Source organism: Scomber japonicus, chromosome 23 (assembly GCF_027409825.1).
Source record: "Scomber japonicus isolate fScoJap1 chromosome 23, fScoJap1.pri, whole genome shotgun sequence".
Lineage (NCBI taxonomy): Eukaryota > Metazoa > Chordata > Actinopteri > Scombriformes > Scombridae > Scomber > Scomber japonicus.
The window spans coordinates 19,941,693-20,012,935 of NC_070600.1; the positions used below are offsets into that span (position 1 = coordinate 19,941,693).

General features: G+C 39.3%; 5 protein-coding genes across 6 annotated transcripts in view; 3 read left to right on the top strand and 2 right to left on the bottom strand.

Annotated features, from left to right (window-relative positions):
- Positions 1–3,651, bottom strand: part of LOC128353455 (methionine aminopeptidase 2-like) — a 9,433-nt gene extending 5,782 nt beyond the window's left edge. Inside the window, exons 1-4 of the mRNA XM_053314158.1 lie at positions 3,484–3,651; positions 513–614; positions 354–416; positions 156–258 (exon numbers count right to left, since the gene is read on the bottom strand). Coding sequence (XP_053170133.1) covers positions 156–258; positions 354–416; positions 513–614; positions 3,484–3,643 — 428 coding nt within the window. The 5' untranslated portion in view covers positions 3,644–3,651. The remainder of the gene's footprint in view (positions 1–155; positions 259–353; positions 417–512; positions 615–3,483) is intronic.
- A 2,805-nt stretch (positions 3,652–6,456) lies between these two features.
- vezt (vezatin, adherens junctions transmembrane protein) lies at positions 6,457–21,433 on the bottom strand. 2 transcript variants are annotated; one of them, XM_053314151.1, is made up of 12 exons: positions 21,303–21,433; positions 19,973–20,110; positions 14,956–15,045; positions 14,675–14,859; positions 13,355–13,639; positions 12,726–12,884; positions 12,012–12,159; positions 11,256–11,626; positions 10,432–10,625; positions 9,892–9,998; positions 9,572–9,779; positions 6,457–8,260 (listed from the first exon to the last, which is right to left on the bottom strand). In XM_053314151.1, exons 1-12 carry the CDS (start codon positions 21,336–21,338, stop codon positions 7,677–7,679), a joined length of 2,505 nt encoding a protein of 834 aa, XP_053170126.1. In that variant the 5' UTR covers positions 21,339–21,433; the 3' UTR covers positions 6,457–7,676. The 2 variants fall into 2 exon arrangements, with proteins under 2 accessions (XP_053170126.1, XP_053170127.1); XM_053314152.1 differs by having other exon boundaries at positions 12,726–12,872; positions 21,303–21,431.
- A 1,322-nt stretch (positions 21,434–22,755) lies between these two features.
- Positions 22,756–47,171, top strand: fgd6 (FYVE, RhoGEF and PH domain containing 6). Its single transcript, XM_053314146.1, has 21 exons — positions 22,756–22,967; positions 25,468–27,496; positions 33,989–34,100; positions 35,874–35,941; positions 36,051–36,081; positions 39,163–39,314; positions 40,648–40,804; positions 41,179–41,266; positions 41,532–41,582; positions 41,702–41,760; positions 41,855–41,926; positions 42,538–42,606; positions 42,787–42,870; positions 43,281–43,360; positions 43,473–43,575; positions 43,655–43,801; positions 43,904–44,006; positions 44,622–44,716; positions 44,825–44,953; positions 45,042–45,190; positions 45,993–47,171. Exons 1-21 carry the CDS (start codon positions 22,958–22,960, stop codon positions 46,033–46,035), a joined length of 3,831 nt encoding a protein of 1,276 aa, XP_053170121.1. The 5' UTR covers positions 22,756–22,957; the 3' UTR covers positions 46,036–47,171.
- A 2,390-nt stretch (positions 47,172–49,561) lies between these two features.
- Positions 49,562–52,032, top strand: ndufa12 (NADH:ubiquinone oxidoreductase subunit A12). The gene is made up of 4 exons (XM_053314173.1): positions 49,562–49,668; positions 51,046–51,131; positions 51,244–51,331; positions 51,761–52,032. The coding sequence occupies exons 1-4, from the start codon at positions 49,580–49,582 to the stop codon at positions 51,939–51,941; spliced, it is 444 nt and encodes a 147-aa protein (XP_053170148.1). The 5' UTR covers positions 49,562–49,579; the 3' UTR covers positions 51,942–52,032.
- Positions 52,033–59,810: 7,778 nt separating this feature from the next.
- The window catches only part of tmcc3 (transmembrane and coiled-coil domain family 3), a 61,048-nt gene continuing 49,615 nt past the window's right edge, over positions 59,811–71,243 (top strand). Inside the window, exon 1 of the mRNA XM_053314159.1 lies at positions 59,811–60,400. Within this exon, the coding sequence (XP_053170134.1) occupies positions 60,356–60,400 (45 nt within the window). The 5' untranslated portion in view covers positions 59,811–60,355. The remainder of the gene's footprint in view (positions 60,401–71,243) is intronic.

The following is a 71,243-nucleotide window of genomic DNA, read 5'->3' on the forward strand; positions in this document are numbered from 1 at the left end:
TAAGCTGAAGCACTCCTGCAGGACTTTTCAAATCAGGAGTTACAGAGCAGCTTTAGGAAGATGGAAAAATAAGAGACAATAAAAACAAGAAAATAATAAAAAATAAAAATAAGAAGAATTAAAAGTACAATCAGCAAAATAACATGTGTTCTTACCCGTCCTGTAAGGTGGGGTATTCACACTCCTGTCCCATGGGGAACGTTCCACTTGGATATAAATCACAGATTGGCACAGACGGGGGATCAGTCTGAGTTTTAGCTGAGAGGAAAAAAAAAAAAAAAATCAAGCTCATCAAACGGACGTCTTAAGAGTTCAAATCTGAATCCAGTCTGACAAACTGAAGTTAAACTTACGTCCTTTCTTCTTCTTTTTCTTCTTCTTCTTTTTCCCTGCAGTGTTTTCTCCCTCATCTCCATCTGCAGGAGCAAAAACAGGCGTTGTAACTTGTATCTCCTAACGTGACATTTAAAGGTGAATAATGTGTGTTATTTTATTTTATACGACTTCCTCACCTTCCTCTCCGTCCTCCTCCTTCTCTTTGTCGTCTATCGCCTGCTTCTCCAGCTGTTTGCTCACTTCGGACACGCCGCCATCCGTCTCTGCCGTCTCGGTGACTGTAGCAGCATCAGCAGCAGAAGAAGAAGAAGTAGAGAGGAAATGGTCAATAACAATTACACACACACACACACACACACACACACACACACACACACACACACACACACACTGATAAATGATCTAATGAGCTTCAACAGAGAAAAAAGAAGCTGCAGAGAGAGCGACTGTGTTCATTATTGTGGTGATTGTTTTAATGGTTAATCATTTAATTGGATAAATAAAGAAAAACGACATGTCATTATTCAAATATGCCCATTGCAGTTTATTCAAATCCAAGCAGTTCCACCTTAGTTTTTATGTATTTGTCTGTATTTCTTTATGTTGGAGTGATGAGCCCTTAATGGGTTTCTGCTCATTTCTCTTTGAATAGTTGTTTTCTGTTCTTATTGTAAAACAAACAAAGCTGACGTCTTTATATTGCAGAAGCAGAAAATCTTCACATGTTCAAAGAGCTGGAAGCAGAGTTTCTTGCCTCACAAACAAATTAAACAATTTATCAATTAATAACATTGTTGACAATTACTCAACTAAATCTGTGCAGTAACAATATCAGACACTTTACACCAATATTCCTCATGTACATAATGTTACAAGTATTTTAATATTTTTGTGTAAATCATTTAATTATATTTTAGATTATTTTATTATATATTTTTAAATCTTATATTTTATGATTTTTTTTTACTATGGTTTCTATTGTCTTTTTATTTATTTTTATGCTGCTGCAATAATGTAAATTTTCCCATCATGGGACTAATAAAGGGAATATTTTATCTTCTAGTTTAATACACATGAGAAACTCAGCAATTAATTCAGGTTGTTTTTTTAACCCTACAGCTTCACATTGGATAAAAAAAATCCTTAATCAGTTTATTCTTCAAATTTGTAAAAACACAGCTCATGCAACAAAGAACATAATCATTATCTTGTAGGAATTTTGTCATAAAAGATGAACTACAAACCTTTTAATATAAATGTTAAAAAACCAGCTTTTTAAATCGTAATTTCTGTCACTTTTTAAATTACATTTTCTTAGTATAACTAATGTATCGTCATCCACAGTGAGAAGGCCAAAGCAATATGTTAATATTTAAGGAACAAAAACAACAATAAAAACATTAAGAAATGTTAAGAAATTACTTAAAAATGCAACATTTATGTGAAATAATAGTGTAAAAATGCTGCCACAGTCTTAAAGCTGACCTTATTAATAAAAGTGATGTTATTTATTTATTCTGATGTATTTAAGGAGTCAAAGACTGGAAACACTTTGCTTTTAAATGTTCCTTTATCATATTTAATTAGGTTTCAAACACCTGACAGCTGATTATCTGCCTTTAAATCACAGTTTTATTTGTTTAAATGTTTTAATGTCCTCCTTTCGAGTCTCTCAGTCTTACATAATATCTGACAAATTACGAAACAGGGAAAACTTGGCTGAGGCTCAAGTAGAAAAGGGAAAACAGGAGCAGCTTGGATCAGCCGCTGATTTGGGTTTTTTCCTCCACGCGCCTGATCGATTAATGTGATTAGTTTAATTTGTGTCGACCCAGTTAAATGTTTCCTGGATGCTGGACTTGTGTCTGACCCACAGCCCGGCGTGTTTCATGAGGCCTGACAAGCTGCACAACCCACATGGTTAGAGAGGAGCTGCGTCAAGTCCGCACGGAGACGTACCACGCAGCTTCCGGCGTGACTTTCAAAATAACGTCACATTACATATAAAAGAGAAGTAAGTAAATTTTGACCTTTTATAACAATTTTTCTAACCAATAATGTAGAGTTTTATCCCGGCTATATTAGAGTAAGAATAACACCGGTTTGTATTTCTGTATGTAAAAATTAAAAGGCCACCAGAAACATCATTTTACTTAATTTGCCTTCCTCCTTGTGCAAGTTTTTATGGGCCTTATAGTAGAATTTTTTTAATTAATGACATATAATCTATTACCTTAAGATATGTTTGGCAATTTTACATTGTTATTCCATAGATTTTTGATAAATAAAAGGGAATATAAAGATGGTTTTACAATTCTTAACAGATTATTGCTTATTCGTAGTTGTGCATGTTTTTGGGGCCTGGTAATATAATGATGGTTTTACACTATTTAATAGATAATTGGAGTAATATCCACATCCACAAGTAGAATCTACATTTATTTTAACAAATGTGTCAATTTTACATTAAATCAGGTACTTCAACCAATAAGAAGACTGTTAAACCAATTTATCTGTGATTTAAACACCTATTCTTTATCAATGCCAACTAGTCTACTAGTATTCACATCAATCCCAAAAAGATAAAATACTTCCTTTCAAATGTGTTTTTATTACATTCATTTTTATACAATAACATCCTTTACATGACTGACTCATATACAGACAGACAACAGGGAGAGACTAAAACAAGTGCAGACATACAAACACACACACACGACTTGTATTTATATAAACAGACATGCAGTGAATAAAATCAATAAATGAAATGTAAGTCGATACAACAAATTCGATCATCCAGTTCAAAAGAAGCTGGTTTATGCTTTTATGCCACTTTTAAATTAAAATGACCCATGTTTTATTTTTTTTACATTACATTATTGTTAATTAAAATTGATATAATTTCATGATCTTAATACTATTTTCATGATCAATCTACTGATCTACTAATAACTACCAATAAACTAATAATTAAACTGTTCTACAACCCAATAAATCAATAATTAAGCCCCTTTTCGTACAGATTAGTCTGGTGCTTTTACTTTGAAGGCCTCCCTGTGTCTCCGGTTTTGCTCCCTCTGTCTAACTTGACTTAGCTTTAGCCTGTTAGCCTGTTAGCATGAAGCTGAACCCGGGGGACTGTCTCACCTGTCGTGGCTGACTTGTCCTTCTTCTTCTTCTTTTTCTTCTTCTTCTTGGCCGTCTCCTCTACCGGCTCGGCCTCCTCCCGGATCTCCTCCTTGTCCTCCGCCTCGCCGTTTAGTTCCCGGTCGGGGACCAGCTTCTGCTCCGCAGCCACGTCCGCCATGATGTGAGGCTGCTGCTGAGAGAGGAAGCGCAAAGGATTGTGGGAGTGCTGAGGGCGTTGCTGCATTCAGGGACACTCGGAATGTGTGTTTATTTATTTATTTAATTAGTTATTTAGTTAGTTAGTTAGTTAGTATTTAAGTATGTATGTATGTATTTATTATTATTAGTTAATAGAATAGTAGAAGTAATAGTACTGATAGATTGATAATTATTATTATTGATAGTACACAATATAATATAGTGATATAATTGATGTCCATTATGTTGTTAATTTCTCAGTTACTTGATTAGTTGTGTGGTCGAGGCTGGATTAGTGCTCATTCCACTAAGCACTCAATTGTGACACTTATTTTCCTAGATACAACTTTTATTTTTGCTGTTGGGTGGAAACCTTGTAACTCCATTTCATTTTGGACATAGTAGATGTCGGAAAGTGACGACAACTATTAATATCAGAAGAATGGGTCAAGCCTTGTGTCATATTTCTTTGAAGCCTGCAAATAGTTTTGGTCCCATCACAGAGGGCCCCTCTCTGCTGTATGGTACATCCGGCCATGTGTGTGGTCTATAAAATGTTTGAAAATTGTGTAAAATCTCAATCACTGTTTCCTAAAGCCCAAGATGACATCACCTCTTTTGATAACTGAATAATGGTTTTAGTTATTTTAAAAGTAAAAATTATATTATATTTTGAGGTTTTAGACCGTCTGGTTGGACAAAATCAAAAATCTGAAGATGTCACCTTATAACACTATCTTTCATTTTAGAGACCAAATGATTAATTGATAAAGACTGAGAAAAAAACTGATGGTTAGATGCAGCCTTAGCTTCAAGGTCTTTTAATTTCCTTAAATTAATATTTCACTCATATAAATCAATCGGTTGTTTTATTCTCCCTTGTCCCTGTCTCTTGTGCTGCATTAACATGTGAATCTCCATCCCATAGTAATCAATAAAGTCTTATTTTATCTTATATGAATTATAGATGCTTACTAATGTATGTCAGAAATTGGAGCTTCTGGGGTGCACTTGAACACAGCACACAGTAAAAAAAATGCCGAATCAGCTGAAGAGGAGGTTCAGTCAGCAGTGAGTCCAATGAGGAGATATCCTGTGAAAGGGGGAGAAATAAAGGGATGTACCGCACTAATGACCTCATCAATGAAAAGAGAGCACACAAAAAAAGACATACGTCCACTAAATACAGCTGAGCAGGTTAAATCAAAGCTAAAATGAAAACTAATATGTTTGTAGAAGCAGGTTATATCATTATTTATGTGTTAAAATGTTCCACACCTTTATATTTATATCCTAAAAACAGGATCTTATTTGAGATGCTACTAAGCACCAGCTGCAGTAATATGACTGGCCACTAGATGGCAGAGCTACAACAGTAAATGAACTTATTAAATAAACTAATAGTTTAGTTCTGCTTTATATTTAGAAGCTCTTTCACTACTTGGAGCACATTTTTGTGTTTTTCTGGCATGTTGCTCAGTGTGGGTGGGCCTTTTAGTGGGAGTCAACTCTTTATCTGATGTGTTTAAAGCTGAGCTTAAACAGTCAGAGACAGAGTTACTGAGATGTGTAGTAGAAGTAGAAGTAGAAGGAATAGTGCAGTAATAGCAGAAGTAGTAGTGGTAGAAGAAGTAGAAGAAGAAGTGATAGTAATGGTAGAAATACTAGTATATGTAGTTGAAGTAGTAGTAGTAGAAATAGAAATTGTAGTAGTAGTAGTAGATGTAGTTGAAGTAGCACTGGAAGCAGAAGAAGTGTAATAGAAGTGGTAGAAAAAGTAATTGTGGTAGTAGTAGTAGAAGAAGAAGTGATAGTAGTGGTAGAAATAGTAGTATATAGTCGAAGTAGTAGAAGCAGAAGAAGTGTAATAGTAGTAGTAGTAGAAGTAGAAGTAGTAATTGTAGTAGTAGTAGATGCAGTTGAAGTAGCACTGGAAGCAGAAGAAGTGTAATAGAAGTGGTAGAAATAGAAGCAGTAAAAATAGTAATTGTGGTAGTAGTAGTAGAAGAAGTGATAGTAGTGGTAGAAATAGTAGTATATAGTCGAAGTAGTAGAAGCAGAAGAAGTGTAATAGTAGTAGTAGTAGTAGTAGTAGTAGTAGATGCAGTTGAAGTAGCACTGGAAGCAGAAGTAGTGTAATAGAAGTGGTAGAAATAGAAGCAGTAAAAATAGTAATTGCAGTAGTAGAAGTAGTAATTGTAGTAGTAGTAGATGTAGTAGAAATAGTAGTGTAGTAGAAGCAGAATAAGTGTAGTAGTAGTAGTAGAAATAGGAGAAGTGGTGGTAGTAGTAGTAGTAGTAGAAATAGTAAAAGTAGTACAAGCAGAAGAAGTGTAATAGTAGTAGTAGTGGTAGTAACAGTAGTAATAGTAGAAATAGGAGAAGTGGTATAAGTAGTAGCAGCAGAAGAAGTGTAGTAGTAATAGTAGTTGAAATAGGAGAAGTGGTAGTGTAGTAGAAGTAGTAGAAGTAGAAGAAGGGTAGTAGTAGTAGAAATAGGAGAAGTGGTAGTGGTGTTCCCCTTCTTAAATGACAGGGGCACTTAGAAGTTAAGTCTTCAGTCCTCTACATCCTGGGACAGTTTAAAAGAGGGTGGGGGCAGGTTTATAGGGGGTTGCAGCAGGTTTAAAGGGGGGGGGGGGGCACAGCAGCTGTTGTGGGTCAGACAAATGCAGAATCCCACAAAAGATATCAAATAACCCACCGAACAGGTTCCTCTCTTACCTCAGGACTCTGTGAAACACGAGAAAAGACTTCAGCATACACGGACAACACTTCCAGAATGGGGATTTTATTATTTTCACACTGGAAAAAAAATACAGGAGGAGGGGGAGAGGGGGGGGGGGCAGACCTCACCCCCGATGGAGGGAAGGAGAGAGGGAGAGGGGTCAGGAGAAGGCAGACATGGTGACAAGAAAGACTGGAGAGAGAGGGAGGGAGGGAAGGAGGGAGGGGTGTACATCAGGACTCTTCAGACTCTTATGGCAACTTTATATTAAAAGGGGAAAAAAAAGGTATAGATTGCCCTCACATGAGAGAAAATTCTTCTTTTTCTTCTTTTTAAAAACCCACCCCCATCATCTCACAGCAGCTTAAATTCTCAGTATTCAGTCCATAAAGTGTCAAAGTCATAATTTGAGGCTTCTTCTTTTTTTTTCTTCTTCTTCTCCACTGAGTGTAAACAGAGACGCTACTACAATTGTTGTTGGGGTTTTTTTTTTAAATGTACAATAGCGTCACTCGAAACTGGAGTGTGGACGTACGGTCGGCTACGTGTGACCCTATTGTGTCGGATTTGGGGAAGAAGAAGAAGGGGGGTGGGGTGGGGGGTAGCTGGACGAATTTAGAAAATAAAAGCGCTGATAGTAAAAATAGCTTTCCCACTTCCTCCTCCTCCTCCTCTCGCCCCCCTCTACCTCCTTCTTGTCTGCCTTGAAGATTTTATATAAAGATCAGCTGATTACAACCTTCTCTAATAACTTTAATTGTAATTAAAACCGTTCTCTATTTAACCCCCCCTCCTCTCTCTATATGTTACAGGTTTTAATGTATGAAGCCGATCATGTGTGTTTCTAACATTTGTTTTTCACGTCTACTGAACGATGAGTGTGTGAAATATACACGATGATAATAAGATGTCACCGAGTAAACTGACTACTGTATAGAGACATTCTGGGTTTTATTGACCTTATTAAAAACACCATAAAAGGTCTTTATGGTTTTTGTAGTAGTGGTTCTGGTACCTGAGTTTTTTTGTTTTTTTTTAAACAGCAAAATAAAAAGAGTACAGTAAGTAAAGAATCGTTGGGTAAATTGTAACGTGGACGGATCGGTAACGGAGAGAGTGGTGTAATCTTTTTTTTTTTTTTTTTTAATATCTGAACACCATGAACGGGTTTTAAGATGTGACACGGACCGATCGATTAAAAGACACCCAGACATTCAGACGTAGATACAGTCTCTGCTCAGTGCTCGGCTACAGCAGCAAATGGGGGCGGGGGGGTTGTTTGATTTCAGTCTTTCTGAGGTTTGCGTCTGATGCTTTCCTCCTCCTCTTCTTCTTCGTCTTCTCCTTCTTCTTCTTCATCCTCGTCTCCGAACGTCTGCTCCTCCATGTGGACGAGCGAGTGCGAGCGTGCCGCCACCTGAGCGGCGAGGGCGGAGCTGAAGCTGAGAGCCTGCGAGCCGTGCATCTCCGTCAGTCTGTCCATCACGGAGACGGCGGTGACTTTGGGCTTCAGGAAGCAGTCCAGACCGTTCTGCGCCTCCCCTTCCTCCAGGACGCCGTCGTATTGGTGCAGCTCCGACGCTCCTCCTCCTCCTCTAGCGCACACCAAACCTCCTCCCAGCTCCCCTCCGACGAACCCCTCCGACTCCCGACCGCAGCTGAACTCCATCGCCGGCTCAGCGGAGGGGTCGGCCCCCACCCTCTCGTCTTTTCCTTCCTCTTCCTCGGCTTCGTTTCCTGCCGCGCGCTCAGATAGGTGGTTTCCTTCTTCGTCGCCACCTTCTTCTGCTGAGCCCTCGGAGGCGGGAGTGTCGGACGGCTCCACGGCGGGATCTGAGCCGTCAGTGTGAGCTGAAGGCGTCACAGCAGCTGGAAGAACGTAGAGGAAATGATTTAACTCAGGGGTGGATTGATACACTGATTACAAATTTGACCTTTAACTTAACTTGTGATACAGAATAATGAGTCAAACATGTTCTGGTATTTTAAATATGATGCAGCTTGTTCCTAATAATTTCATTCTGGTTGATTAATGACACGCTGATTGTGTTTTGGAAGCATTTAAAACACATTTGACTGTAATGATAGTTTTTAGTTGCAGCACTAATCCAGTCATTAGTCACATTAGTGTTGAATATACAGGCTTTCTCTTTTATAATGAATAGACTGATCAGTATTTTAGACAACAACATGTCAGAAAATAGTATAAAATACATAAAGGTGACATCTTCAAGTTGTTTGAGTCCCAAGCCAAAAGAGATTTATCTACAGTAATACATCAATAGAAAACGATCACATCTAAAAAGCTGGAATGAGTTATTTTTTTGTTGCATTAATAACTATTCAATAATCAAATGGTTGTGAGTTGCTGAATGGAGCTTTAGACTCGACTTTATACTTGTGCTGAAACAATGAATCCACTGTTAAAACCAATTGACTGATCATTTTTTTGTTATTGTTGTTATTACAGGTATTTATTGGAAGTCTCACTTTTATGAGGTTGTATTATTTTCTGTAATATTATGAAATTTTTACCCTTTTTTGTTTTTTAAGTGGAGGCTTTAAATAAGCCCATTCAAGTTTTATGCCTCTCCCTGCACTCTATATCATCCATCATTACCTGTCAGTTTTTTGTGTCGATTTTAACTTGTGCAAAATTAAACTAAACTAATTAATCACTTTTGTCAAGAAAAATAATCAAATGTGTGTAAAAAGTGGCAGCTTATTGCTCTACTCTCTCTCTCTCTCTTTCATATAAACTGTTTGTTTGGACAATTTGACAGTGCTACCTTGAGATTTGAGCTAGCAAAAGTAAGTTTTTCTTTCTATTTGAAAAGTTATTTATTTATAGATGAGGTGATTACTGGACAATTGTAAAAATTAAAAACATAAATAAAAAATAGGGCAGATAATCAGTGGTCTTTCCTTCCTTGTATTTGCTGCCTAAATATAGAAAAGGAAGTACACACGTACAACCTTGTATCATCATCATCATTATCCTGACTGTTAGCCAAGTGCTTGTACAGTAACACGTACTAAACACTCTGCCGGTAACAAACATCCGAGAGAAACATGGAGATGGGATGAAAATGAGCAAATTAAAACCAGGAGAACATTAAAACTCCACTGTCATCATGTTTAAAAGATCACAGAGGAGAGACGACCCGTTTCGGTGCAGACCTTGGTCGTTGAAGAGCAGCTGCTTCCTCTTCATCCTCTCGCCCTCGGACGCACGGAAGCCCAGAACAGCTTTGAGCTCTGACAGGACGCGGCGAGACTCCTCCCTCTCCCGGCGCTGGCGTTCCCGTTCCTCCGGTGTCAACATGTCACACCAGGAACCCCGGCCTTCTCCATCTGAGTCCGAGTCGGACACATAGGCCTCCCACTCCTGTTCATGATGAAGCATTGGGAGAGAGTGAGGACGATTGACGAGTAAAAGACGTAAGATATGTGAGATAATCAGCTCTAGAGTCGAATCAGACACTCGTGGATCATCTTACCAGCTCCTCCGGTACTGGATCCCTGTCTAGGATCAAGGGGTACGAAGGAGGAGGATCAGGAATCTCGGGTAGAAGAGGACCACACTGCTCCACACCTTCCACATTACCTGCAGAGAAGATGTGTATGAAACTGCTATTAAAACAAATGATCTCAACAACTCATTACTGGAACTCGGACATTGTGTTTGTGGTTCTTGTCTTCATTCATGGGGAGCTGCGTACTTCCTCCGTGACTGGCAATAAGTCTTGAATCCCAGCAAAGGAAGGGGGGAAGGAGGAAGTGTGTGCTAATAATAGCCTCAACTTGACTGTGTAAACCAATATACGACTGAAGAGGGGGTGTCACTGCCTAGTTTGTATATATTTTAGGACATATTGTAAATGATATGTGAGGAAATAGCAGCACAGCACTGATTTAGGAGCATTTAAGTGATTTTTTTCCCTATAATTTACAATGAAAAGAATAAAACTAACACTCAGACTGTTTTATAATCAGCAGACAGTGTGTTTCTGGGTCTGTATTCGTCCCATTCAGCTCACCTGGACAGGCGTTGGCCCGTCTCAGCATGCGCTCCACCTGTGTGATGGTGTCCTCCCAGCAGCCGGAGCTCGCCTGCATGTGCGGCTGCAGCTGGTGCAGCCGGTCGCTGAGGTCTTTGTAGCCCTCCAGCGTGAACTCCGCCACTTCTTTGGACACCATCAGCTTCTCCAGGTCGTCCTCAAGAATGATCATCCTGAAGACAGCGGCACAAATAGTGACAAGTTGAAAATAGACAGACTGATTGTTTATCAGGTTCATGCTTTAAAAACACACACAGGAATGGAAGTCAAGAGTTTAAATGTGTAGAAACTATAAGTGTGTTTACCTGCTGGCTCTCTAGTGCCACTTTTAAGTTTGGTTTCATTTGAAAAAACATTGTAAGGGTCATTAAAAGTTCACTTTCATATTATGTGTACTGAACTGAAGTGTCTTCTTTAGTCTTCAACACACTTCAAAGTTGTCTCAGAGTTTTAAAATCCACCGTAAACTTAATCCTTCTCATTTCTGGAAAGCAGAATACAGATCATCTTTATATTCATTTTTTAGTATTTCAATATCTGTTTATTAACTTTTTCCCTAATGTTTTCAAATTTCATATATTTAATGTTTTGGAGTGAATCATACTGTAAATATTTTTCCTCTTCAACATATATTCCACTTTCTAATCTTCTTATTTATTCTTATTTCTTTACAGTGTGTGTGATCACTGCTTTGCTTGTGCAGCGACCCACTTTCCTCCATACTGCTCATTAAAGTTTCATCTTATAGGAAGTGTAGAATGAGGTCAGTGAGGATTGGTTGTGTGCGTGTGTGCGCGTCTCACTCGCTGAGCACAGCCTTGAGGTGCAGCTGCAGACTTCGGATGGAGGTGTGAAGGGTGTTGAGCTCTCGGCATTTCTCCCTGGCTCGCCCGGTCCTGTCGTAGCCCGTCGATCTCGGCTGGGTCTCGAAATGGCGGTGGAAGTCGTAGCTGCGCTGCACTTCGCAGAGACAGCTGGCTAGAGCGTGATGGAGGGGCTCGGTCACCGCGGCGATGGAGCGGTGCAACGCGGGCGTAGAAGGACGAGGAGGAAGAGGGGAGGTTTCTCCTTTTGGGACTCCTTCTTCTGGCTCCTCTATTCGCTGCGGTGACAGGAGGAGGGCCAGTCGACGGAAACATTCAGAGCTTTGTCCCACCCACAGCTGGAACAGCATCTGCAGGAGGAGGAAACCAACAAACACCAACTCAGCAAACTTTCATACATCAAAGTACAACCCACTCCTTTCTTAGAGATTGTGGTTTTTTAGTTGTCAAAAGGTTTCTTGTTTGAGTCTTTTTTACATCAAAAGCAAAATTTAGGTCAGTTCATGAATACGTTTCTTTCATTTCACGGTATCGCCCAAAGCTCAAAGCTCTCACACAAAAGGAGGCTATCTGACAAATCTGTTAAGTGTTTGCAAGACACTGAGCTTACACACTGACAGCAGAGAGTTGGATCAAATAGATTGCGGCAACTGCGTGAGAGATTTCTATAAATGTTTTTGTTCTACTGTTTCCCGCCACTTCCAGCCCCTCCTGGTTCCCCCCCTCAGGTGTTACCTTTAGGGCGGGCAGGCTGTAGTCGTCTGTGAGCTCCTGCGCCTGCTCGTCACCCAGGTGCTCGATTCCCAGTCCGAGCCCCAGCTCCTTCAGAGGCACCGCAGACACGTAGTTGGTGACGTTGTCGATCTCGGAGTTCAGAGGGAACGTTAGGAGGCGTTAAGGACACGTCACACTGTTATGAAAATATGTTTCTTCGGTTTGAACTTGTTGCTTTTGTCTCGTAAAACTAGCCTTTTCACATAAATCTGAGTATTTTTATGCCTATAAACTTTAAATATCGTGACAGGAGACTCAACATTCTCCTTCTTGCTTAGTTACAACTGTGTAACATTTTCCCTTTAATCTTTTGCCATCTATGCTCAAGTTATATACTGTATATTTAACTGCTTTTGGATGCAACAGTATCTTTAAGCCTGGGTCATACTGCTCCAAACCCTGAGACACAAAGAAAGCTGAATGAGATGATTTTTAAACTTTAAGGAAATGATGTTATGATGCCGACTGCTTTTCAGTAACCAATAACAGTAATTCAATAACAGAGAAGAAGAGGAGCTGGTTGTTTGTCAATATGTCTGCAGAAAAGAAAGTATAAATAGCTACAAGAAGTCTTTGTGGATGAATTACATATGTAACCAAATCCAGTCACTACAAAGCAGGCCATAATGGCATGAGCTCCCAGTTATTGAGTTATTCTCGACAGGTAAAGGATATGCCTTGAGCATGTGACAGGTGGCTCTCCGCGAGGCTCTAAAGGCAGAGCGGAGCGCCCGGTAAAGGGCCTTTCTCAGTCCGATCAGCTGCTGACCGCGTGGCACCGCCCCTGGCCCCGCCCTGCTAAAGGAGCTGGCCGCACTCACCCTGTCGAGCAAACTTGACAAGTGAAATGTGATACAACTGTGGAGACGTCCCAAAGAGGCAGGGGGGCACACACAACACTGAACATGACATCACTGAAGACGACACACACACACAAACACAAACAAACAAAAGACGTCACACACGCACAGAGACATGAACACGACACAGGAATGTGAACACCAACAGGACAGTATGACGTGCTAAATCATTCAGTGATTCTCTACAGACAATGCTAATGCTAATGCTAACGCTAACGCTAAACACACAGACAGAGACTATAGTGTCCTAAAATACATGCTGACATCAACAGTGTGACACCTGTGGACAAACTACCTGAAGAATGAGTTTAACTATCAGCACGCTACAACAGAGGAGTGTGTTAATGAAGCAGCAGTGACAGTTGGAGGATATGAATGCAGATTTAAAACAGTGTGTGATTGGGTGATTTGAATGTTATGTGGACATAAAACGAGCACACTTACAGGGTGAACCCTCTGGAGATGACCTCGGTCTCCTGCACCAGGCGCAGGGCTTTACGAGACAAGCCCGTCAGAGTCTTGCTGTTGTGGACCAGAGTCTGGAGCTGCGTGGCTCTGGCGTGGACGCCTCTCTGCATGCGGCCCTGTTTCCACAGTGTGGCCCCTCTCAGCCCCACCCAGCCCAGCAGGGCGAGGCCCCACGGGGCGGCGGCCAGCGACCACAGGCCCTCGGAAACGGAGCACAGACCCAGCAGCACTGCAGCCATGCCGACCAGCCCCGCCATGTCCCTGAGTGAGAAGGACAGGAGGACGCTGTGATTATAGCATTTGATTATAGAGATGCTTAAGTCTGTGTATGGAGGAGATTAATATTATATTATAAGATCTAATAAAAAAAACATTCTTTATTTAGTTAATCATTTAAGTCATTTATCAAGTAAAACGCAAAGCAGTTACAGCTGGTTCCAGTTTCTTACATGTGAAGAATTTGGCTTTTCTCCTTTAAAAACTGTTGATAATCCATTAATCTGACAGTTTTGGTTTTAAATTGATTGATCCATTAATCTATATAATGATAGAAAATACTAAAATGTGTCCACCCCAGTTCCCAAGAGTCTTGATTTGTTTGACCAACAGAGCAAAAAGTCAAAAAATATTATATTTACAAAGTTTGGTTGGCTGTTTTTGACTTATAATTATTAAAAATGTTGCTGAGTAATTTTCTGTTATTCCAGCACGAACTTCATATTATTTATTAGATACGCTTCGGTATAAAGTCGGTAAATAAAAAAATAAAAAAATCAATTTGAAGATGCGGTTTGTGTCTGGGAATTTTTTCTGGCCATTTTTCACTTTTTTTGGACATTTTTGAGACTACATGTGCATTGAAATTCTTTCCTCCCTCCCTCCCTCCTACCTTCCTTCCTTTTTTTGTCCGTCCTTCCTTCCTTCCTTCCCTCCTACCTCCCTTCCTCCCTCCCTTCCATCCTTCCTCCCTCCCTCATTTCCTTCCTTCTTCCTCTCTCCTTTCCATCCTTCCTTCCTCCCTCCCTCCCTCATTTCCTTCCTTCTTTCTTACTCCCTTCCTTCCTTCCTTCCTCCCTCCTTTCCTTCCTTCTTCCTCCCTTCCTTCCTCCCTCCCTCCCTCCTTCCTTTCCTCCCTTCCCTTCCTCCGAGGACAAGAGGAAGGTTAAGATCACATTTAAGGCCATACTTTTTAAATTTGCGATGGTTCTGTATTGGTGATGATGAGCTGATATATTTTTGTCTCTTTGTCTGTCAGTGTTTCTTTTTTGTTTTTGTCTTTCTTTCCTAACAACGCACCATAGGGAGGGTCTGGCGATGAGGCTCGGTCTGGGCAGGTTGCTGGCTCTGCTGGGTGAGCCAGAGGGCGACGAGCCCAGTGTGAGCAGGCTGGGGTCTAACAGCTCGATCAGCTCCACATCCTCCTGCAGCAGCACGTCCTGGTCCAGAATGCATCTCACCGAGTACTGACCGAACACGCAGTCCTGGGAGTAAAAAAAAAAACAACAGGTTTTTAAAGAGAACAGATGCCTCGGTGGGTTTCGGTGCCAGCATTCCTTTCTGTTTCCAGTTTTACCCACCAGTTGCTGCTCCAGCTTACGAGATGCAGCAGCCTGGTGAATCGGGCTCCATCTCCACAAGGCTTCAGCCAGTCTCCATAAGCGTCCTCCCTGCAGGACACACACACACACACACACACACAGACACACACACACAGACAGACACACACACAGACACACACAAACAAGGGAGAGGGACTTTTGGTCAATTAACTTCAGTCTCCTTCCCCATTTCCCATCACCACGGTTGAAATATGTTCCAGATTGAAACAGAAATGATTCACCTGTGGATCATTTCTGGAGCTCTTTATCTCGCTCGTACTTTGTATATTTCCCCGAAATCACACACGCTCGCTCACTGCTACAAAAAAAAGGAGTATCCCAGGAGACAAACTCTTTCAGGCAACAACAATAAGTGCTATGTGTGTGTTTATACAACACTCACTCACTCCCGGGTCTTATATAGCGCACCGCTGTGGCACAGAAAGAAAAAAAACAACAAAAAAAACCACACAAGTGCTTCGAGTTTGTTCAATTTCCATTTTGGTGTCTTAACTGAATGTTTAGATTTTCGGCATCAATAAAACTCGAACTTTTATCCTTTCAAAAGTACATGGTTGTCAGATGGAAGGAAGAATTCTTTTAGATGTAGAAAAACACAACACACACACACACACACACACACACACACACACACACGAGCTTCTGTTTTATTTCTTGGTTCCTAAGAGTCTCTGCATTCCCAGCAGCAGGGACTCCCACTGTAAACAGTCTGAACCAGAAACACAACTCCACAGCCTCACAGTTTAAAGTACACTGACATTTAGACGTGTTACAAACCGCAGGCTTCAAAATGCTGTTTGTCGCCGTCGCTCGCAAGTGTGAAGAAAAAGCTAATGTATTTAAATGTGTAAATGTTGATTTTTGATGATTGAGCTCTTTTTAAAAGCACTTAAAATATTAATCTTTCATTTGCACTCTATGTTCTTTTAACAATTTAAATGCAAATCATTATTTTATGCTGCACTCTCATATTTTATGCTCTGTTTTAGTCCTGCTTTTTGTTTCCTTTCTTTATTTCTATTTTTCTGTACTTTGTTTTATTTCTATTTTTTTTTATTGTATGTTTTTATGCTTCTAATTCTTCCTGTTAAATCATCTGATATTTTGTTTTTATATAAAGCACATTGAATTGCCCCAGTGTATGAAATGTGTTATATAAATAAAGCTGCCATGCCTTGCCTCAAATTATGAATAGGATCTGCTATTCACTAATCTACTTTGTGCTTTGTGGAATGAGTAAAATGCTTTGTGAAAAAAAAAAAACCCCAACCCTGCTTTTGAAAAGACACGTGTTTAAATAAAATTAAAAATCAGTGAATGAGAGATCATCATAACTCATGAAGTGTGTGTGTGTGCAGCTATTGATCCAGATTAAGCAGCCTGAAAGATGACCCCTTTTCTACAAAGGGGGGAGGGGGGGGGGTAGTAAAGCACAAGTGTTACAATCAAAAGGCTTTAGTTATATTGATTATTGATTGGAAACTGAGCCTCCAGATGGGTGTTTTCACATGTGTGCGTGCTTAAAGTAGGCCACAACCGCGCATGATACAACCACAGAGATGATGTAAACCACACACAGATTACTCTCCTCACTTCTGTTAACATGATGCCTTCAGAGTCTTTGTTGTTGCTCATCAGTATTCAGCCGGAGTCACACGAGGAAACTCCCCCCCGGCTCCTTAGACCGCAGACTGATCTCAACAATGACAGAGAACAGATACGGACGTACTCCCTGTGACAGCAAGCGGAGCTGAGAAGATTACGTCGAATGAAATCGATTGGTAGATGATGAATTAACAAAAAAGTCTGTGTGGTTTAGTCACTTTTTCAAGCAAAAAAAAAGTAGGGCTGCAAATAATGATTATTTTCATTATCAATTAATTACTAGTGGATTATTTTCTTGATTAGACTCAGAGACTTTTTTTTTCTCCCCTAAGCACTTTAAATAAGATGAAGAACTGAGGCCAATGTCATCTACTCATGCTGCTACCCACACTTTAATTTATTAATTTATTCAATATACATTATTTATTCTATTCTATGTTCTGTGTTTTATTTTATTTAATGTTATATGTTTTATTCAATGTCCTGTGTTTTTATGTTCGCACCACAGAGCAGCAATTTTAATTTCATAGTATGAATAAACAAGCTCTATCTATCTATTACTTATTTAGATAATAAAACAACACAAAACTGAACAATTCAAGAATATTTAATTTACTATAAGCTACGACTAATAAAAGCAGCAAATCCTTCAAAAATGACAAGGAACAGGGGAACGTTTGGTATTTTTACTTTAAAAATGACTTAAATGTTAAATAAATGATCAAAATAGATGCTTTTTTTTGTTTAAGTTACTAATTGTTGTAGCTTTAAAAATGTAAATGAAACTAACTTCTAAAATTTGAAGACTTTATATCATTCTTTAAATTGTCACATTATGGATGGACAAAAATCACCTAAGAGCTCAGTTTATATAAAATAACCGATTAATAAAATGAATTGGAGCTGGTACACTCTGTCAAACATGCTTGTAGGATTGTCTAATAAGCTTCAGAAACTCCCTCCCCTCCCAAACACCTTTCCAATGTCAGATTGGAGGGGTTGAGCAGTGCTGTTTCTGTAACTTTCCAAATCAGAAAATCCATGTTTCACACCAACTTCCAGCTGTGTGGAGGTGAGAGAGGAGCCAGGGTTTAAACTTCTCTCTCTCTCTTTCTTCACTATTTCTCTCACATACTAAACCACAAACTGGCCTTTTTGAACTGCTATCAGTAAAACAGCTAATAAAAAAAAAGAAGGTATAATTTGGCCTTTTTTTATTGGTAATGTGATGAAAGACAGAACTATGATGCATGTACGTGAACGAAGTGTTTACCTCGGCTCCGGCTCTATCTAGGCTCCAGGAAATTGGCCCCATAGAGGGACGACCCAAAAGCTTTCCTGTCTCATCTCAATCCCTTATCCTCCTTAACTCCTTACAACAACAGCACAGCAGAGAGGAAGCGTGACACGTACGGAAAGTTCCTGAACGAAGCAAACACAACACTGTTTCCCGTAGCGAGAAGAGGAGGAGAAGGGGGGGGGGGGGGTGAGTCAAGTGATCCTGAGCTACCCAAGAGGCATTACTCATCCGACGAAATCCCAGGTTGAGTCCAACTGTTAAGACCGATATCAATTGTTTAGATTAATGTGAGCGCTGTTAAGTGTTTGCAGGTTTTTAATCCTTTTGATTGCAGAGCTGAAGTGCACACAGATAAATTAAAAACAGATATACACATGTGAAAATCAATTAAATACATACAGGCAGTTTGTGAGACGGCACTCAGAGAGGCAGCAGAAATAACGTCAGAGAGAAAGCAGAATGGGGGCTCTGGTAATCGCATTTGGACTATCTCTTCTAAAAATCGCAATTAAGAGAGACAGAGACAGAGACAGAGAGAGAGAGAGAGAGAGAGAGAGAGAGAGAGAGAGAGAGAGAGAGAGAGAGAGAGAGAGAGAGAGAGAGGGGAAAAGAACATGCAATTCACAATACCTGTATCTGTGTGCAGGAGATGCTCCTTGCCATGTCTCTATAGTATGTCTGTCCGACTGCAGCAGAGAGCACGTAAACTAGTGTACATAACGGTCTGTGGGTCACTCTGTGCTGATATGCGTCACTGTTTGAAGTCAATAGTCAAATTAATTACTTTCTGTCCAGCTGCACAAGTCAAACAAACACACATGTGCTCGCTCTCTCACACACACACACACACACACACACACACACACACACACACACACACACACACACACACACACACACACACACACACACACACACACACACACACACACACACACACACACACACACACACACTCTCTCTCTCACAGCCCCCGGGTCAGAGAAGTGAAAAATAATGAAGGGTGCTAGTTAGGGTTGACCCTTGCTTAGACAATTAGTTGACTGTGTCTGACCTGAAGAAATTTTAAGTTAATTTGTTGCATTATTATATGATCTGAGAACTGAAATTGTTACCTAATCAATAAGTTAGTTTATTTAGAAAATGAATCAGCAGCTGTTCTGATGATATCATTTAGGTGATTTCTGAGGGGAAAATAATTCACATATTCCACTTGTGACTTGTAAATTGAATATAATTTGGAACAAGATATTAATAAAAAAATAACTTACAGATTAATCAATAATGAAAATAATTGCTTAATATTTTTATGGTCATTTTATGATTTTTATTTATGGATAAAAACAGCTTTTTAGCACATTTACAGTAATGTTTATTAATGTACACTTGCAGCTATTTGTAATGAGTCAGAATGAATATAATATCTCTGGGAAATGACAGGAGTATCTGTAGCATCACAACAATATTCACAAACATGTAGCTCAGGGGGTGACAACGGGGGGTCACTAATCAGTGGGGTGGCGGTTCGATCCCCAGCTCCTCCCGTCCACATGTCAAAGTGTCCTGGGCTGAACCATCAGGGGCAATTTAGGGGGTGTGAATGAGTGAATAAGAGCTATATAAATGCAGTCACTTAGTTAATCAGTCGTCTGTTTTTAAGCACTTAATATTGAGATAAGACCCTTCTTGGGTGGATGATGATGATGATGGCTGGATGCACACAAGGTTTTGTTATGTCATCTAATTTAAACTTGTGTAGTGTTTAGTGTGAGTTTGCATGCGTTTTCCATACCTTTGTGACATGTTTTATGTTTATAGTTATTATATTTACAAGTCTGGGTGTGTTCCATGTTTTAAATCGGTTAATTTCTACTAAAGTTCAGGTTCTGCGTAACTGCACTCATCTGCACAGACAGTAACACAAGAGATTATATCTGACTGACATTTCAGTTAAAGTCAATTAGGGAATTGGTTGATGAGAACGGATAATGTCTTTAAGAGAGGACAGTAGTGCTGCTGGCAGTCGCATGTGTAGTATTTGTGTCTGCAATGGGGGGGACAGGGACTCACTGAAGTTTTCTGTGGACCTTCATCCGGAGAGTCGAGGTCTCCCTCCTGTCCGCCATATTCATCCTCTTGTGATGCCGTCGGACATGCCTCGAAGTCTGTGTGCCCTAAATCATGCAGGTACTGGAAAAGAGGAGAGTTCTGCAAAAGAGAAAGAGAGAGTAGTTGAGGAATTTCAGATGAGAAGAAGACAAAATAGTGCCAGAAGTGGATCGATGGAGAGGAGGAGAAAAGAGTGGCGGTTAGGTCATTAGTCTGGTGCGACTTGAGCTGAAACTCCACCTGATTTTGCCCTAGTTTTTTCTCCCCTAGTATGAATCCAAAAGGTGTCCCGTCTCTGATAAGCGAGCCGAAAACCTCTGATTTATGAGCTGGTCTACTTTCCCCTCAGGATTGATCTGCTGAGAAGTTGAAACGCTCCACCTTTTAGCCGATCTCTCCTCCGTGCGGCTTATTTTTCTATTCTGGGAGGAATTTTGTAGAGCCTGCTAGCATTCACATGTGAATCTGTACATCGGCACACTCTCACACAAATGACAGGACCTACAAACAGGGACACTGAACATAAGCACAAGTCATAAAGTCATAATCCAATCTTCTGGCACACAGATATACACAGGCATTACCACTGTTCCCTTGGCCTAAACAAAGAAGGCTCTGAATCTAATCAGCCATGAAATAAGCAAACATCCCCCTGCTAAAATTTGACTAAAAAAGATGCCTGACCCAGTTCTCTCCAAAAACTGCTGATCCTCTGTTGCTGGGAAAAGGTTTACACTGGGAGCATCTCTGCTGTTGTTTTGGGTGCACAAGCAGTGTAATATAATTACCCACACACACACACACACACAGCCTCTACACACCCATCTGCAAATACCTATAAAAGATAGCAGTCAACACAATGAAATGTTACTCACTTGCATTGTCACAGCGAGTCGCAGCTCATGTTGTCACCGGCCCAGATGTTATTTTAGCTATGTTATGTGTCAGTACAGACGCATTGGATCAGGTCCCCCCCTCCACCCCTCCTCACCTCCTGCAAACTAGCAGAGTCCAGTAATGATGAAACACCAATAACAATGCGCACACTAGCCCAGCTCAGCTTAGTCTCCTCTCATGACCAACAAAGCTCCTTGTCAACAAACACAAGCCAAATATGAGGATTTGTTTTGGGCACTGCAACAGGGCAAAACGTCTGCTTGTGTGTATGTATGTGTGTGTGTGTGTGAGAGAGAGAGGCTAGCACTAGCTTGCTACCTACCGTCTATATTTCAGGGGTTAGGTATGACAAAGCATCAAAAGCTACAAGTTGCGCTAAAAAACACACACAAACCTCAAATACCACATCTTCATCAAACTCCTCAGTCATTGCTCTCCGCCGGCCCGCTTTGCATTCTGAAGTTGTTGTCAGCAGGAACAGGCAAGCAAGCGCCGTGTTATATATTAAGAAGTTGGTTGTTAGCCGTTTTTCATTGCTAAAAGCGTCGCTTGAAAGACTACAATTCCCAGAATGCTCTGCTTCAACCGCCGCGGCGCTTCCTCGCGACCCAACTGACATGTGTGCTCGTGCCAGTTAGAGCGCCGTCGCTGGTGGCGTGAGGGAAGTGGAGGAGGCCCTAACGGTTAGAGTGTAAAGCTAACGGAAACCATAGAAACGACTTACCTTTTTATCTTATGGTACGTTTACTGTAATACTTTAACTACAACAAGCATAGTACTTACTTACTTACTTCACATGCAGGACTTTGACTTGTGATATCGTATTTGTACATACTGTACTGGTAGTTTTACATAATTAAAGGTTGTATATACTTTTTTCCACCACTGTAAACAAGAAGTTATGGCACTTACTGTATGACTGAGTTACCATAGTAACAAGGATACTTCTGGCTGGTAGCAGTGTTTGCTCTCAGTGTTAAGGTCAGTTGTTGTTTTGCTTTTACTGTAATACTTTTACTACATCCAGTTCATAATAATAATGTAGCTACTTTTACTGTAAACATTTTTGAAAACAGTCCTGTGATTAATAAATGCAGAGAAACAGCAACAGTTTAGGATAAGATCAGTATGGAAGCCCAGTTCTGCCAATATGATGAAAATGTGTTAATTATAATGAGAAACTATCTCAAAATAATGACTTTAGTATCTCAAAATCATGACTTAGTATCTCAAAATAATGACTTAGTAACTCAAAATAATAAGATACTATCTTAAGATAATGACTTAGTATCTTAAAATAACAAGATATCTCACAATATTGACTTAGTATCTCAATATAATGACTTTGTAACTCAAAATATTGACTTAATATCTCAAAATAATGAGATACTATCTTAAGATAATGACCTAGTATCTCAAAACAATGATTTAGTAACTCAAAATAATAAGATACCATCCTAAAATAATGACTTAGTATCTCAAAAAAATGACTTAGTAACTCAAAATAATAAGATACTATCAAAAAAATAATGCCCTACTACTCAATATAATTACTATCTTAAAATAGGCTAATAGCTTACATCAAGCTCATACGTGTGTAGGCCTACTTTTACTTAAGTAGGATTTTTCAGGACTTTTACTTGTAACATAGTATTTGTACATTGCAGTATAGGTACTTTTACTTGTAATACAGTATTTGTACATTACAGTATTTGGTACTTTTACTTTCCTAAAGGCTCTGAGTACTTCAGCAGGAGGTTATTTTTAAAGGTCGTATACAGGAAGTTAGTCTCCTTGTTGTATCCGACTTGACGCTGTTGGGAAAAATCACCCGTGGCCAAAAAAACTTTGGGAAAAATGGAAAAAGCAACAGGCATGAAGTCTTTCTCCACGGATGCGGTGGCGAGATAAGGAACAAACAGCGATGGATCTGCATGTTTTTCTCCTTGAGGAGGATTTCCAAATGACAATGGTGTCGATGGAGGAAAAAACGCAGCTTTTCTCGCATTTCCATTGAAAGTAAATGGAGAAAGGAGCAAGTCGGGAGTCATGAGCACAGGTTTGTTTGGTGGGGGAGCTAACTTAACTTAGCAAAAATCATGCAAGCGTCTGTATTAAGTTATTAAAAATGCAAATATACGCGTTTACTACTTTTTATACTTTTTGTGGACGATAAAGGTAAAAACTGTCCACATCCAGCATCCACTCTATTTTTACACAGTTAGCCTAATTACAGTTTTTCTTAATAACAGCTTTTAAAAAAACAAGATAAATTAAAGAGGATAACTCTCAGTGTTGAGTGTTTTCTCAAAGAAAAATGCCATCCTAGCTCACGATACACAAAAAAATCCCCTTTTCCGTTTTGTTGCAGCTGGAGGGGGTTAAATCCTTTGTCTTAAACATCTGTCCTGCTGTTGATGCAGAAAGACAAACTCGATAATGAGCTACAGTGTTAACAAATCATGTGAAACAGTAGCGCAACTTTTGTCAGAGTGAATTTAATGCACTAAACTTGTAATCTTCATAGTTTTTCTGCATGTTTTTTTCCTACTACTCCCTCCACGACATGAGAGGTTTTTTTTACCTGGCTTCTCCAGAGAACGCATCAGGCCAAACTCTGTTCAAAAGTTTGTTAATTAATGCTTTTTTGGGTTATTATTAGGCTTAGACAACCTGACATGAACTTTTATGGCATCTTTATCATGTTATGGTGAAATCGGCTTATAAAATAAACAAGTTGCATTTGAATCTAGTAACTAACCAGCAATTAAAAGTGTTAAATTGACTCTTAATGCTGCTAAATGCTTGGGAGAGGTTTTAGTAAATAATGGCATCCAGCTGCTTTTTATAATATTAAAGGGTTTTTAGTTAATGCCGAATGAAAAAGTGGATCTAAATCATGCTTAATTTAATCTTATAGTTGTTTCCCACCTTATTTAACGTTTGCTATAAGTGGAGTTACATTAAACTGGCTTATATTTGAACAGAGTTTGGTGTTGGCAGCGCAGGGCAGCAGCAGCGTGTATTTTTGAGGAGGAGGAGGAGGGTGAAGAGGTTTTTTCGGTTGTTGGCCTTTTCGGAAACATCCGCTCGATGACTCTGCTTCTCGTGGTGTAGAGCGGAAAATATGGCCTACAATCTCACTTCATAGCTTTTTATAAGTGTGTGTGTGTGTGTGTTTTGTTTTGTTTCATCTTTATTTAACTAGGTGAATCTCAAAGGGATTCAGAGTGTGTCATCATCTACAAATATTTAGTTTAGAGCTGCAGGGTAACTATTAAATTCATCTCCAAGTGTTTTGGTAATAGATTAATCATTTTGAGTCATGTTCCAGCTTATTAATGTCAATATTTACTGGTTTTATGAGTCCTCTTTATGGCAGTAAAGTGAATATCTTTAATTGGGGACAAAATGATCATCATCTTGGACTTTTGGAGGCCACATAAGCAGTATGGTTTTATTTATTTTTTAGAAGTACAGCAGTAGGCTATAGTTTAAATGTATAAATCTACCAATAATAGTCTAATCTATCAATAGAGTGTTAGATTTAGTACAGTAGTAGTAACTATTGTTCTCTAAGATTTGTTGCCCTGCTATAAAGTTTATTACCAGCTATTTTGATCATTGATTTTTTTTCCAGCTTATTGATGTGAAAATGTACTGTTGTTTCTTTTGACAGTAAATTGAATATCTTTGCATTGTGGACAAAGCGAGACGATTGAGGACATCGTTTTGGACTTTGGGAAACATTTATCAACATTTTTCATAATTCTTCTGACATTGTATTGTATAAATCTACCAATGATAGTCAAAAATAGTCTCATTTAGAATTTAGAAAGCTTTATTGTCATCATATTTTACATATAATGAAATTATAGGTGCCACTCCATTTGTGCTTCAAAGACAAATTTAAAAAACATGACAACCAGATAGAGAAATGACACACACAGCTAGAAAGATGAGATGCAGCTACAATAGCACAATGTGTAAGGTATTGCACTTAAAATAAATAGAATAATCTCTCAATAAAGTGTTAGGTTTAGCAGTAACCTACTAGAGTAGAGAGAGAAAAGACACAAAAATGCACCCATAAGAAGAGTATTACAGAGTAAAAGTCAATATTTCTATAAGATGTGTTGCTCTGCCAGTGTAGTTTAAAAGCTTTAGAGAAGGAAGATATCAATTCAGTCGTAAATTTGAATTAAATTAAAACAAAATTTGAAGTTGTACTCATTTATCAGCTGAATGATTATTAAAAAGAAACAAAAGAAGCAGGAAATAACTGGCTTTATTTTTTTTTGTTTTAACATTGACACCCTAATTCTGAACTCTGAAACTTCTTGCACGTTCAGTCCAACCCCCAGTCTCTCTCCCCTGACCCGGAGCGTGACCTTTTGACCCTGGGCCTTAACCGCAGCTTGCAGCTGTCCGTGCTTATATTAGAGGAGGGGAGGATGCCTTCACGTGCTGCTGATGCATGATTCATATGTGAGAGGAAGGGTGTGTAAGCAACTTTTGACTTTCCTGTTAATCTCTCCTTCTTTTTTTTTAACGTGCAGGTGTGAAGAAGCCTCCGTTAGCTCCCAAACCTAAAATCCCTTCGACCACCACCAAGCCCTCTCCCCCACCCATCGCCCCCAAACCAGGTCTGCTCCCTCAGCCCTCTGTCGTCTCCCAGCCTTCCCCCGCCACTCTCAAAAGGACAAAACCGGCTGTCGCCCCTAAACCATGCATCCCCAAATCATCCTCAGCCTCCACCTCTCCACCTGTTTCACCCCCTCCTCCCAAACCCAGCGGACCCCTCAACCTCTCCCAGGAGCAGGAGGAGGCTTTAGACGACAACTTGTCGCTCCTCAACTCCAAAAATGGGATTTTATCAGCTTCTAATAAACGTGAATCAGACTACATCATCCCCACCTGCTCCTGTGGGCTTCAGGAGTGTTCTCAATGTCGGCGCCTCGAAAACGGAAGTGTAACCGAGATTGGGGGCGATTTGCACAAAGGCCTGCTGCAGAACGGGATTACCAAAGAAGGATTCGCGGAGAAGTCAGAAAACCGGCAGAAAGGAGCACCTGTGGAGAAGAATGAAGGTGGAGGGATAAGCAAAAAGCCAAGGGATAAACCCCAAAGACAGAGACACTTGGATCGGGGATTGGGGAGTAAAGATGCACAGGGGAAAGTTTCGGATGCTGTCAAACATCAGGAAAGAAGAAGTTTTGCTGCTGCTGAGCCTGATATCCCAAAACCTGGTCAAACAGAGGCCCCGAATACAGATTTACAAGACTCTACGTGGGCCTGTGATGTTGCCGGCAGCATCATTCTCTCCCCGAGCGTCACCCTTCATGAGCTCCATCCTGCCGAAAACGCTCAGGATGAAAGCGATGAAGGGTCGCCGGTAAGTTTACAGCCAGACCTGCAGGTCCCCGCCGCCCCCAGTAAGCCTCTCCCGGTCCCTCAGCCGCGTAAACTTAAAAAGCCGACCTTGGTGAGGCAGGATGGCGTGGAGGGCGGCGTCCAGGATCAGCAGCTGGCGGAAGAGCAAAAACAGGGGGTCGAATTGAGAGAGGCGGAAGGGAGTCTAGCTTGTTTGTCTTTTTGCTCAGAGGGCGAGGAGCTCCAAGAGGACACGTATGAGAACGATGCCGACGCACCCGTCCCTCCTCCTCGAGAGACTTCCCTCTCGCCTCGCCTCCACAGAACAGTCCACATGTTCCCCCCGCTACACAAAAACACCTCCCACTCCTTAGACCTGCTCTCACAACCCGAGTCGATGAGCCACAGCAAAGACGGCGAGGAGTATCGGGCGGCGGCGGAGGAGGACAACGAGGAGGACGGGTACGGCGACTTTGAGCGCTACCCCATCACTCACAGCCTCCCCAAGCAGATCAAATTCGGCTGCCACCCTCCTCTGGTCAATGCCAGGAAGGCCTTCTCCGCCGAGGACCAGCATTCGATGAGGGCCCCACCCAGAAAACCTCAAAGACACAGCCTGCCAGCGCCTCCTCCACCCTCCATTTGCCCTCCTGCACCTCCACATGCAAACACCCCCATGAGAGAGCTGCCCGCGCCCCCTCAGGAGAAAACAGCGTGGCGCTTCACCCGACCCTGCGTCACCTTCTTCAGCCGGCAGATGCCCACCAGGAGCAGCGTGCCACCAAAGAGCAGAGCCCCGATGCTGGGGGGCAAGCAGAGGGCGCAGTCCTTCTCTGCAGCTGATCTGGCAACGCGGGCCGACTCTCAAAAGAGGAGCCTTTCTTTCCGGAAGCTGCTGGAGCTCCGGCTGTCTGTCAAGATGCTGCCAAAGCTGCTGGCCAAGGGAGGGCAGTCCCTGGACTGTACCAGCGTGGAGTCTAACCGGGGGGAGAAAAGCCGGGAGAGGCCCAGTAGCTGTATCGGAGAGGTTGATTTCAGCGGAGAAGGCGGAGGGGGATCGGTGGAGTATGAGAACGTTCCTCTATATGAAGAGATCCCCGAATATATGAACCTGCCTTTTCACAGCGCGAGGCTCGGCTGGGCAGATGGAGAGGATTCAGACATCTATGAAGTGCAGGATCCGTATCACCGATGCCAGGACGATGAGTACGAGAGGTACGGTACTTTTACTCAAAGCTTAAAACTTTCAGCTTGTAATAATGATCACTTTTATTATTGTTGTTATTATTATTATTATGTTGATTTTTGTTCATATTTGTCTGGCATTTGTGCATTTATTAGAGGGATTACAGTATAAGAGATGACAGGAAATGATAGGAGCCAAATCCCTGAGGCCACCCCATCTTTATCAGTTATTTATTTGTATGATTTAGTAAGTGTTTAGTCTGTGAAGCAGCAGAAACAGAACAAAGATCCTCTCATTTATAGAGCTGGAAACTGTAAATATTTGGTGTTTTTCCCTGACAAATTACCTTAAGTATTAATTAGTTGTCAGTCTTTTTTTTAAACAATCCACTTATAGTTTAATAGACTAATCATTTCAGCACAAATCCTGTCTGTCATCAACTTTTTATTAACCCTTACATAGTGTTCATACTCTGACTCATAGTCTCAGGTCAAACTTGTACATTTACCTATTTAAAATGTGTATCAGCTGCACAAAACTAAAAAGAAAATGCATCTTATTTCCATTTTTGTAGATTGTGGTTCACATTAGAAAAAGTCTAAGCTATAAGAATATGTGTATGTATGTATATTGGGTATATTGGGAATCAGAAAGATGTCACACTGTAAAATAGGAACATGTGTCTTTAACAGTAATTATCAATGAATGAAGCAAAGAAAAAGACGTTTTTATACTAAGAACAATGGCATGACTGTGTTTGAGTGTGAGAAAAGGAGTCTAAAGTTAATATGGGCTGAGATCCAGACCCCGTCGTTTTACACTTAACCCCTCCGTTATCACCCTTTAATTTGCAGGTGACCTGTTACGTTATGCTACGGTGCAGGAAGCTGTTATATATGTGTGTATGTGTGTGTGTGGGGCAGGTTGCACACAGGTGACATGAGCAGTTTGTTGTTTACGTGAGTGTGAAAGTCAGCCCTTTCTTTGAGCCAGTGGCAGCGAATTTGAATAGAGCATTGATGTGCAGCAGGTCAGCCTGTTTTCCTGTGGGTTATTTTCAGTGGCCAGGGCAGGAAATGTCTGAGAATCGCAGAAACGCCACACAGCTCTTTAGAAACAGGGAAAATAAACCTCCAGCAACCACCAGCCTCCTCCTCCTCCTCTTCCTCCTCCTCCTCAGCTGCCTGCCCTCTCACTGTGTTTAGCCTCTTCTTAACCTCATCACTTTTTTCCTCCTCTTCTTCTTTTTGTATAGTTTTGCTCTCATCCCGGCGAGTGAACAAATAATCTTTTTTATGTTTGCAGAGGGGCTTCACACATGAAAAGATGTCATTAAAACAAACCCACTGAGATACAGATGGACTAAAAAAGAGGATGTTGAGCACATGACTAAATTACATTATCATATAAAAGATATGGAACATCAACAGCAGTCATATAAAATGTTAATAAATTACTACATAACCTCCAGATAACAAACAACATCTATTCAGTTGTTTCTTGGCAAGCTTTTCACTAAATTTCATTACACTTTATGAATATTGTATCCAATTTTATGAAGGAAGTCAGATTAGAATCACCTCTTTAGTGAAGATAAAAATAGTAATGTGCTGCATGTTGCTTTTCCCTACATTTTTTACTACTACTTTTTTTACTACTACTTGTATTAGTTTTTTCATTGCTTGTATTCTTTTCTCTGTATTCTTTCTATTCATGCTCTTTCTGTTTTTACTATCTAGTTTGCTGCTGCTATAATGTATGTTAATATTTTATTTGACCTTATCTTATAAATTTACATATCCATTTCTTTAACGGCTAAACGGTTTAATGATGTTCACCAACTAGCCCCTAACTTTATCTGCCTGCTGTTTGGTGATATTTTTGTCTGCGAAAATGGCACCTGTGATGTTGTGAGCCATAAAACTGAAGCAACCAGCTGAAATGCACCAAAACACTTAGAAGAACTGGAAAACTGCAAAGTCAAGGGTTTTCTGTGGGGTCGTCACTATGCTCACAACGATAATGGTCATTTAATCCATTTTTAATTTAAAGCTTTAAGAAGATCAAACATGTTAGATATTACTTGATAAATGGAAATATCCATCTCTTAAACAGCTGAATGCTCCACTATGTTCACATGGTAATCACTATCTTTACTTGCCTGCTGTTTGGTTCTGGGCAGGTTGTACAATGCTTATTTGGGGTGGGGGAGTGGGGGGGGGCACTGAAAATGTCACTTGGAGAATACCAAACTGAATCAAAAGTTTTGTGGTCCGTAAACAACCAAAACAACCAGCTGAAAGGCACCGAAATGTCAGGGATCCTCTGAGGTGTCTTCACTATGCTCACAATGATAATGGTCATTTGATCCATTTTTAGTTTAAAAGTAATGGTCAGTGCAGCTTTAGGAAGCTGAAACTTGTTGCTTGATAAAGGGAAATAGCCATCTCTTAAACAGCTAAATGCTCCTCTATGTTGACCAGCTTATCTCTAACTTAGTGTGCCTGCTGTTTGGTGCTGGGCAGGTCGTGTCCGGTGGTTATTTTTGTGCTTTTTTTCCAGTGAAAATGTTGAGAAAACCAAACAGAACCCAAAACTGTGCCGTTGTGAGCTGTAAAACTGAAACAACCAGCTGAAAGTCACCGAAACGCTTAGAAGAGCTGGAAAACTGCAGAGTCAGGGTTCTCCTAAGGCAAACATGCGGCCCACGGGCCAGATACGGCCCACTGAGGGGTGCGATCCGGCCCACTTGCCATCCAGTGCTCTTTTCCTTCCTACCTTCCTACCTTCCTTTTTTCCTTTCTTCGTTCCTTCCTTCCATCTGTCCTTCCTTCCTTTCTTCCTTCTGTCCTTCCTTCCATCTGCCCTTCCTTCCTTTCTTCCTTTCTCCCTTCCTTCTGTCTGTCTGTCCTTTACTATCTCTCTTTCCTACCTTTGTTCCCTCCTTCCTTTTGACTGTCTTTCCTTCCTTCCCTTCTTATTTCCTTATTTCCTTCCTTCCTTCTTTCCTTCCATCTTTTTAATGATCTGGCCCACATGAGATCAAATTGGTCTGTATGTGGCCCTTGAATGAAAATGAGTTTGACTCCCCTGTTCTTCGGGGTCATCACTATGTTTCACTGTTAATTTAAATATATAACAATCAGTGCAGCTTTAAGAAGCTCAAACATGTTGCATGCTGCTCGATAAATGACTGAAATAACTAATAATCAGAATTATGAATTAACCAACCAGTACATCCAGGGTTAGTTTTTTAAGCATAAGAAAATCACTCCCTCTCTCAGTCACATTCATGCCATTAAGATTCCATTAAGTCAGTCCGCTCTTGACAGTCGGCCCAGACTCGGGAGCTGTTCCCATGATAGATGGCACGGTTCCTATTTCCTCTGTTTCTGGTCCGAGGCAGCACTACAAGTGACGAGGTCAAGGCCATGACCGTGTTATGTGTCGCCGAGGGTTACAGCGGTGTAAAATGCGCCGTTTAAAAACAATTAAGACTGCTGTAGCCTGCTTCTTAATTCTGTCTGGTATGCAAAAGTGGTTAGAGGTGTGAGAGACAGAGAGAGAGAGACAGAGAGAAAGAAGGGAGAGAAGTGAATCTGTAGTGTTTCCCAGGCATCTGAGCCTGTTAAGTTTATGTAAGTAGCGTCCTGGGCTGTAAACAAGTGGCGCTCTGTGCCTGACCCAGAGTGCAGGAATGCTCGACTATAGAGAGAAAAGGAGCGTAAGGGAGAAAGACTTTGAGGAGAGAGAGAGAGAGGGAAAAAAAGGGGAGGAAGAGTGAGTGTATTGAATTTTGGTAAAAGAAACTGTGAAAGGATGTGGAAGGAAAAACAAGGAAGTTGAGAAAGTGGGCAATTGCTGATGAGAGAAAAAGGATATTTATTCTCAGCTATCATCTCTTTATCAGCTAACATCTGTAAACTCTACATCAGGGTTGTCAGAACTGGTCCACTGGATAACTTTGCAAAATGTGAAGATTACAGAAAAATAATTCCAATTTTTCACCATAAATGTCTTTTATTCTGAAATTTGACGGCAAAAAATGTTTTTTTAAAAATGTTATATCTTTGTAAAGGTGCCTTTTTTGTTAAATTAATAATTAATAGTTTTAATAAGATTGTTATGTTTATAAATAGTTTTATAAGTAGTAGTAGGATTTCTTTTTAAGGTTTCATAATTTTCAGTTTCAGTAAAATACATTTAAATAGTTATTAAATAATAATTATTATTATAGGTTATATTTGTCTTAGGTGAACTAGAACATGAAAATCTGAAAAAACACAGAATTGTTGAAACTGCTCATTTTTCACAGTACATAGATGGTTTATCATAGTAAAGATGTTATATATCATTTGTAGGTTATTATTTGATGGTTTTACTAGTTCAGCTCACTTGAGATCAAATTAGAAGTAAAATGAGTTTGACGCCCCCGCTCTTCAGGCTCTGCTGTGTCTTCTGATGTGATGACACATTAATTCCTTATCTGTAGCCGCACTTCATCTGAAAGCCGAATTCAAAAGAAGAAAGAAAGAAAAAAAAGATTACGAGAGCTGGATCAAAACATTAAATGACAAGACCCACTCAAACTGCATGTTGCTGCTTGTAGCGACCTGGCAGGCGCCGCTTTGTTTGTGTGTAAGCGGACCCAGACTGCGTGTTGTGTCGCCGCCAGCAGACGCGAAGGCTTGATGGAGATGCGGCGGAGCGAGTTCGGCATGCAGAAATACAGGTTTTAAAGCTCTGTGGTGAAAAATTTGGCTTGAAATGAGCATAGTGGATGTGATGTGGGCATACTGTAAATATGATATGATATTAAGTGGGTGATGAGCTGACGTCAGTATAGCAACATTAGTAAGATTTATAGATTTTCTGGTATTGATATCACGATATGGAAAAGACTGAAGTAAACTAACTAAACATGTAGCTTGCTATTTAAATTGGAGGAAAAAACATGACAATCCCCATCTTCATTTTTCATTCTTCTCACATATCCTGCATTTGAAAAGCACCCAACTGTATTTAAATCAATCAAATTAAGGCTTGATTCAGTTGTCTGCTTCCCACTCTTTAGCCCACACATCAAACAGAAGCCTCAACAATGATTTTAACTTCTCAATTCATTCCAATAAAAGTCTGTATATGTCAAAACTGGAGCCAATCAAACATAGAGAAGACAAACAACCATACATACTTATGGGAAATTTAAAGTCTCCAATTAACCTAAAGTGCATGATTTTTTGGTCTGCGGGAGGCACGAGGAGAACATGCAAACTCCACACTGTTAATACTGAATACTACTACTACTACTACTACTACTACTAATAATAATAATAACAATGTAATAATGGCGGTAATAACAATATTCAAGTCGTCATTTGGTCCATAAAATGTCAAAAAATGGTTAAAAATGTTGCACCAAAAAGTCTGCACACTGTATCTCCCAATGCAGGTATAATGTGAGGATAAATCATACCCGCATTGGGAGCTACAGTGTGCTGTTGTTCATTTATATGTTTGGGGTCCAGCACCTGTTTTTTATTTGTTTGTTTGTTTGTTTTTTAATTCCGGATGTGAGCCTACCACATAGCTTTTTCACTGGTTTTCTCTCAAATGTTTCATTTCATCCACAACCCCAAATGTATTCAGTTTACTGTCACAGAAGATTAAAGAAAACCAGAAAATATTCACATTTGAGTAGCTGGAATGAGATTTTTCTTTTAAAAAAGTGACCCCAGAAAAAGAGGATTCGAATCTCAAAAGAATTGGAGATTCATTTAAAAGTCAGCCTCTAATGGATGAATTGACTGATTGTTGTACCTCCACACATCATTTAAGAGCTTCTTTTCTTTTCGGGAGGTTTTGTTGTATTTTAGGGACATTTTTCAGTGTTCAATTTATGGCTCAAAGGTTTGTTTTACTTCAGTTTCCATTGTTCCACACTGGCGACAGGTTTTCCACCAGACTCTCTGCAGCCGACCGCTTCATCTGTCACGCCTCCACTGTTTGTGATTGTTTCCCTTTTTTTGTGGATGAAGTGGTTTGTATCTTTCAGCATTTTCTTCTCCTCCCAAACCCATCATTTGAGGAGTCATTCGAGTAGTCACACAACAAGCAATAGATGCCCCCCCACCCCAAAACCCCCCACAGCTTCCTTTAAAAAAAAAAAAAAAAAATCAGCTCTGTTGTTAGCGATATCAGACTGTGATTAACATTTCCTGTCGTAAAGAGTCTCTTCTGAATGAGTCTCAACACTTAGAGGTACTGACTCATACTATTATCTGTAAATATTATTGTGCGTTCAGTCTAAGAAGTCTCCTCCTTATTACACAAAACCTACACATCTTTAAGCTTTATTTATCCAAGGAGCGGAACTACTCTCCTCTCCTCTCCTTTGCTCTCCCTGCTTTGACTCACGGTCACATATTTTCTCTCTGACTGTCACAACGTCTCTGTTTGTGTGTTGTGTTGATTGTGTGGCGTCTGCTGCGTTTGCTTTTTCCTTTTTCGGGGGCGATCAGCGGCTGGCTGGGGCAGCACGTCCACTCCGAGGAGGAGGAGATCCACAGCTCGGATGATGAGGACAACAGCTCCACCTCCAGCAAGGAGAACCTGGACGTGGTCGACAAACAGGTGATTCACTCGTTATAAAGCAGTGTAATAGCTGAGTGATGGAGGGTGGGGAAAATAGAAACTGAAACTGAAAAATGACATTTCTATAGCATCGTGGCTGTAGTTTACACCAGCAGAGATTACCATTCATAACAGGTATCTTCTATACATATACATATTTAATTGATTTAATTAGTTAGGGCTGCAACTACCGATTATTTTCATTATCAATTAATCTACTGATGATTTTCTCAAGTAACAGAGTAAGTGTGGTCATCAGAAAATAGTGGGGGGAAAAACTATTGTTACAATTTCCAGAGTCAAAGTTGATGTGTTCATATGTCTTTTTCATGTCTGAGCAACAACACAAAAGCAAAAGATGTTCAATTTATCCCTCCTAAGGTCAACAAGTATAACTAGTACCTTAAAAGGTTGAATTCATACCTCAAAAATGAGGTACAATTTCATTTAAATTAGGGCCTATTGACCATAATTTCCAAAAAGTATGTGTAAAACCTGTGGAATTAAGTTGGAATGAAGTTAAAAGGTCCAACACAGAGATAGTTTTTACCCTCATGCTTTATAAACAGTCAAACAGGTCAATTTTAGAAAGTTGGATAGTCAACAGGAAGACAGGAGGGTTAATATCATGTATGACAAAACATAATAACAATGAATTAATATAGCAATTAAAATAAGTCAATGACAATATTTATAGTGCAGATTTAAATTTTTAGAGTATATAATAATTTCAAAATTTATAGAAAAAAATCATAGAATAATAAATCAATGAATAATAAAAAATGAAATAATAACAAAATAAAAAAATAATTAAATAAATAAAAAATAAATACTAATTATATAATAAATAAAATAAAAATAAAGAAATATTTTTAAAAATCTAAATAAATATTTAAAAAATGTTATTCCTCAAATGTATGTATGTTTATATTTTTTTAATTAATTTATATTACAAAGCTTTGGGAGGTCCAATCCCACAGGATAAGTAGAAAGTGTTAGAAGTTGGCAGACACCTGGGGCTACTTCCACAGAAAAAACACTCATGATGACACCAACGTATAAAACCGGTCGATCATTTACAGAAAACAACGGACAGCTCATAACTGCTGTTGACTGTGAACCCGCCTGCTGCCAAGTGAGTGTGCTGCCCGTCAGAAGTGGGTGTGTGTGTGTGTGTGTTGAAAGGGGGATGGTGAGCAAACACAGAAGGGTTACAGGTTCAGGAATAGCTCTTTTTTTTTTCCCTCCCTCGTTCGTCCTTTGTGACCCTCTCCATGATACTGTCAGCACCTGTGTCTGACGCCCCTCGAAGCTCCAGGGTGTCACTAACGCGGACTCCGATAGGACCGGTAGGACATTTCAGTCGAGGAGGGGGGTGAGGAGAAGGAGGGGAGGCAAGGGAGGGGGGGCCAAGGCCGCTGTCCAAATTAAGTCAGCGAGAGACCGCCTGCTTCCATTACCATTCCACAACACACACACACCATCAGAAAGAGACTAGAGAGAGGAGAAAGAGAGGAGGGTGGGGGGGGTGTTATGGTGTGGTGTGGTGGGGTGGAGGGGGGGTAAAGTGAAGTGAAGGGAAAAGTTGCTGCTCTACTTTCTAAGCAGCTCGGTCCCGATGTTTTTTTTGGTACCACAGTGAAGCAGGATCCGGTTTGATCTATCATGGTGATCTGCAGCGAGCCCGTCGTGAGTGAACAGTAGAAAAAAAAACTTGAAAGTGAAAGCGGTAAGTCTGCCGATCTTATCTGACCGGTCTGGTGTTTTTTTCAGCAAGAGGATGAGATGAAGAGGAAGAAGGTGGTGCACATCGCCCAGGAGATCATGAGCTCGGAGAAAGTGTGAGTGGTTTAATAATGAAGCAGGAACTCCTGTGTGTCACTGCTTAAAAAGTATATAGAAGTAAGTGTGCTGCAGTATAAATGATGTGTTTTTACTCTCTTTCATCAGGTTTGTGGATGTCCTGAAGCTTCTCCACATAGTGAGTGTTTTTAATTATTTAAAACTTACATTTAAGGAGCTGTTTTCCCTCCTTTCTTTAAATATGTGTGTTGTTCTCTATCTATCTATGGGAATAAGAGCGTCTAACTGGTGCTGACGCTGTGATGGTTTTGAATGGTGATCAAAGCTTTTTTTTTTCCTCTCAGGGATGGACATGAATTAATGAGCTCTTGGCTTGTTGTGTTGTCTTTGCTCAAAGTGTTTGCACAGAGTTGAATAATGCAGTTATTCCACAGTTGAAGCGGTGTTTTGGAGGAAGTTTTCTTTTTTGTTTCCTGCAGGCAGGTAAACACACAGGAACAGGTAGGGGAGGGAGGAGGTGATTTAATCAACCTCATCACTCAAAACGCTGTCGGACAAGGGTGTGTGTTTATGTGTGTGTGTGTGTGTGTGTGTGTGTGTGTAGAGCATGAGTCAGTTTAAATTAAGGGTTGGTCCGGCTCTGGTAGGGTGAGCTGTTTTAATTCCTCTGATGAGTTTAGAAGCTTAAAAATGGAAAATATATATATACAGTGGGGGAAATAAGTATTAAAGTACATATATTTCCAATGAGGATATTTACATGACATTTTCTCAAGACTCAAGAAATCCACACATATAAAAAAATCTAAACATTAAAGTCCATAAATAAAGTTATGTGTAATAAAGAATGTCGCCTTCAATACCCACTGTAAGTAAGTAAATGGGCAACATATCATCAATTTTCCATCATTTTACATTTTGATTATGTCGTAGCTTTAAGTTGAATTCTCCACATAGTTTGTTTAATTGACAATTTGAGTCCAGTTATCCATTTTTTTTAAGTGTTATTGGGGTTTGCCTTGCAGCTGTTTCCATGTGATGCTTTCTCGTAACCCTTCCATAAATTAATCCAGGATTTTGCAAAGGTGTTACGTAGCTTCAAATATTTACCATTATCTCTTTAGCAATCTCTTACCAATATGAAGACATGAAGGGGCAAGCCCAGAAAGAATAGCAGTGGTTCAAAAGGTGACTTTAAAGCCGGATACACACACTCATTTTATAATTTAATCATTTACATGGATTGGTTTGTAATTCATGATAGTTACTTTATCTTAACTGAGCATGAGGGTTTTCTTACAGTCACACTAAATGCTGTATTAAAGCATCATTATGTTACTTGTTTGCTTGTTTTGATTGAGGGATGAGTGGATCTTGTAGTTTTGGTTTGTTTTTTAAGGCGGAAAATGATGTAAAGAACTTACTGAACACACTGACATGGAGAAAATTCAGTTGTAACTTCTAATATCAGTAATTGTAAACTTAAGATGCAGCTCTATGTACATGTTTTGTCTTTGAGATCCATAAAATTCAATTTTAAAAAGCTCACTGATTTGAGTTTAGAGCTGCAATAATTTGATAAATCGATTAATCGACTAACAGAAGATTTACTGGCAAATGTTTTTATAATCAAATAATCGTTTTTGTCTTTTTTTAGAGCAAATATTTGTCGTTTTCAACTTTTCAAATGTGACAATTTAATGCTTTTCTTTGTTAAAAGTGAAAGTAAACTGAACACATTTGAGTTTTGAGCTGCTGCAAAACAAGTTTAGGGTTAAACATTTTTTCACTAGTTTGACGTTTAATAGACTAACTGATTAATTGGCTTATCGAGACAATAAGTGGCCCTTCCCTGTTTTTATCAGTTTTTTTTTAGGTCTTGTCTGTTAGCTGTAACTTGTGACAGGGAAGCTGTGCCTTTGTTTATGTGTACTTGAAGGGCAGAGCCTGTTCTAGGTCCATCCTGTCCTCAGGGGGGAATCCCAGGTGAGCGAGTTCAGACAACCCACACCGAGAGTCGAGGGTCCACCTGTCTGGCTGCCTCAGACGCAGCTTTAGTGAAACCACCAGCAGGATTAGTAGAAAACATGTCTCTGTGGCCGACGTTGGGGGGGGAGGGAGGAGGGGCGTCGAGTAGAGCTCTGTCCAAGAAAAGAGGTCAGCTTGCATTCTTCTCTATCCGCGGACGGCCCGGCCGCGCAGCAGCTGCTTCCTCAGGCCACAGAGACGACCTCCAGACACACACATACCAAGATAATCCAGTGTGTGTGTGTGTGTGTGTGCGTGTGTGCGTGTTTGCCTGTGTCTGTGTGTCTGTGTCTGTGTGTGTGTGTGTGTGTGTGTGTGTGTGTAATATATGCTGTATGAGTGCAGGTGGGTGCGTGGGCTGGTGACTATGTGTTCATACTTGTGGCGAGTCATTCAGCTGATGTGTGTCTTTTAATGTTTTTGTCCCTTTTGAAGTCGGTTTATTTGTTGCTAACATCCGACTCTGTGCGTGTGTGTGTGTGTGTATGAGTGCGTGTGTGTGTGTGTGTGTGTGTGTGTGTGTGTGTGTATTAGATTTTAACACGATGATATTTACCTGAAGGACTGGAGAAGGGCCTGAAGTGGACAATTTTGGCAGATTTCCATGTAAACTGGTGCTTATAAACAATAAATATATACACAAGTGGTGCACGCAAGCCAGGAACCAGAGTGATACTGTCTTATAATTAATTCATCATGATATAAATTTAGAACTTCTGAACCACTTTTTAAGCTAAACCCAATTTGTATCCATTTTTGTTTCTATTTACATTTATTATGAAGTTATTTGTTACTTTTAACAAATAAACTCACTCAACTTACATAAGACGTACTTAATGTGTGTGTGTGTGAGTGTGTGAGTGTGAGTGTGAGAGGAAAAGTTAACTGGGACTCTGGGATCCTACGTGGCCTCCCTACTTCCTTCCAGGTGGATGTGAGTGTTGGCACGCTGGACAAAGTCAAGAGCGCTGACTCAGCTGTGCGTGTATATGTGTGTGTGTGTGTGTGTGTGTGTGTGTGTGTGTGAGTGAGTGTGTCATGAATTTCGTGCAGGGGTGTGGGGAGAAGGGTGTAGGGCAGTTTATGAGGTGATAACCAGGTGTTCCTGTTCAGCTGCAGTACAGTATGCTGTCATGTGTCACCGCACCCTATATACAGCTGTGTGTGTATGTGTGTGTGTGTGTCTCAATGTGAAAGTAATGCTAGAATTCATCCTCTTGTGTCCCCACAGGACTTCAGGGATGCTGTTGCCAAGGCAACCCGCCAGAATGGGAAGCCGGTGGTGGACGAGAGGATCCTCTGCCAGATCCTGTATTACCTGCCGCAGCTCTACCAGCTCAACAGAGACCTGCTGAGGGAGCTGGAGGAGAGAGTGGCACACTGGTACACACACACACACACACACACACACACACACACACACACACACACACACACAATGACACATTTTTAAGAGGAGCTTACTTTCAGCGTTTTGGTCACAGTTATTGGTGATGATAAGAGGTTTTTACAGCAGCTTTATGGCATGTGCTCTCCACAGTTTTACCATGTTATAAACGCCACTTATAAAAAGTCAGTAAAAGTGAGAGGGGATTATCTAAACTGTCTGTTGTAAATGTCAGATTTTAGAGCTGTTTCTTGGTTCAACATTGATCCTCAACATGGCCTTTGATTTATATCTTATGCACAGTTTTACACTGCAGTAAAGAACAATGCTGCTGTCAGTTCAGTGAGGGTTTGTTTACCCATGTTACTGTCACATGTTGATAATTGAAATGTTACCATAATCTATTAGAGTAATGGCACAGTAAAACTTGAAGTCCCTCAATTTAGCATTCATAAGCAGTATATAAACATTTACTATATGTTATATTATTTTATATAATACATGTGTTAAACAATATTGTAATAACGTCGTAAGATATAAGGACGTTTAAAGTGTTTAGTAATGCGCAGTATTACTATGTATATAAAGGAAGGAGGGAAGGCAGGAAAGGAGGAAGGAAGGGAGGAAGGAAGGAGGGAAGGAAAGGAGGAAGGTTGGGGGAAGGAAGGAAGGAAGGAAGGAAGGGAGGAAGGTTGCAGGAAGGTTGGGGGAAGGAGGAATGGAGGAAGAAGGAAAGAAGGAAGGGAGGAAGGAAGGTAGGAAGGAGAAAGGAAAAGAGGAAGGGGGGAAGGGAAGAAGGACGGAAATTAGGAGGGGAGGAAGGTAGGGGGACGAAAGAAAGAGAGAAGGAAGGAAAGGAGGGAGGGAGGGAGGAAAGAAGGAAGGAAGGTAGGAGGGAGAAAGGAAAAGAGGAAGGATGGAAAGAAGGAAGGGAGGGGGGAGGAAAGAAAGAGAGAAGGAAGGAAAGAAGGAACAGTCAAAACAGATAACAGACAATTTGACCCGGCAGGACGACAGGAAGGTTAAGATGACATCATTGTTTGTTATAAACTATTTATTATATGTTTGTAGTGCTTATAAATGCTAAATAGGGAGACTTAAAGTAGAAGTGTTATCTGATACCCAGAAAGTCACAAAGAAGGAAAAAGGATGAATAAATGAACACAACTCTGCAAATATTATTGTTATTTGTCACTAAGACTGGTTTCTCACCTTTTGACAATAACTAAGTTCATAGCTTAATTTACTTTGTCCTACCTGCAGTCAAAAGTACAAAATGTTTTTTTTTGCTGTAGTTGGTTCATTGTCTGAAACGTATTTTGTCGACAGGAGCGATCACCAGAGACTGTCAGACATCTTTGTGCAGAAGGGTCCGTACCTGAAGATGTACTCCACCTACATCCGCCAGTTTGACAACAACGTGGCGCTGTTAGACGAACAGTGCAGGAAAAACCCAGCGTTCACCGCCGTCGTCCGAGAGTTTGAGGTACAGCTGGACATATAGTTGTGTTTTTTTATCATTACATTTGACAAGAAACACATATTTTACCAACTTTTAGCAGGACTATATGTTTCTTTTGTCATTTTCTGTCAATCTACAAAGAAATTAATCAAATAATCACATCTAATTATCACCATAAGCACCACTATTATCAACCAGGGGTTTTAGTTAGAATACCTTATGCTCCATTTTCTTCTAAATTCTTTAAGTACTACTTTAACCAGTATTTGTTATTGTTATCAGTAGCAGCCATCAGAATATCCTGCCCTGGTATTTCGAAACTGTTGTGTCTGCATATGTGGGTTTGCAGCAATGTGTGAAAAACAACTTATGGGTTTTTTTTTTTTTTTTTTACTCAGATGAGTCCAAGATGTGCCAGTCTGGCTCTGAAACACTACCTGCTGAAACCAGTGCAGAGGATCCCTCAGTACCAGCTGCTGCTCACAGGTACAAACACACACTCACTCCCTGTTTGAGTTTGTTGTAGCAGCTCCTGCACACTTCAGGTCAGCGGTTTATTGAATTATGGTGCTCTTTTATTGGCAGCACATGAACTCAAACTGAGGTCTTTCTGTTTTGGTTTCATTGGGGTTTTCTACTGACACCCAGTGGACGAACACAGTGGCAGAAACCTGTGGAAGGAATAGGCTCCGTTTGCAAAAACAGATTTCCATCATTTAAAATCATGTGAAACCTCTTTGCTCTTTTACAGATTATCTCAAGAATCTTCCAGAGGACTCAGAGGATTATAAAGACACACAAGGTTAGAAAAAAGGACAACATTACACCCAAGAAAACAACACAGGGACAGAAAATAAATATAAAATACCTTAACAATCATCTCATGCCAAACTTAATGTTTCATCTGTGCTACTCATGCAGCTGCCCTCAGTATAGTGAAAGAAGTGGCCAACCACGCCAACGATATTATGAAACAAGGGGTAAGAAATGATTCTACTTAAAACTTTCATTTATGAAGCGATGGTCTGCTTTAGCCTCACGTTTCCTCTCAACTCTGTTCTGTTGTGTTTTCAGGATAACTTTCAGAAGTTGATGCAGATTCAGTACAGCCTCAATGGTCACCATGAGATTGTTCAGCCAGGCAGGGTAAGTCACAAAAATGCTGTTTGACTCACTTTTTTTTTCTTCTGTAAAATCCAACCCAAACTAAAGCTGATAACTCCTTTAAGCTTTTAACAGTGGGAGAATTGGAAAATGCCATTAGACATAAAAACATTTCCCACACATTTCCCACACTCACAAACAACACTTATGGCAGTTGTAGACTGTGTAATCACTGTAATCACATGAATTGTGTGAATTTTATGCATGTCTATGAAAGCAGAGGTATGTCGTCATCCATCTGTGCCGCTCTAATGATTTTATAAGTCACACAAACTGCAAAGAACATATCAAGGGTCTAGAAGCACTGTTTTGGATTTACAACCACAGATTTCACAATTTTTCTTCTGCCCCAAGACTTTAATCACCTTTCTTTCCAAAAATACTAATTACACCAGTATAGGACTCACATCAAACGACTGATAATATCACACACAATGACAAACCTTCCTTTATTCCCCAAATGTCTATCTATCTCAGCGTTTCCTGTGCAATTATATTGTGTCTCGTTTTTAGAGTAAAAAAATAAAGTTATGAATCAGACACTGGGGTTTTTAGCTGCAGCCTGTTTAAACCAAACATGTTAATATTTGCAGGTGTTTCTGAAGGAAGGCACTTTAATGAAGCTGTCGAGGAAAGTCATGCAGCCGCGGATGTTCTTCCTGGTGAGCAATAAGTCAATAAGTGTCTGGAGACTTATAAAATCTGCTCATGTAATACTTATACATTTTGCTTTCCTGTCTTTACTCTCAAATCAGTTCTTTATCTTGCATATTGACATTTTTCTTGTATCTCTTCAGCTGTATTTTGATTTTAATGTTTACTGTTTTTTTATGTTCCTCCAGTTTAATGATGCTCTCATGTACACTACTCCTGTCCAGTCTGCCCAGTATAAACTCAACAGTGTCCTCTCTCTGGCTGGGATGAAGGTTAGAAACACACTGATGATTGTTCAGTCACTTCTTATTTTAATCTTTTACATTCAAGTTGAATTGAATGTTCACACAGTCAGTTTTCCCTGATGTAAAAAAAATCTTCTTATTCACTTTTTGGAGCTCATAGATCTCTTATTTTCATATTTTATTCTCTAGTTACATGTCCTTTGTTTTATTCATTGTGTTTTTAATATTCATAAGATATAATATTACATTTTTATCATAGCTTCAGCTCAGTTACTTACAAGTTCATGTACCACTGTTTTTGATGCCGAGTCCCAAGAATTTACTCCAGCGAAACACGGCTTTAGTGAATTATTGATGCATGGAGGCCGAGTCTGCAGCAGCATTGCTCATAAATTTTCAATGTTACACAATCAATGTTATTTCCTCTTGTTTTCCAGGTGAGTAAGCCCAGCCAGGAGGCCTATCAGAACGAGCTGAACATTGAAAGTGTCGAACGTTCTTTCATCTTGTCTGCCGGGTCAGCACTTTAGTCACAACAGCCGACAGTTGCATCAGATATATCTTATAATGAGCTGAACCGCTTGTGTTCGCTTTAGCTGATTGTGTGTGGTTTTTTTTTTACTTTTTAGCTCGGCTACGGAGAGAGACGAATGGTTAGAGGCCATCGCCAAGGCCATAGACGACTACACAAAGAAGAAAATCACCTTCATATCAAGCCGCAGTCAGGAGGAGGTATGACTCAAATATAAGATTCAAGTATTTAAATTTGTTTTAAGCCACCCACGTTCACCCTTCGTCTCTCTCACTTCAGGCTGTTGAGTGTGTTGTTGACAGCGGTGCTCCGTTGGGTTCAAAAGCTCCAATCTGGATCCCAGACCTGAGAGCCACCATGTGTATGATCTGCACCTGCGAGTTCACGCTCACCTGGAGGAGGCATCACTGTCGCGCCTGTGGGAAGGTCTGCACCGCTACAACTGCTCCTACGAAAAATATTATCTAAGTGCCACCCCCCCCTCACCCCCACCCCATTCTCATCGCGGTTTTAATGTGTGTCTGTTAGGTGGTGTGTCAGGCATGCTCCACTAATAAGTACTACCTGGAGTACTTGAAGAACCAGCCAGCACGTGTGTGTGACCACTGCTTCGCCAAGTTGCAGGAGAACAGTGAGTAAAATAGTTCAGCACAAAATCAGATTTAAAGGATACGTTTGGAGGTGATTTACAGAGATTTTTCTTATTGTCAACAAAAATGAAATAAACCTCTGTTGTACAAAAAACAAAACAGCACTTCAGTTATACACTATAAGCCAAAATGATGTCTTTTTAACACAACAAAATGTATTTATTCATATTTTTTGCATCAGGCATTAATCTTGTGAAGTCATATTTTGATTTCCAAAATCAATATATGACAGTGTATGCTAGAAATACTCACTAGAGCACAAAATGTGTCTGCCTCTAAAATATAGTCCACTCCCCAAAAAAGCACTATTTCTTCCTGTGTTAGTAATGCTTGCTAACAACTACAGCAGTTATAGGAAATTACTGGGCAGGTTTTAAAAATGAAATAAAATATTTCTGAGCTGTCTTTAAATATTTACATTGGCTGTAGGAGTCAGGTGGTTTAGGACGGAGAGTTACAGACAGGCTGGGAAAGTCGGAAAAGCATTTTTGGTGTTGGTCTTTTTACAGGATTTGTTGATGATAACAAAAATATAGAACACCACCATGTAAAACCATGTTGTTTTGTTCTTATAACTAAATGTCTTTCTTCTTTAGGTGATCGTTGTGCCTCTACGTCAGTCTCTCCCATCAAATCTGGAGCTTTCTCCTTCACAAGAAAACAGAAGAAGATTCCTGCTGCACTAAAAGAAGTGAGCGACACAAAAACACTCCAGTTTCTTACTCAACTTTGTTTTTGGGGGGATTTTTTTTGCATCTGATGTGAGGAGATTTATTTTGCTTTCGCTGTTTTTTTCCAGGTGTCCGCCAATACAGAGAACTCGTCCATGAGCGGCTACTTAAACAGGTCAAAAGGCAACAAGAAGCAGTGGAAGAGGCTTTGGTTTGTCATTAAGAACAAAGTCCTGTACACCTACGCTGCCAGCGAGGTATTCAAACTTTATGATTTGGTGTTTCTTATGAACTATGTATGACTTTTCTCCCTTTTTCTTATCGAGTAATTATTTCTCCCATCAGGATGTGGCAGCGTTGGAGAGTCAACCTTTGCTGGGTTTTTTCCTAAGAGAGGAGAAGAACGGGCCGGCTCAGAAGCTGCAGTTCAAGCTGTACCATAAAAACACGCTGTTTTACATCTTTAAAGCTGACGACATCCCCACAGCACAGAGGTAACGGAGTTTAAAAAGCTAACAAACCAACAATTAACTTATTTACAATGTGTCCAAAACATATTAATACGCCACACTATTATACTGGACATGTTTCTTCATTGTGTAAAGTTTGGTCATGTTAGTTTGTTTAGAAGTGGATCCAAATCAATCAATCACATGTGCAGAGCCAAACCAACAATTAACTTGCTTTATGAGTATTGTGTGTGTATCCGGAGACTGATGTATCTTATTCCTCCAATATTGATCCAAAACTATTAAAAACACAATAATAAGCCGCACTATTACACTGGGTGACATTTACCTTCGTTACCTTCATTATTTTGTTCAGAAACATCTCCAAAGACTTATAATGGTGTCATGTTTTCAGTCTCCGTAGAGTTGTTCCTTGTACTTCTTGCCTTTGTAATAAAGTTATTTGAGAAATTTACAATGTAGAACAAATTCAAGAGGTTGTGATACGCTACTACTCTCCTGAGGGTGAAAATGTGATCACTATCATTAGTCTTTGGAGCCGTTTCTGAACAAACTAACTTTACAGAACTCTTTATAATGAAGGAACGTGTTACATAGTGGAGTTGTGTGTTTTATTGACTTGTTTTTCATATTTTTTGGACAACAGCGGAGGTCTATGGCACAGAGAAATAAGCTGTATCAGGCTTTAATATACATATATAATAGTAATACTATATAGAATAACTCCAGCCCTATCCTTTAAATTATACTGACACACTGTTATTATGTCAATTTTAAAGTGTTTTCTTCTCATTTTCTTTCTTTCTTTGTGTTTTTTAATCTTCAGATGGATCGAGGCCTTCCAAGAGGCGATGATTCTTGAACAGTAATCCGCCTTTTATTTTTAATCTATAGCAGTGAAGTCGTATCACAGCCCCGGAGCCAGTTGATAAGACAACTTACGACCCCCGACCTCACGTCGAGGGGTCACCAGCTCAGGAAGGACTCCGGGATGAACTGTTAACTTTTAACATACTGTCTGTGGAAACCAAGACTGCGTTTTACCCCTCCTCACCCTCCTCAAAGAACTGGATTCTTCTTCTGCTCTCTAAACATATTTCTGTCTACAAAACGGCGACTGATGCTCAGCAGTGCTGGTTGAGGTCAAGAGCTAATATGTGTGTCACAGCTGTGGGTCAAAGGTCAAGTCCAGAAGCATGTGTGTGGAAGTGAGACAGAACAGTTGTCAAGGACCATTTAAATCCCAGGTAATCCTACGACCTCTGAAGTCCGGGAGGGGATTTTTGTTTTTTGTTTTTTTAAAAGAATCAATCGAATGAAGGAATCACTTCTTTTTTTTTTTCTTTTTTTTTGTGAGAGTTAAAATATGCAATTCTGTCCACCTTCAGTCAAAAACGTCGATATCGGCTTCTTTTAAGACCTGCAGTCAGTGTCTATTTGTTCAAGTAAAAAATCTACAAAACACACACACACACACACACACACATAAAATGGTAAGATGTTTCAACTGAATCATGGGTGCAGAGTATCGCTGACGTTTGTCCATGGATTGAATGATGAAGGTGGGATCTTACTGTGAAAAACAAAGGCTTCCTCTACAAAGAAACACAAAAGGTCGGATGTTCTGCTCTTTTCGGTCGATCTCTCTGGTTTAGAGATTTTTTTCTTTCTTTCTATCTTTTTAGATTTAAAAAAAAACAAAAAAAAACATTTTAAGTCGTGAGTAAAAAAAAAAAAAAACAAACGTCCTGGAGAAAACTGGAAAAATGTCACGATTAATAATGTAGATATATTTTTCATACAACTTTTAAAAAATAAATATTATCTTTACCTGTTTTAGGTGAAGGGTAATATTGTGTATATGAACAGAAAAGAGCGACATTGACCTTTTTTTTTTTTTTTATATCAAAGCCAAGAGCTAATATTTATAAAGTAGGAAGAGGCTGATTTTATTGTTTAAAAAGCACAGGCTGCCACTTTTCTTCTTTTTTTTTTCTTTGTTTTTTTGGGAGTCAGGGTTTGTTAGGAAAGTATTTTTCCATCAAAACCATTTTTTAAAAAAATTGTGTTACACCATTTTTTTTTAAAAAGCAGAAAAAGCAAATACTGTGGAAAGTATGCATGAACTATATTTCTTAGGAAATGCTCTAAAAGCAAGAAGACATTTTTGAATTATGGTTGTTTTTTTGCAGGCTTTTATGCCTTAATTTTGAGATAAATTGCAATAATATACTGTAGTTGGTGCTCTGTTTAAAAGTATTTACATCCATATGGTCACATTTAGGCATCCAGATTTTCATGACTACTCATTTTTTTAGTCAGGGTACTTTTGGGGGATCTGTAGATTTTTTTAAAACAACAAAAAAACTAATATTTCAGGTGTTCATTCTCAGTTGGATTGCCGTTTGTTGCACTACTCCATAACACCAAATTCCCACAGTTGTAGAAATCCTAAATCCTCCTCCTCTTATTTTAGTTGAAGGAATTAAATAAATAAAAGGCTTCAGCTCATTTTTATCTGATTTTAGACTCGTGAGGATAAATCTGCAGCAGCCTGAAAACACTAAAAAGTAAAAAGAAGCCCAGCATGCATACATTTTCTTCATGATTGTACATTAACAGTGACCATTTTAAAAAAAATAAACATCCACAGCTCTTACTCAAGAGTTAGGGTCGTCTCCTTTATAAGCAATGAGTCTAAACTGTCAGGCAACAGTTTTTAATAAAAATATATATAAATATAAATCTTGTTTTTATTGTGTGTTCATTGTTCACTTCAAGGGATGAAACTACTGTGGTTATTTACAGAGAGACGACAGATGTATGTGGGAGTTCAAAGACTGTCACATGCATCTGTTAATGAAGTCTGGCTTTCTTCTTGAGCCGCCGATCAAAGCACTAGTTTTTAAGAGATAAGATTTCTTTTTTTTTATTTATTATTGTACACCAAAGCTCTTTAACATCCTGCTCCAGTTGTATGCTCCATTTCTTTCCCCCTCCGCAGTGACATCGGACCGTGTTAAATCATTTCTCGTGGGCAGCAGCGAGTCGAGAGGCTGTTCTCTAATTAAAAAGCACAAGTCGCTCTGCTCAAGTTGTCCTTTAGTAACCCTTCGCTGAGCTCTGCTGCAACATCATCTGCAGCTGACCTCCCTGTGACTGATATAGAGAGAAGATTTGTCTTTTTTACTGTTTGTCTCTGGATTAATTGTTTCTGGTTTATAGCACAATGATCAAGAGGCCACTCGGTTGCTTTGAATGACATACAGTGCCTTTAAATATTTATGCAATCACTTATTTTATGTTATATATTTTTAATTAATTGACATTACTTTGTAGAAATCTGTTTTCACTTGGACATTAAAGAGATTTTTTTTTGTAAAACTTGGTAAAAAAAAAAAAGCCAAATTATATTGTCCATGATTCTTATATTTTTTATAGGCATTGTATATATAACAGACTGGTACACTTTCATTCACATTTACTGTAGTTTCAGTGGTCAGACTCTTCATTTGTCAGGTATGTATCCCATTTAGTCCAATACTCTTTTCCGTTTTCTTTCTCTAATCTTAAAACTATCTTTAAAATGAATACATCACGCTGTATAATTGCTTCCTTTTTGGTTACCATGATATCCAGTTCCTTATATATGTTTCCTTTTCATATTAATATATATTTATATTATTCCCTTTTTAATTGTGTATTGCCAGCTTTGAATACAATCTTAATTCTGCTTTAATGATTTTAAATGCTTTAGGTATGACGACTACTTTTCATCTACAGATAGATGACAGAAATTAAAGGAGCAACTACAATAAGTGTGTTAAGAAACATCGCCATAATAATATATATAACAATAATATTAATATATAATAATAATCAGAGTCAGATTTATTGCCAAGTTTGCCAGATGTACACAGTGTAAACAGTATGTGCAGTATACAATTAATTCTAATAATAACAATAATGCAAGTTGCTTTAATGTAACAATCCATTATTATTATACGATTATGATCGTTTAAATTCATATATAAGACAATTGATGCTATTTTTACTTTTATTTGTCACCTGTCTATGACTGTTTATGACTGCAAGTTTTCACCTTTTGCATAATAAATGTATGATATCTTACGACAAACAAACAAACAACCTGCATACATAGTAATGACATTTAAGTGTTTATTGGCACCTAATTACGTATATACAGTATTTTTTTAAGAGTTTTAGACGCTATATATGTTTATTTTACTTTCAATAATAAGGTATATTTCATAATAATGGATAAATATGTCATAGTAATTAACAGGCTCCGAAATGTTTTGTGTGTCCGGAACCAAAAGACGCTCCGGCTTGTGTTACCCGGACCTGTTAGTAACCTTCACCGGTCCCCCTCCGTTAGTGTTCCGCGTAAAGATGGCGGAGTATGTGAACATCGTCCGAAGGGCTTTGGGGCAGATAGGAGGTCATGGAGGAGTCAAAGGACTTCTGGTCCAGCTCTTCAGGTATAGTTCAGATACATGTTGGTGAAGTTTAATCCGGAACCTTCAGAGATGAAAGTTAAATCTCCATGGAGACGGAAGATTAATGCGTGACCCTTCAGAGCTGATGTTAGCGTGTTGCTAAGCTAACTCACTGAGACTGTAAACAGCTGATCAGCTACATGATTGGTATTGTTATTATTGATTAATGGGTTGATTAGTGTGGATGTTAATTGGTTAATTGTTTGGTGCATAAAAAATGTCAGAAAATTGTTCAAAAAATGCAACTTTAAATGTTTTGTTTAGTCCTAAAAGTAGCTAACAACTTAATAATATTCAGTTTATGGTCACAAAAGATTAAAGAAATTAGAAAACTAGGGGGACTTGGATTATTTGGGAGAGTTAGGGTTAGGGCACATTGTGTTTGGTCCATGAAATGTGAGTAAATGGTGAAAATGACGCTCAATGTTTCCCTAAACCCAAGGTGACATCCTCAAATTACTTGTTTTGTCCAAAAAAAATAGTTCAGTACTCAAAGATATTCAGCTTACTGTCATAGAAGATGAAAGAAAGCAGAAAATATTCACATTTGAATGAATTTGGACATCTTTCTTAAATCAAAATGACTATTCAGTGATATAGGGTTAATGTTGACTAAGCAATGAATTGACTAATCATAGCAGCTCTAATTTAAATATAATGAAGGTCTTGATTCACACTTTTTTGTTGTTTGTTTTCTGATTTATTTCAATTTAAAGGTGAAATCATCTCTTGATTGGAAAAGAATACGTGCATAAAAAAGTCAATATTTTCTCATTGCTGACAGAAAGACAGACACTTTATTAAAGTGATTTTAGTATTAGTCTGGTAAGGAAGGTTTTATTTCAGTGTCGCTTCATTTTATTACTTTTTAAGCTCATATTTTGTCTAACACACAAAAATAAGCCATTTCCAACCAAATTCAATGTATAACTTCTGTCCTGAGAATGAAGTCATACCCTAACTATTAAGATGGGACCATAAATTTGACTGAGAACTGACTGAGGTGCGAGTGAGTTCCCTTCAGCCCTGCTCGACCCTGTCAAAGGAAATCCATGATACTGGTCTAGTTTAAACACTGATGAGAGACGGCTCATATTTCTGACCTTAGTGCTCAAACTGCAACACTCTCCATTTATCACCTTCACTAAATGAAGCAGACTTAAAGGAGTAGTTTGACATTTTAGGTGATATCCCTTTTTTCCCTTCTTTGACGAGGTAGCATTTTTAAGCATTTTCACACTTTAGTAACTATGTGTGCATGTTTTTAACAAAGATAACAGATTTTAGATTAACTAACTTATAAAAGACAGAACTGCATGTGTTGTTCCAGTTTTCATCATTTCATCATTTTGTTTGCAGGGCGAACGATATTAAGACAGGAACCCTGATCGGCATCGATAAATATGGGAACAAATACTTCGAGGACAGCAAGCATTACTTCTTTGGTGAGTCAAAATAACAGCAGATGACATTAAAGTGATTATTTAGAGGAGGATTTGTCTACTTTTATTACACATAAATAGATAAATAATCATAATGCTGCTTTCTTGTGTTCAGGACGGCACCGCTGGGTGATCTACACCACGGAGATGAACGGAAAGAACACCATGTGGGAGGTGGACGGCAGCATGGTGCCCGCTGAATGGTACGAGCTCAGATATGTAGAGTTAATATTAATACAGGGAATTACAACATGGACTCTCCATTAAAGACTCTCATTACATTATATTTCTGATTCATTCAAAGCAGCTATTATTTTTTATTCAAAAAGAAGCTTACATTCTGTTTGATTTCATCTTTTATTGCTTAATTTTATATTTAATTTAGCAAAATCTACTGGACCAAATAACTAACTCTGTAAGCTCTGTAGGTATAATTTATTAGGATCTAATTTATTCCACTTTTGTTTTAAAAGCATTAATTATCATTGTCATTTCTACAAGACAGCTCAGCATCTCTAGAAAATAGACGATACAAGTTAAGAAATATGCAATACTACAATAAATAGATAGATATTTTAGTTAGTGCTGAATAGTAACGAAGCTTATCTTCCTCTCTTGTTCTCCTCCTCCAGGCATCGCTGGCTGCACTGTATGACAGACGACCCCCCCACCACGCACCCACCAGAGCCCAAGAAGTTCCTGGCTGAGGTGCATCAGTTCAACGTGAGCGGCAGCGCGCAGCAGTACGTTCCCTACTCCACCACCCGCAAGAAGATCCACGAGTGGATTCCACCTAAAGCCGGATCTCAGTGACGTCCCACTGAGTATCTCACCTTCCACATTGTAAATTATGGTATCCTGCCTTCAACTAGTCCTCAATAAATCTCTATACATACATTTATGATGGGAGCGTCACCTTGAGTGCTTGTCTTGAACTTATTAACTTCACTTCTGATTTAACCCTCCTGTTGTCCTCAAGACAAGGAAGGAAGGAAGGAAGGAATGACGAAGTAAAGGAGTAAGGCGGGAGGGAGGAAAAGAGGAAGGCAGTAAGGAGAGAAGGAAGGGAGGAAGGAGGGAGGGATGAAAAGGGGAAGGAAGTAAGGAGAGAAGGAAGGAAGTAAAAGAAGGACAGAAGGAAGGAAGGAAAAGAAGGACAGAAGGAAACAAAGGATAGATGCAAGGAAGGAACAGTCAAAAGAGACGGGGTCAATTTGACCCAGGAGGACGACACGAGGGTTAAGCAAAGCATTTCCAGTATTCCCAACGTGGAGCCGCTCACTCATTTCAGATTCAATCTTTGGAGCCAAACACTGTTCAAAGCCCACAAAGAGTTAAATTTTAAATTCAGCTGAAGATCACAAAGTTTAGCAAAAAGACAGTAAATGTGTCCGGCTGAATTTTGGAGAGATTTGCTTTAATTGATGAACAAAACATATTTATATTTGATAGACTAGTGCAGCATAAACATCGTAAAAGAGTTTCAACTAGATGATTCACAATACATTATCCTCTCAGACTGACTAAATTAAGTGTTTTTACTAATATTAAAGCTACTTAAAGGCTCCCTGGGGATTGTTCCTGTATATAAGGTTTCTCTTTACATCCACTATTACCCATTCAAACACACTCTGTATCTTTAAGGTCTGATAAAGGTGTTGAATGTTTCTACTTCCTTATGGCATCTTTGCAAAATCTTAAAAGTTTGAATCTTCCATTGTTTACATCCAGCATTATTCTTCTTCCCTTCCTCTGTGGGTACGTTGCTGCGTGTCTTTGTGCATCAGCGCCACCTACAGACCGGTGAAGCAGAGTAACGCTACAGGAATGTAAATAACATCACCTGAGTGGATGTGTGTCAAGAAAACAGACCAGCATGTAAAAAAACTGCTCTACAGCTCTAATAGTGGTTAAAAACTCAATTAAAGGGAAATTACAACTAAATACACCTGCACCATTCTCTCATATAGATGTTTAATGGGAATATTTAAATACAAAATCATGTTTACTGTCCAGATATTTTATTAATGGGAAACATTGATTAGGTTTCTGGTGATTCTTCTAAAATGTGTGTTTTAATGTTGTTGGTGTTTTAAATCCAGGATCCTGTTTCCCCAAATTTAAGACATGCAAACTGTGATCTGCAACATAAGATTGTTTATTCACTTTTGGGTTCATTTTGGTGTTTCACACATTAATTGCTTTAGTGAAGCTCCAGTTCTTCCAATTTTGGACTTCAGCAACAGGTCTAAGTTTTCATACCAAAAGAAGAAAATCTTTTGCCCTAACCCCCTAAATTATATTTGTGTGACTAACTGACTAACTAGAAGGATCTGCAGTTAATTTAGCCACTGTGTTTTGGCACAGGGATTTCATCTAGTTAGGTTTTTTGTTTTTCATGACTTGCCATTTTGCACAACACATCATCCTAAATGTCATAAAATATACAACCCACCTAATCATGGAAACAAGAGGCATATAAAGCAGCTTTCTTAGGAATAAAGCAACTAAACATAAAGACAATACAACTCTGAAAAATAGCTACTGTAATATTAAAAAAACAAAATGCAGATACATATCTCTCATATGGAAATCAAAAACATCAATGTGCTTCCATCCACTTAAACTTTACACTTAACACTTTTCCAAACTCAATCATCCAATCCTGAAGATGAAGGAGGCTCTTTGCAGGCATCTTCCACTTCCTGAGAATAATGAGATTGCTGCCATCTGGCTCCAAAACTTCAGTGATGTGAGGTTTGTTTTTTAAAAATATGTGGTCCCTTTTTTTCAGTCTGGAAATCATGTAAAAAGAAAAAGAAAAAAAAGCTCAGTGTATATAGACAGAAAGCCTTAATTAATGCTTTGAGGGAAACTCTGAAGTCAAATATAGTCAAGAAAAAATGACAAAAAAATTAACAAATGATAATAAATTAAAAGGCAGAATTGCAGGTGTGCATAATAAAACACTTAAAATGTAGAATAGTTACAGTAAGTGCAGTATATAGGCATCAGGGTGCTTCACTTCACACTTAACACTTTTCCAAACTCAATCATCCAATCCTGAAGATGGATTGCAGCATCTTCCACTTCCTGAGAATAATGAGATTGCTGCCATCTGGCTCCAAAACTGCATAATCTGCATAATAAGACACTTAAAATGTAGAATAGTTACAGTATGTGCAGTATTTAGGCCTATACATCAAAAACAGTAATAATAATAATAGAGAAAAATAAAGAGTAAATAATAAGGTGCACAAGACAAAGTGGTAATAAATAATGCAAAGTGCAAAGTTATGCTGACTCAGCTGTCTTGCAAAGTAAATGTAATCCAATAAAGTGTAACAAATAGGAGGCATTAAAGTCAGTGAACTCTATCAGCTTTAGGAGGCAGTATCAGTGCACTGATGCTAATATTACAGCAGGCAGAGCGGAGCAGTGGAGTGTTACAGTAATCTGACAGCACAGTGTCTCCGCTGCCTGTTAATCACTGTGGGATTAACGCTGAGCCGGGGCAAACTTGCAACATGCAGCATTTCACACTGAGGTGAGCAGAGAGCTTCTCTCACAGAGCTGACGGGGGTTCGAGCAGGGCACACTCGTGATGACTCAGACCAGCTGAGACCATCTGAGAGGAGGACGCTCAAAATAAGAGGTTAGTTAGAGGGGTTTTATGGACTTTTTGAATAATTTGCTGCATTGTAACTTTTTATTCTCCTGATTTTAACTATTTTAGCTCAATTTTAGTTCCAATTTAACACTTTAAATCATGTTTAAATGTGTTTTTTTATTGCTGTGTGTTGCTTTTATATTCTATCTTGATGCATTTTATGTTTTATGTAAAGCACTTTGAATTGAAATGTGCTTTGGGGGGTTTTACAGTGCATCTATGAGCTTTTATCAGCTGTTAGTTAATGTTAAGATCCCTCTGAACTACACACATATCTTTTTAGCTCATTGTTTCTTCACTTGGATATTTTACATTCACTGTGAAGAATGACGTGTGTGTGTCAGAAGTTTGTTTTCACATTTCTCAGATTTGTACATATGAGCCTGATTTTGTGACATCGATACTAGCTTGGTCCAGTATCTGCTTGCACAAGAGAAATGTGGAAATTTGAAGCCTCTTATGAAATGAACATTGTTTTTATGTCCACATATTCTGGATTATTCAGTGAGGAAGAAGGAGTAGATATCATTTATCCTCTCCAGATTTGTTTAAAGGCAAGTACAAATATTTTTTTCCACCTTGTTAAAAATCCTTAATTACATTTCCTCCTTCTCTCTCATTTAACAATACAGACTCTACAAATATATTTAATTCATAGGTTTTAACTTCTGGACACAATGTGACTATCCTCAGTGTTTTTGTACTCTGGAGGCTTCAAAGTTTCCTCATCACACAGGTGTAAGTTGAATTTTAGACCATGATTGGCTCCAAACTAGTCAAGATGTCATAAATCCTGTCTGTAGATACACGCCTTAAACTCAGATTTAAAGGGAAAGTCCAGTATTTTTCATATTGGACTCTACTTTCCTGTCATTCTGGGTGTAAGTGACTAATAGGGGACACATTTTTTTTGGACAGTTTCTGAGTTAACTTGAGCTGTCAGACACTTAAACAGTCTGAGTCTGTCAGTAGCTCTTATAGCAGACATACTTTGACAGGCGCCATTGTCCCTGATTATGTTGCAGCCCATTAAAGGCTTTCGGTCAATACTGGACCAATTCCAAAAAATCATGTCCTGCTTATTCACTTAGACCCAAAATGACAAAGCATATTTTTGAGTGGAGGGGAGTGGGCTAATGACTGTTGATTATTTTTATATCACAACAAGTAAAAACATAGATTTATCATAATTTCATTTAATTTATAACTAGCTAAAATTTGGTGGAAACATTGAAGTACATTTAAGTATTTTTATTCCTTAAAACGTGTGTAGACTATGGAGAGGATCTTTAATATGTGTAGACATTTTTTTTGTGAAGCATCTGAAAGAAATTCTTTGAATATTTCAGAAGGCTTTGCTTCACTTTTTTACTTAAAATGACACCTCTGGGAATATTTGTAGTGCTGTCATGATGTTAACTCTTACACACAGTACACAGTTAATCATTTCTCTCTATACCAGATTTCTGAGCCACCAATCTATTTTTCATTCATAAATACCTCATCAGTCATTAATCAAGGTGATTCATCCTTAATTGAAATGGTAATTTACTTATATATAGAGTAAAAACATTCACAGTCTCACTATAATATGATTTAATGTACCTAAAACAGGAGAACATGACAGCCATCATGGTTTTAATTAATTTTATTGCATATAAACATATTTGAATGGTCATTAAAAAAAAATAAATAAATGCAGGTCAGATTTAACCCAGAAAACCTTCCATGTACAATACAGTGTATCAGCTACACAAAAAAATTAGTTAATGTTAATTTGTACACTGCAGGGATTTATTTTTATTATTCTGTCACATTTATTCTTTTATTGTTGTACTGTTTTTTTAACCTTCCTGTCGTCCTCCCGGGTCAAATTGACCCCGCCTGTTTTGACTGTTCATTCTGTCCTTCCTCCCTCCCTCCTTCTTCTTTCCTCCCTTTCTTTGTTCCTCCCTCTTTTCCTTCCTTCCTTCCCTCCTTCCTCTCTCCCTCCTTCTTTCCTCCCTCCCTTCGTTCCTCCCTTCCTTCTTTCCTCCCTCCTTTCCTTCCTTCCTTCTTCCTCCCTTCCTTCCTTCCCTTCCTCCCTCTCTCCCTCCCTCCTTTCCTTCCTTCCTTCCTTCCTTCCTTCCTTCCTCCCTTCCATCCTTCCTCCCTCCCTCCCATCCTTCCTTGACATCCTTCCCATTACACCTTGCAGAAATCCAAGGTAAAAATGACAATGAATGGATTTGATTTGATTGATATTTAAATTTTTTGGGGGAAGTCATGACATTTTACTTCTCTTAAATATAAAACAGGTTAGTATGTCAGGGTTAAAATGATATTAAACATGTGTGTCAGTAACTAAGCCCTTTGTTTCTGTAGTTTCAGGAATCTGGAGAAATTAAATGAGGCGTTTTACTCTGTCATCCATTTGTCCTCGTGGGGACAGTTTAGAGGAGTTTAGAGAAGAAGACGAGGAGGAGGAGGAGGAAGAGGAGGAGGGGGCAACAGCAGCAGCAGCAGCAGCAGCAGCAGAGAGTCACCTGAATGTAAGCTCCAGCTCACCTCACCTCATCATGTGTAAGAGTGTTATATAGCCAAGAGGGGGCGCTGTTTCTTTACATTCCTGCCTGTGTGTCAGCCTCGTCAAACTGCATCAGTGCGACATCAGTGAGAGGGAATGAGAAAAGGCTTGTGGCATCCTCTTGACTCAGCATTTCAACGAGCAGCAATCCTCTCTCCTTGTCTTTATTTAGAAACCAGAGAGAGAGAGAGAGAGAGAGGGAAAGAGAGAGAGAGAGAGAGAGAGAAGGGAAGGGAAGGCAGCGTCTCATTTGAATCCTTGAAATTAATTAAGGACAATGTGCTTGAAGTGCTCTGACAACATGTGCTCTCCAACTCAAATCCTCTACATTGGTATTAAGTTGAATGGCTCATTTGTTGCTCCCTTTTGTTATGTCTGAGTATCACATTAACAGCTGATAGTCATTGTCTGACTCATCCGCTGCAGATAGATGAAGAGGATAATGTCTCTCTCTTTCTCTCTTTCTCTCTTTCTCTGCGTTGTGTTATATTGCTGATGCAGCACTTTATAGATCCAGCAGCAATAGGCACCATAGAGAAGTTAAAAGAGGGTCATGTTGAGGTTGAGACACACTCTTTATCTGACCTCCTGACCTCTTTCCTCTTCATCTTCCCTCCTGCCAACTGTTATATCTCATCCCAACTCCCTTCGTACTCCACTCCTCCTCTTCTTCTTCTTCTTCTTCTTCTTCTTCTCCTATTCCCCCATCTCTTCTTTTCAATATCACTGTCTTCTTCACCTCCTTGACCCTCCTCTCACATCACATACATGCCTGACTTCCTCCCCCATGACTGACTAAAGGAGCATCCCGAGATCCCTGATGACTATTTCCAGTCTCCCTTTTTTTATCTCTCTGTAATTCTGCAAATGTTAGCGTAGCTGTGTTTAATGGGTCAGAGTCAGTGCCTTGGGTTTTTCTTTTTTTTTTTTTTTTTTTTGTAGGTCTCTCCCTTGAGCATTGTGCTGTGAAAAAAATAAAATAAAATACACACGCATACATACACACAAATGTCCCAGTTCTGCCCACTTCCCATCTGTGTTTCTGCACACACAACAGGGAGAAACTCTGAGCCAGAGCCAGAAGAAGAAGTCAAGCTGAAATTACAATCAAAATCTTTGTCAGATTCAATATTTCAGAGAGTCTGGGAGACTGGGAGTCCGGGAGTCCGTAATTTTCTTCTAGATGGCAAACAATACATTTTTCTATTTATTTTTTACTTCCTTTCTTATGCAGACTAATTATGCTTTTCATCCATTCCTCTCAAACTAATTATTCACTTTCTGTGTAACAAGGGACTTTGACTTTTTTCACAGCAAGTATTCATATGTTGCAGAAGGCAAAGCGCAGGTGTAAGTAATTATATTCATTATGGCTTGATTTCAAGTAGGTGTTCTCAGTGTGTGGGTTTCTCTATTTTTCTTGTTGTCGACAAATGTCACATGCAAGTCACCAAGAGTCACACCAGTAATTAATCAAATTAACTTACTTAACTCTTGTGTGTGCATCAGAGCCTGATATAGCTTATTCCGAACCTCTGTTGTTGTGCAAAAACTATTAAATAAACATGCTAAATGAGCACTGGGTGAGATGTCATTGCACCGTGAAGAGTTTGGGAATGTTAGTTTGTTTAGAAATGACTCCAAAGATAGTAATCATCATTTTGAGTCTCCAGAGAGTGGTCATGTGTAAGGCAGGCAGGCGCCACTGAGCATGTGCAGGAATGTGGTTTTACGAGCTTGTTTTGCTACATATATCGTAACCTCTTGACTTTGAACTATGTTATAGATTTTAAATAGTACAGAATATGTCACAGGACTACTCTCAGGAGACTGAAAATGTGTTTTTGGAGCCAATTCGAAACAATTTACACTCAAACTTTTCTCGATATCAGGTTTTAGACACACGCGCAGTCAGTTCGTTGTTGTGTTTGTTTCACTTTCTGTTGATACGATTCGTTGCCAGTAAGATAAAATGTAATAAAAATCACCATCCTATTTCTTTAAGCGGACTAGTTGATAAGGATTATTGAGTAAAATTGAGAACTAATGCTTTAAAATAACATCAGATTGTTATTGTTTAAGTTGGCCGGTTAACTCCTCTCCCTCTCCCCTGACTCCTAAAGATCGCCTTTGAGCATGAGTGGGAGTAGGTGCAGGGTCCAGAGCCTCGGTCATATAAACACAGACACGCGCACACACACACACACACACACACACACACACACACACGCCGTTATCTGGCTCTGCAGATTACAAGTGCCTCTGTCCCGTTGAGTACATTCACCCCTCAGGGACAGAATCTGGCAGGAGATTCTTGCACTAACTCAACATTATAGCAGCCTGACAGTCCCACACTCATTCATTGCCTTAAATGCCCCCCCTCCCTCCCCTCTCCCCTCCTTCCCCTCCCCACCTCCTTTTTTCTCTTCCTCCCTCTCCTTCCCCTGGCTCTCCATCTTCTGTTTGCTTCCTCCTGATTGGCAGCCGAGGTTGTTGTTACTGTGGTGAAGTGTGCCCGGGCCAGTGGAGGGTGGTTGATAGGGATCAGAGGATTCCAGCTCGGGCTGCTTTATGCCTTTTAAGGTAGTCTTGAACCGAGTGAGAACAGGACGGCTTGGGGAACGCACCTTAGATTGAAGGAAACGTTTGCACAGGGAGAGTTGGGTGTGTGTGTGTGTGTGTTTCTGTGTGTGTGTGTGTGTGTGTGTGTGTGTGTAGGTGCGCAAGGTGCCACCGGTTTGAGCCTAATAGCAGCTAACACAGGAAGCAAAAATATTTCACAACAACAAGGGTTACACACACACACACACACACACACACACACACACACACGACTAGACGAGACTAGGCACACTCACTCACTCTCTCCTCCCCTTCGAGGTTAGTCTTAACAAACTTCAAAGAGGCAGACAGAGCTCTCAGATGTGCAGGGGCTCCTCAGAAGCAGGTCCGGGCATGCACTTTGACCCCAGGGTCTGAGGACGAGGAAGCATGAGGAAGAACCACAGCGCCATCCCGCTCATCTATGTGACCGAGGTAGTGTGTGCACTCGTTAAGACTCTAAATCTGTTTGTCTGTGTGTTATAGATGTCATTGAAAAGGGGAAATCACTTCTTCTCCTTGCTGTTTATGTGTCCTTGCGTGAGTGAGCAGCTCTAAAAGTAAAAAAAAGAAAGAAAGAAAGAAAGAAAGGCAGCTGTTTTCTTTAGAAAGCCAAACTAAGTCAGCTGCAGAGTCACATGTACTCAGCAGTGCATTATTGCCACAATGAACTCTGCAATCACCTGGGTCACATGAAGAACTGTTTGTGTTGATTTATGGTTGAAGCTTCAAGTGTTTTTGCCGTGCAGAGATTGTACATTTACTTTTACAGATAATCAAGTTAAAGGATCGCTTGTTCCAAACAGATTCTTACGTATGATTTAAAGTCATAAGAAAACATGTGATCCTGTATGTCGTCCGTCGAGGAAGTTGCTTTGTATATTCAGCAGTTGAATGTTGACACAGACAAGATTCACCACGTCTCCTTCCCCTCATTTGTGTGCGTGTGTGTGTGTGTGTGTGTGTGTGTGTGTGTGTGTGTGTGTGTGTGTGTGTGCTTTGACCTTTTTTTGGTGCTGCTTGAGCAACACTTAAGGAATGTCTATAGCATGCCATAGATTCATGCACACCTCTTAAATTGCTTCGAGCATTTTTTCATTTTCTCTTTTCTCATAAACCAAAAAAAACGTCCCTTCAAAAGCTCCTCCAATCTTTCAGGCAGCTCCCAGTGTGCACAGGCAGGCAGGAGGAGGAGGTGGAGGAGGTGGAGGAGGTGGAGGAGGAGGTCATGTTTTTGCTTCTCCTGTCTTTATCTGTCCATCACGGTCTCTCGGCCCGAAACATTAAAACGTCTAGTTGTTGGCACTCCTTGGCTTAAAAGTGAAGCATCCCTGAGTGAATCCTGTCAGTGCTTTGGGCAACTTGATTATACTGACAGTGTGTGTGTGTGTGTGTGTGTGTGTGTGTGTGTGTGTGTGTGTGTGTGCATATATTACACACCAGAGTCTACTAAAATACCTTTAAAAAATAATGTTATGTAACTAATCCAGTATGATGGATCTTTTCCTGTCAAACCAACAACATTCATCAATTCCATAAACAAGGAAATAGTTGAGCGAAGAAGCAGTAGGACATTGTTTTTCTTTTTTTTAATCGTTCCTCTGTGTGTGCTTTTCAGCCTCGTCAAGGTCTGAGCTCTGCAGGAAAAGTTTGAAATCTACCTCCAATATAATATGTTGTGTTATCCTTTGAGTGCAATATATCTAGAAAGCTTTAGAAATGCAGATGCCCTCCAACTGTGGTCACTAACATCCATTTACCATGGCAACCATCGCACCATCTCAGACACACAGCACCCAAAGACCTTGGACTGCTGCCCCCTCCCCCTCCCTCCCTTCTCATTAAACTGTGCGTGTATCCCATGACAGATGTAATATAGCTCATCGAGTACGTGTGAGTTTTTGTACTTCGCTCCTTGGAGGTACTAAATGTTCTCCAGAAGAAAAGAAAAAAAAGGATGTTATGTGAGGTCATTGTGCAGACTCTCGCTCCTGTTTAGGAGGAGGGTTACTTAAGGAGAAGATTAAAATAAAGGAGGCGATATGACGTTATATAAAAAGTGAGACAATATAAATTTTCCATCTGTCAGACTAGCTCAGGATGCGGCTGGTGATTTTCTCTATTATTCTTACTGTCAGCAAATCTCATGTCTGGAGCCAAACCAACGATGGACTGATCTACTTGTCTGCGCGCATCCAAAGCCTGATATATATCTTATTCATCTGTGCTGCAGAGCTTGAAGCTGAGCATCTTGATATTAACACTGACAGAAATATTCAAACCCATCTTTTTTTTTAATTTATTGTTTGGGGCCGTTCAGTTCAATCAGATGAGGAAGTCTACTTTTGTGTCCATGTGGTTTATTCAAATTGAGAGGGGTTAAAATGTGAAAATAAACATATGAATAACTTGCACACATTCTTTTTCTGTGGATCCAGCATAAAATTTAGAATATATTAGAGGATTATGGCAAAAAATGTCTAAGTGGTGTAACTAAATAATTCAACTTGCTTAAAAACACTAAATTCTCAATAAAACACCATATCAACTAGTTTGGCATGATCTTACATTATAACTTTAAACATTTATCATTCCTTTGTGGTTACACCATTTGACATTTTCAGGAGCATTCAGTCTTACTTTTGGTAAAAAATGGTATAAATGTCATTTCAAATGATATAAAAACAACAAAACTATTAAATGTACATTTTAACAAACCTGATGCTGCTTTTAAGACTAATTTTTTAAGATATTTTTGACTTACTCATCTCGCCAACACTTATTTGTCACTGACCTGTATCTTATTATCTTTAATTAAATGTAATATTTAGAACAATTGTATTCCATTACCTTTATTTAATATAATGACGTTATAATGTAAGATCATGCCAAACTAGTTGATATGGTGTTTTATTGAGAATTTAGGCAAGTTGAATTATTTGGAGGAAAGTTTTTATGGTTACACCACTAAGACATTTTCGTCATAATCCTCTAAAATATTCTCTCAAAATGGATTAAAAGCAGAAATTTGATCCTGGGTCCACAAAAAAAGGATGTATGCAAGTTATTCATACGTTTATTTTCATATTTTAACTACTAACCACACGGCCACAAAAAAATAAAAGTCATTGACCCGAGTCCACAGCATGAGCTTGTAATGAGCGGCCTGCTGGTTGGAGAAGCAGAGTTTGAGAATATTCATCTTACTGACTCCACATGGTGTATTATCAATGTGTCACCGCTTAACAAAAACAGACATCATCATCCTTTCAGTAAAATTAGATATTTCATGGTTGGTCCTGATTCATTATTATTTGTCTGCGGTGGTTAAGTGCTGCTCTCCCATTATTTCTTTTATTCATCTCCTGCAGTAATTGCTTTCCATTTTTGCTCGCAGACGTTTTTTTACAGGCTGTATTGAACCACGGCTGCTTCTGTCTGCCATGTTTTGAACCAAAAAAAAAAAAAGATAGAAGATAAATCCACGTGTTTGCCATTGCTGCTGCTCCTGAGCATTACTCATTTTCAGGGAGCCAGGAAACTATCTGGTCTCATGATGTATATTTCTGAGAAGGCTGCTTGTATTAGAACTGACTTGCTGTGTTAAAGGAAAGCTGCGATTTGTTCAGTAGAAGCTGGAAACCGAAACTATTGCAATGAGAGTTTTTTGTCGGTTGGCTGGTTCACCACTTTCTGCTCAGATTGAAATCTCTCTGTGATCGATTGCTGTGAAATCTGGTTTAGACATCCTTGTTCCCCTTATGATGAATTGTACAAACTTTTGTGGCTATCTAACTTTTTTCCAGTAGTTTTTTTGTGATTAAAAATATCTGCAAAAGTACTTATGTTAAATTAGAAAAACTGCCAACCACAGATTTGAAGGCCTTCATGGTCAGATATTAACTATAATTTGATTTTGTGTAATGATATAACAACAGTGGTGGAACAAGTGCATTTACTCAAGTAAGTGCAACTACTACAAGTCACTTGAGTCCATGTGATGCTACTTTATACTTCCACTTCACTACATTTCAGAGGGTAATATTGTACTTTCAGCTCCACTACATTTATTTGACAGCTTTAGTAACTTTTCAGATAAAGATTTGACATGATAGATAATATAACAAGTCTCTAAAGTCCCTCTAAACTTCTCACATGGTTTCATTTTGACGTCTTACAATAAGCAGTGTGTAGTCAGGGTCACATTTCAGATGTTTATGAGTTGTTAACAGCTCCACCAAATAATGATTTTTCCCTCTAAACTTCTCACATGGATCCAATGTTTCACCAAAAGAACAAAGATTAGAGAAAAAGTCCAAAAACTGAAAACATCATATCAGAACTTTGTTTTTTCTTCTTTCCTCTCCCATTAATCATCTCATGACCCGCCACATTTATCTGCTGACCCTTTGGAGGGGCCCCACCCCTAGGTTGGGAACCACTAGACTAAACTATTTAACCATATATAAAGTAGTGTAAACTAGCTAACTGTATATAAAGTAGTGTAAACTAGCTAACTGTATATAAAGTATTGTAAACTAGCTAACTGTATATAAAGTAGTATAAACTAGCTAACTGTATATAAAGTAGTGTAAACTAGCTATTTTACTGTAATACTGCATACTACATCACTCATAATACTGCAGTACTTTTACTGTAATACTTTAACTACATCAAGCTTTAATACTTTAGGTACTTAAGTTGGATTTTTCATGCAGGACTTTTACTTGTAACAGAGTTTTTTTTTACGTTGCTTTATTGCTGCTTTTACTTCAGTAAAGGATCCGCATACTTTTTCCACCACAATAAACAAGGTTATTTTATATATGACCCAGTTTCACTACTAAAAAGGTTTTGTGGTAAACACTGGTCCATCCCCAGATAGGACATACTCGCACCTGAACACAACCTCATCAACCACAGGCGTCACCCTAAACTGAGTCACACTGATTAGACTTCGGCTACGTGTGAGTTTGTGCAAGTGTATAATTTCCTCCAATGATGAAGATGACCTTCACTGTTGACAGGGTTTCATTTGTTTGAACTTCCATGTCCGCTGACCCCAGCCTCTAATTCTGCACACACACACAACACACACACACACACACACACACACACACACACACACACACACACACACACACACACACACACACACACACACACACACACAAACACAAACACACACACACACCCCCACACACACACACATAAACGGTCATCCTTGTAAATCTCCATCCATCTCTCATCAGATGCAACGCCCAATTTATCACCATGGAAACAAGAAAATGATGCCAGCACCCAATTAATCTCACTGGTGACAATTTGGCTTCGGCTGTATGACACCGAGACACACACACACACACACACACACACACACACACACATGCACACACCCACGCATATAATCAATATATCGAGTTAAGCATCTCTTTCTCTTGAAGTTAAATCGTTAAATCGTTTTAAAAAAGAAGCTAATTTTAGAGCACATGTTGCTTTTTTTTAAAGGTTTTTTCCCCTGTATCCACAAAGACTCTTCTGTCCATGTGGCTGAATAAATATTCTTTCAACTACACAATAAAACATATTTTTAACCTGTTTTCCCAAATTATGTCTAATCTGAGCAATGACTGCAGCTATCTTCTTTCTAAATCTGTACAACAAATCTGTATCAGGCAGGTTTTGTGACATTATCTTACATTTTTATGACCAATATTATCTTGTTGTTTCTTGAACAAATGTGAGGCATGACCTAAGACTAATCTAATTCCACTGAAATATAACTATCATTTCCATTTAATGCTACTTTATACTTCCACTTTCCTGTTCGAATTATTGTACTTTTTACTCCACTGCACTTATTTGACATCAGATTTCCCTAAAAAACATATGAGTTTATAGAATATGATGCAGATTAATCTACCAACACTTAATGCTATGTGCACAATAACACATCAGTAATAATGTAATATGTAATAGTGCAACACTCACAGACTTACAGGAGCCATATTCCTGCACTTTGAATACTTCCTCGCCTTAAAGCCAAGTGTTAACCCTCAAGCGTTGCCCTTTGAAGAAGTGAAACTTGCCTTAACCGGATTAAATGTCATCACTTTCACAAGAAAAGGGTCTAAAACTGTTTTTCCTGTCACTAACAAGAGAACATGAGTGTGCATTATTCATGTGGCAGCTAAATAAGACACTGGAGACACATGAAGAAAAATGAATAAAAAAACAGGAGATAGTGAGTTAGATACTACAGATATTACCTTGGCACAGCACTTGAATGTAGTAGTAAGTATAAGTGTGTGTAAGTGTAGAGGTAATGAAGAGGAATAGATAAAAACAAGCAATAAAAATAATATTTAAAAGGATTAAAAAAAGAAGAAAAACAACTGTCAAGGTCTAAAAACTTAAATTTGTCCTCACAAATCTAGAGAGACATGCATACAGTGTTTCCACCTGTTGCTGAGAGCTTTGAGCACTGATTATGTCAAAACACATCAAGTCATTATTAATGACATTTATGGAAATGACTGTGCGTGTGTGTGTTTGTGTGTGTGTGCGTGTGTGTGTGTGTGCGTGTGTGTTTGTGTTTGTGTGTGTGTGTGTGTGTCATTAAAATCTGAAGGAGACACAAGGAGGAATAAAAAGGGTGCGTTTTCTTTCCACTTGTGTGAAGAACATGATGGCATGGTAGGATTTATTCGTAATTGACTTGTCTGGTTAAATCAATGTTAAACAGAGCTCTGTGTGTGTGTGTGTGTGTGTGTGTGTGTGTGTGTGTGTGTGTGTGTGTGTGTGTGTTCAGCATCATTAACATATGACCTTGTGGGTGTCTGATGCCTCGAGCTATACCTCCTTCAAAGGTGGAAAACAGACTTTGTACTGTAAACAAAGGTTTTTCCAGTTGTCATGTATTTTCTCAGCGAAGTCAGCAGAAAAAGAGACATTAGATTCCTTTTTCTGCTCGTCTTTATTTCATACCGTCATCACTTCATAAACCCAGTTCCTGGTTTATCAGATCCATCTCGCTGGGATTAGTTTAGCAACCCTGCAAAAAGTAACCCCGTCTCTTTTGACTGTTCTTTCTTTCCTTCCTTCCTCCCTCTTTCTTTAATTTTTCCTTCGTTCTTCCCCTCCTTCCCTCTTTCTTTGCTCCCTCCTCCTTCCATCTATCCTTCTTTTCCTTCCTTCTGTCCTTCTTTCCTTCTTTCCTTCCTTCCTTCTGTCCTTCTTTTCCTTCCTTCTGTCCTTCTTTCCTTCCTTGCATCTATCCTTCTTTTCCTTCCTTCCTTCTCTCCTTCTTTCTGTCCTTCTTTCCTTCCTTCCTCCTGTCCTCCTTTCCTTCCTTCTGTCCTTCTTTTCCTTCCTTCCTTCTCTCCTTCCTTCTGTCCTTCTTTCCTTTCTTCCTTCCTACCTTCCTTCCTCCCTTCCTTCTCTCCTTACTGCCTTCATCTTTTCCTCCCTCCCTCCTTACTCCTTTACTTCGTCATTCCTTCCTTCCTTCCTCAGTCCTTCCTTGACTTGAGGACAACAGGAGGGTTAAGTATGTTATGAAGATTATTATAAGTGGGCTTTGCTTAGTTTGTGTATATACTCACTATTAATGTGTTTTAAGTGCTGACATGCAGGAATGTACGCTTCAAGTTTCAAGTTTCAAGTTTAAGTTTATTGTCATTTTACCCATATATATATAATAAAACAACGAAATACACATACACACTTAATTTAAAATATAAACTAAATCAGACATAAAAGCAGCAGTGATTCATTCATATTTATAATTCTAACGTCCTGTGGGAAGAAACTATTGCACACTCAGGCTGTCTTTGCTATAATCGAGCGGCATCTCTTAGCCAGAAGGTAGAAGCTGGATGGTGACAATCCTTCACAATGCAGAGGAGGGCTTTCTTCCTGCATCTGTCCTCAGTGTGTGTTTGGTATTTCTAACAGCTGATAGTAAAATGCCCTCAAAAAATGTGGTGATACAGTGTCGAGAAATCTCCAATCCAAACAAGATGGAAACATGCTGTTGACCATGTATAATGTGTGCATTTGATAATAACATGTATGTTATAGCTTTGAGAAACGCATATTAGTCCTCATTCAAAGTTTCCCCTGCTTACTGTAAAGTTGTGAGAAATCTACACAAGAAAATTGGATTTAATTCAGTAAAACATGAGTAAAACCAACCACTATGTAAACTCTAATATAAAAAGGATAAAGAGGATATATTGAATGTTTGAAAAGGGCCAGATGAGAAGATTGATGCCACTTTTATGCTATTTAAATATTTAACAGACAGATTCGAGACTGAGCTCCTTTCATCTCAACTCTTGACAATAACGTGACAAAGTGTATTAACCAAAATGTCAAACTAGTCCTTTAAACGCACAAAATTCAAAACCAACAAACCGATTAATACAATACAAAGTTTTCGGAGCTGCAGAAGAAGAAAAAGTTTGTTCAGCCATCGTAAAGGTTTATCTGTCGCGTCATTTGATACTTTGACAGATTAATGATAGGGATGCTGTCAGGCTAGTTAAACTGTTTCTTTTCACCTCTCGCTGACCTCTCTCTTTAATGTCACACCTCAATGTCTTTCAACTCCTTTAACTCGCTCTCTTAACACCCACATATCACAGCAGCTGTCATTTACTCTCAGAAAAAAAAAGAATCTCAGAAGAGACCTCAATCTACTCAGAGGAAAACAAAAGGGGGGCTGAAATGTCACCGGGCTGATGGTGTGGGGTTGGCATTGACGTGGGTGGGTGTCGTGAAATGACACATAAAAGGCTGGCTGGTGCCCTACTCCTCCCCACCCCCCACCCCTCACCCACCCTCCGTCAGCATGCTTTGAAAGTGTGACCCCTTAGATATTTATTTCAAACAGCCTCTGGTGTCCGCGCTCACTCAGAGAGACGAGGCCGCGTCGAGCTTTATGAAAGGCATTGACACATTCTGATAGTTACATCAGCTCGGGTTACAGCAGCGTGTCTCCACTGTTTGAATCAGGTGAATACATTAAAACTGCACAAAAGCTTTGTTAAAACCATAGACTGTGGTTAAAACATGCAAAAGGCTTTAATGTGAAACTACAGACACTTCTCCACCATCCACATTCACCAGGTCTTTCTTTCTCTGTGGTTGTCTGTGGTTGTCTGTGGTTCTCTGTGGTTGTCTGTGGTTCTCTGTGGTTCTCTATGGTTGTCTGTGGTTGTCTGTGGTTCTCTGTGGTTGTCTGTGGTTGTCTGTGGTTCTCTGTGGTTCTCTATGGTTGTCTGTGGTTCTCTGTGGTTGTCTGTGGTTCTCTGTGGTTGTCTGTGGTTGTCTGTGGTTCTCTATGGTTCTCTGTGGTTGTCTATGGTTGTCTGTGGTTGTCTATGGTTCTCTGTGGTTGTCTGTGGTTGTCTGTGGTTCTCTGTGGTTCTCTATGGTTGTCTGTGGTTCTCTGTGGTTGTCTGTGGTTCTCTGTGGTTGTCTGTGGTTCTCTATGGTTCTCTGTGGTTCTCTATGGTTGTCTGTGGTTCTCTATGGTTGTCTGTGGTTCTCTGTGGTTGTCTGTGGTTCTCTATGGTTGTCTGTGGTTCTCTGTGGTTCTCTATGGTTGTCTGTGGTTCTCTTACTAAAATGTAAGATAAGGAAAAGCAGCAAATTCCTCATCAAATCAAGCAGTACTGTATAGAAATGATGACTTAAACTATTAATTGATAATAAAAACAGTTGTTAATTTTCTGCCAATTGTCGCACCTCTGCTTTAAACTTCACTTTATTTCTTCTTTGAGATGTTTATCCTAAATTTCTGACACTGTTTTGAAGCCACGACCAAATATAACCATATCCATATTTCTTTAAAATTGGTCATCTTATTATGTTGGACATCCCAAAAATCACACAGTACTCACCCGGCTTAAAAGACTATTTTGGTCATTTGGGTTGATCTGTCTTTGAAAGAGTTTTGTCCCAGGTTATCTTTAGTTATAAGAGGCCTTGGTAATCTAATGGTAATCTAATGGTAATCTTTCATGTGAGACAGCCCAGAACCGCACAGTGTACCCAGCTTTATACAGGCAGCCTGAGGGCATCTGGTGGACTGGTGGAGGGACTTAGAGCCAGACTGGGTCAGAACCACAGAAACAGAGCTGCTGCAACATGCTGCCACACACGGTGCCGTCTTCAGCAGAAAATACAGATATATAGTATAAGTGAAATCATGAAAAATGTCCATAATGAAAATTGAGAGTAACCCTTACAAACATTCTGAGTCATAAATAGTCTCTACAGCTTTTCAAATTCATAAATTTCCCATCAGTCATTAATAAATGTTTGATTAACCCTCCTGTCGTCCTCCTGGGTCAAATTGACCCCATCTCTTTTGACTGTTCCTTCCTTCCTTCCTTCCTCATTCCATCCTTCTTTCCTCCCTTCTTCCTCCTGTCCTTCTTTCCTTCCTTCCTTCCCTCCTTCCTTCCTTCCTTCCTTCCTTCCTCATTCCTTCCGTCTTTCCTCCCTTCCTTCCTTCCTTCCTTCCTTGACCTGAGGACAACAGGAGGGTTAATCTTATGGAAAGAAGACATTCATAATCACTATTTTATGGTCCAAGAGAATATTTAATAGAATATGATGAATTCAACAACATGTTTGAATGCAGATTTTTTATTTTTTTAAAGAAACACAGGTTGTTATCAGCTGCACAAAAAAAGGATTCATTTTATTTCTATGTTTGTATACTGTGAGCCACATTAGGGAAATCTGGCCATAATAGATATACAGTATATAGAGTGTTTTTCAAGCTGTAAAAAAATGATGTAAAATGGGTCAAATTTGACCCTGATATTTAATAATTACACTGAAAGAATTTTGTGCCAGACTATCTTTGGCTGTAAGACCATGACGATAGCCATCTTTGAACCTCTCTCACTATGACATAGGACTACTCTTTTAGAGCCACGACCATGTTCCTTTCATGTGGGACAGCCCAAAATTACATGGTACACACCCGGCTTAAAATACTGTCTTGTATGACAGTTATTTGGGTTGGTCTGTCTTTTTTTCTTTTTACTCCGGTTTGAAATTGCACAGCATACCGTATGTTTTGTCTGTGATAAAGAGGATTGTAATTGTTTGGTTTCAAATTGTTTCCCGATAACTGAAATTACTATTTGTCTTTTGTTTGTTTGGTGCTTGAGCTTGGTATTGTTTGGGGTTTTTATCCCTGTGAGTCCAGGTCTTTTTTTTGTTTTGTTTCATCTCTGCCTTGCTTTTAGGTTTTATT

Excerpts from the sequence above, each read along its gene's own strand:
- vezt (XM_053314151.1), bottom strand. The coding sequence starts at position 21,338 with ATGACTGAGGAGTTTGATGAAGATGTGGTATTTGAG. Across the intron at positions 13,640-14,674 it reads ATCGCCAGACCCTCCCTATG|GGACATGGCGGGGCTGGTCG; the intron begins GTGCGTTGTTAG and ends CTTCTCACTCAG. Across the intron at positions 8,261-9,571 it reads GCTGCTCTTCAACGACCAAG|CTGCTGTGACGCCTTCAGCT; the intron begins GTCTGCACCGAA and ends ACGTTCTTCCAG.
- fgd6 (XM_053314146.1), top strand. Across the intron at positions 27,497-33,988 it reads CAGGACGATGAGTACGAGAG|CGGCTGGCTGGGGCAGCACG; the intron begins GTACGGTACTTT and ends GGGGGCGATCAG. Across the intron at positions 43,576-43,654 it reads CAAGCCGCAGTCAGGAGGAG|GCTGTTGAGTGTGTTGTTGA; the intron begins GTATGACTCAAA and ends CTCTCACTTCAG.
- ndufa12 (XM_053314173.1), top strand. The coding sequence starts at position 49,580 with ATGGCGGAGTATGTGAACATCGTCCGAAGGGCTTTGGGGCAGATAGGA. Across the intron at positions 49,669-51,045 it reads CTTCTGGTCCAGCTCTTCAG|GGCGAACGATATTAAGACAG; the intron begins GTATAGTTCAGA and ends TTTTGTTTGCAG. Across the intron at positions 51,132-51,243 it reads CAGCAAGCATTACTTCTTTG|GACGGCACCGCTGGGTGATC; the intron begins GTGAGTCAAAAT and ends TCTTGTGTTCAG.